Source organism: Leiobunum rupestre, chromosome 1, assembly GCF_980474605.1.
Source record: "Leiobunum rupestre chromosome 1, qqLeiRupe1.1.hap1, whole genome shotgun sequence".
Lineage (NCBI taxonomy): Eukaryota > Metazoa > Arthropoda > Arachnida > Opiliones > Sclerosomatidae > Leiobunum > Leiobunum rupestre.
Window position 1 is genome coordinate 93,641,017 of NC_143384.1, and position 72,089 is coordinate 93,713,105.

The following is a 72,089-nucleotide window of genomic DNA, read 5'->3' on the forward strand; positions in this document are numbered from 1 at the left end:
ACAAATGTCCGATCCCTCGGTTTTAATAACGCTGGTGGAATATCCCGCTTCGACGACTTGTTCCATTTTCGGAAAGCGATCACTTATTGGTCATTTTCCCCAACCTTTTATTTTTCTAAATTACTCATAATTTAACTTCATCCGCACAAACCGAGCGAGTTTATAAATATCAATAAAGCTACATTGGGCTGACTAAAATTCCGACGCAAAAAATTCCTTTTCTATTTAGAGGTTTTCCATTGGCTTAAATAAATATGTTAGTAGCCAATAGTGTGACTCCTAAAATTACTAGGATGAATAAAAAGGTTAAAATCTAACGTAGTCCACCATTTTACTGGTTCATGGTGAAACAAACCGTTAGTGAAGATTTTTGAATGGAATAAAGGTACAGTGGCATACTTATGAGTAATTATGTTACATATGCTAATAGGTTGAGAGACAATAAAGAATCCTTGGTTGGTTCTTGACGAGTTTAGTAAAAAAAAGAGAAGAGTGCAATTTATACTTCGAGTTAAATTTTTAAAGATGTATACGTTATAAAAGACATTTGGGAGGGCAAGCCCCAAAACTATAAGGGGTCACTAAAGTTGTAAGGGCCACAAAAGTCTTAGCCCACCTGTGAAAAAACCTTAGCGCCGCTACTGCGCGCAAATTGAAAATTTCTGCGCAAGTTGAAAACTGCGCTTACGGAAAAAGCGCAAATGAAAAACGCGCTAATGGAAAACTGCGGAAATTGGATACTGCGCAAATGAAAACTGCGCAAGTGGAAAACCGCGAAATTGCATTTGCGGAAATGGGAACTGCGCAATTGGCCCATTACCGGTTTTAATATCGCTGGTGGAAAATCCCACTTAGACGACTTTAATTAAAGCAAGTGTCGGCTCTAGGGGAAGTAGTTCTTTTTTCAACAGATGTCGCTAGCGTCGAAATCAAAACAAGATGCTGAAGCTACATTTTGACCCAAAAGGCGGGACATAAAAGTATGCTTCGCGTTGATTGGTTCGTTTGTAAATTCATCAATAACTTCAATTATAGTAATTGTTTACAATATATTTTATATGGGATACATAATTTAGGTTAAAGTTCACTAAGTAGAGTAAAAGTGGTCTAAATATAATACTCTAAATCAAAATATCGGCTGCTATATCGTACGTTTTACAAGGCTTAGATATTAAGTGTTGTTTGACATGGAGGCGTGGGACTGGGATGACACCTATTTACCTAAGCTACTAATATATTTAAAAAAGATGTAAGTTTATTTGTTCAGTCAAGAACCGCGTTATTTAAAACATATGCTTCAATATTCTATAGACTTTTTATTTATCTTTTATGCCAAAATTCCTCAATACAAATTTACTTCATAATTTAATTTTACATGATAATTAAAATTGATCATCTTTGAAATATCACTAATGTTTCAACTACCACTGATTCTGTAAGGGTGGATTAACGCTTCGTTTTGATGTCAACATTGGTAAATTTGTTTACTTTTGCATCGTTTTTCTTTTTAATTTAAGGCTGAAGAAACCGATTTAAAACTTGGCGAAGGCTTAGTATTCTTTGCCGTTTTTTGGTTATTATTTACCAATTTTTTATCGAAATTACATGCTACCAAGGTTATTTAATCCATGATGCTACAGACTTATTTTTCGTTTCAGATTTGCTAATTAAATAATAACTATATAGAGTGGATGCATTCTATGATGATGGAAATCATATTCCTAGATGCATCTGTCTCACTTTCTAAGCTGTTAATATCTATAATAGATCGCAAAGACGTTTCAGCGGTTATATCGGCTGCCATTTTCCCGTGTTTCGATAAATTTCCACCAGGTACCGATCTCGGTCTTACTCCCGTGATAGGGGGCCAAAATTGTCATCCCGCCTAGTCTTCCCCTCTCTCTCTCTCTCTCTCTGGTAAGTCAAATGCGCGCACAGTGGGCTCTATGGCTCTATGATAACTTCCTCCATGGATTAAACATGCTTCCTCTAATCTAATTCTGAAACTACTCATTATTTAACTTCATCCGCGCACAAACCGAGCGAGTTTATAAATTTCAATAAAGCTACATTGGGCAGACTAAAATTCCGACACAATAAATTCCTTCTCAATTTAGAGGTTTTTCATTGGCTTAAATACATATGTAAGTATCCAATAGTGTAACTTCCGAAATTACTAGGATGAAAAAAAAGTTAAAATCTAACGTAGTCCTTCTTTTTACTGGTTCGTGGTAAAACAAACCATTAGTGAAGATTTCTGAATGAAATTAAAGTACAATGGCATACTTATGAGTAATTTTGTTACATATGCTCAAAGGTTATTAAGCCGGGCGGCGCTCTCGGCTGGTACTTTTACTGCCGATGCGGCCATCAAGCACAGGGCCGTGCAGAGGTATCCTGAGGCCCGGGGCAAACTTACTCGCGGGCCCCTTCGATTTGCACCCCCCCCCCCTTGAGCCCTAAAAACTTCTCCTAAGTTATCTTGATTTGCACCCCCCCCCCTTGAGCTTCTTCGATGGGCCCTAAAGCTACGGGCCCCCCTCGTAGGCCCTTTTCACCCGGGCCCCGGGGATTTTGCCCCCCTGCCCCCCCCCCCTCTGCACGGCCCTGATCTAGCAGATATTGGTTGGTGACCGTAGGAATGTTTGAGGAGGCAAAGCAGTTGAAAGTTGAAACCAGGCGATCGGTGGGGGGCGGACGCAGTCCCCTGGCGATAATAATAAAAAAAAATTGTATATTTTTGCATTTGGAAATTTTATAGATGGCTTTAAATTGATAATAAACAGAAAAGTAGAAGATATTTTAGTAAGTTTCTGGTTTATTTTGATACAAAATCAATATTTCTTAAGAACATTAACCATCGTAGTTTAAGCTGGTGGTTGGTTTCATATGTAACATAATCACTCATAAGTATGTCAAAAGAGCTTTTTCTTAACTGAAACCTTGTTCACGGGATATGAAGAAAAACGCGTCTCATCTTTATAGTTTTTCTAAAACAGTAGTTTATATTACATTTAAACTATTTTTTAACTTGTTTTATTTCATTTCAATTTAACATACTATTCTTTATCAATTAAAATTTAATTTGAGTAAAAGAAATTAAAGTACCAAAATTAAACGCCCAGATTAAAAAATTGCCTTTTTTATTTTCTGGGAATATACTTGAACAAAAGTAGCATAAGACCCAAAAGTGTGTCAGAACGGTATAGTAGTTAAAGAGAATATAACCTCAGGTATTTGGTGTGGAACACCAACGCTTGCAGCTTTGGCCGCTCTTGCCTTTGGCATTAGAAATGTTTGGCGCCACTGTGCAGGGAAATTTGAAATATTGAAGGGGTCTTCCATAAAGATGGCTTTGCAGGTTAAAGGGAATATAACCTGCAAAGCCATCTTTATGGAAGACCCCTTCAATATTTCAAATTTCCCTGCACAGTGGCGCCAAACATTTCTAATGCCAAAGGCAAGAGCGGCCAAAGCTGCAAGCGTTGGTGTTCCACACCAAATACCTGAGGTTATATTCCCTTTAATGAGAGTTTGTTGCAAAATAAAAAATTGAAACGAAGCGGGGGTCGGAAAATACGTCATCAAAATCGAGTTACTCCAGCGCCGCCGAGTGAGGCGTTTTAGAACGTATGTCTACGGGCGAGTAAATCGAAGAGAGAAAATCGCGCCAGACTAAAGATTAATTATAAAGTTGCTAATACTATTCCAACTAGTAGGTTATGTAGTCTATAGTGCGACTAGGTCTCACTAGAAATGTTAATAAGCGCGAATGTACAGCTGACACACTTTTGGGTCTTATGCTACTTTTGCTTGAAGGGATTACACTTCTTTGACTTTCTTTAACATATTTTTAAAGACTTTAAACATGAAGTAAAACTAACATCTCCCGGTAGATGAAACTCTTAAACACCATCACATAATGTTTTACGAATCTTTATTTAATAAAAAGAACTCGTTTCTGATAAGCAAACTGTAACTCAAAGTAGCTATATTGTAAGATCACTAATGTTCGACTAATAAATGTTTTAACTCACTCACGTTCGTTCCCGTTTTTTTTTGATAGACACAAATCGGTGTCGACCCAAGGCCTTAGACACCAGCACACAATAACTGATTAATCAGGGTGAGATATGTGTAACGGCCACGCCAACGTGGGGACGCCCGTGGCGGAAGCATTCCGACCACCCGTTGGGGGATTGGTAGTCGTCCTCACAAGGCCATCCACAAACTCTGCCTCCCAGACGCTTGGGATAGAGTGTTGTCGTCTGAAACCCTGCGACGTCACCATTGTAATTTGACTATTGATAAAAAACGGTAACTGTCATGGCGGCCACTATTAACACTACAGCTGTAACGTTACAAGTTTTCGAAATCGTATCAGACGACAACACTCTATTACAGGAATACGTGACTACTCCCGGCTCTTCGTTCCCGTTTGCTTACAAGTTTAGATGCTTTATCTGTGCCTAGTCGATTATTATTAGCCAATGGACGCTTCAATAAAAGATACTCGGTTTATACTCCCCTCTCCAATTCATCTGGGAAGAAGCTATTTCCGGTCGGTCGGTTAAACGGTTAGAATGGCTAGCCAAAAAGTCATTTTTAAGCCACTTAGAGACGCGTTTTTGCCCTCATGAGAATTTTGCGTCAGATAAGAAACGCGTCGGCTCACGTGTATAAGGAACATACTAATGTTAATTTTCGATAATTTATTTTAAGGTAAAATATATAATGTTACTAAAACTAAGTATAAGAAGGCAATATTATTATTATTATCATCCTCTTATGGTATAAATAATTAAAATTATATGTATTATTTTTATAATACCGGGCAATTTTAAAGCTTCTCATGGAGGCAGAGTTAATTCATTTCGTATAAAATTATTTTTTGGAAAAAGATGAAAACTCATTCCTTTAGAACTAAACATATTACATTTGCAGTACGGTATGCAACAAGTGTTTCCTTTTAACCAGGTAACTTTTTTGGCATGTTAAGGCTTAGCATAAACCGATGTTACGTTCGAGAAAGTTTCCAGCTTTCTAATATTTCAACAAGCACTATATAAATAGTAACTTATGAGTCCTGGCTGTCGGAAATATTTCTTCTTGGCAATTTCTGGGAAGATGTTTTATTTAAGCGCCTATAATCAACTATAGAACAGCTGTATCGCTTTAAAATATGTGGCTGTAGATTTATTTTCGGTTTTTCATAATACAAAGGTCTCGCTAGAAATGAAGTTTTACTTTCGATAATGTACAAATATTTTGATCAAGAAGATGTTTTTGTTATAGTTTCGTAGTGCTTTGGTCAGAAAATGTGCAAATAATTTGGAATAATTTTGAGTAAATCGTAGCAAAGTTAAAAAAAAACAGAGGATTAAAAACCACTTGGTTTCAACCATGCTATAAACCTTGGTTACTAGCCAACCCTGTTGTGCATGCCTTGAGGTTAATATAGCGCCGGTTAGGCTCCCCGGTGCCCTATTTCTCTCATTGCGACAAGACAGTATTGAAACATGTCTCTTTATGAGGATCGCGATGCTAGATCGTACATTTGTCAAAGGCACTAGCAGAGGAAAGGCTACCAACGAACTTTAATGGGTTACTATTGTGACAGGGGAGATCACACGAGAAGTGGCTGCAAAAAGGAAGGAGAGCCATTACCAATCCGAATGAAAACCAAAGCTGAGCCGTTCTATGATGGGTACTGGAGCAGTGCTTAAGACTAGGTCACTATTGACAGGAAAGCGCCAAAAAAAGGCTAGCTGGAATTTTGTAAACTATACACCGCCGTCTTAACCAGTTATTAGAATTCTGGTAAATAAGTATGGTGTTTTTAAAGCAGAGAAATTCGTCTTTCTGAGTCCTACGTTACCCCAAAAATCTTTTTCGTTGAAAATTATTTCGGCGAATTGACGTCCCTAAACTATACACTGTCCTGCCAATGAAGTGGATAAAGATTTCACTGGCATTGTGAGTGGCGCTGAGGATGAAAGTGGACTTCATTTTCCTAGGCTTAACCATGGACGTAATATTACGTCCATTACGTCCATGGCTTAACGAAGGTTCTGCCTTTGGAAGTTGTGCTCGGCCTGTCTACTGAGTCTGTGGGCTTGTCGATGATAACACATCTTGGAAACATGGAAGGGAAATAAGGATAATTGGCGACAGTGGCGGCGATCCCGTGGGGGCTCTGGGAGTCTGGGGCTCGAGCCCCCACAGGAAAAAAAGAAACAGGGGCAGAGACCCGATAGAAATACAATTGAGGATAAATTGCAATCAGGGAAAATTTTCTAATCTCACTGCTTTTATTTTAGTTATTTTGATATTGCAGATGTAAGTAACATTAAGATGAAATAACTAAATAAGCATAAAATTGATAAAATATCGCTGCGTCGTGTAACCGGTTTTACCATCTTTAGGCACTCATTTAGACGATGATTCTTTTAGAGTAGCTGTTGGGCTTCGTTTGGGAACCCAAATCTGTGTCCCACATACGTGCAATTGCGGCGGTCATGTTAATTCATTTGGCACTCACGGTCTGAGTTGTAAGCGTAGTGCGGGTCGTTTGTCATGGTGCCGTGAACGACATTTTGAAACGTGCACTGGTTTCCGCCAGCATTCCATCGGTTTAAGAGCCTCAAGGTCTCTCACGCGATGATGGTAAACGAACCGACGGGATGACATTAGTCCCATGGTCGGGTGGCAAACCGCTTTTGTGGGACTTCACTCGCACTGATCCGTTAGCGCCGTCTTACTTGGCCACTTCTTCCACAGCCGCTCTCTGGGCCGCTACCCAGGCTGAAACGAAGAATGCCAAATATTCAGGCCTCGAAAACTGGTTTAAATTCAAAGCAGTGGCGATGCCTTGGCTTTGGTCCACGTCATAGGTCGGAAAATTCGTGACGCCACTTCTGAGCGTCCAACGTACCGCAATAGCCGTACAACGCGGTAATGCGGTTTCCATTCTAAGCACTTTTCCTCCGGGAGCTTCGTTAGAAGACTGTGTACACCATTTGTAATAATTTTGTAATTTTCTAACTTACCAATTTAATTGATAGTTTATTTGTTAAACTTTTGAGATGTTTGAATAAAGCTAAGCTAGAAGCCTAAAATACCTTCGAAAGCTTAATAATGTAGCCAAGAATACAGAGATTTTTCTAAATACATTGACTTAAATTTGGTTATCATAGAATTCATTGACGGATGAAATATTAGAAAGAACACTTTTTAAAAAATATATAGTAATAGAGATTTAGAACTGTACTTTTTCTTGCCTACATAATTTTTTGAATTAAAAATTACCTAGGCATTGTTTATGTATATGAATTTTTGTATAAAATATAATGGCCCGGGCTCCCATAGGAATTTTTTCCGATCGCCGCCAGAATTCCGGCCGCCGTTGATTCGCGAACCGACAATCATTGGCCTTTTTTCTTTGGTGGCTCCAAAACTGCTCTCAACTCCTGCTTGGGTCAATTAAATTTTTCGCTTGATGTCATCAAAGATAATTTAAACTCGTACCCTAGATTCGAATACTGAGAGCTTTCACATTGACGGTTTTGTTACGAAGCGTTTACCCTTTTCCGGCACGTGACCTCAGAAAAATCGGGCTCCACCGGTTGTGAAAAAAATTCGCTCCATGGTTTGCGCCTTACCACAACCCCGGCCAACTTCGATCACGCGCTATATAGCGCGGCAGTGCGTGATCGAAGTTGGCCGTGGTTGCGGTAAGGCGCAAACCATGGAGCGAATTTTTTTCTGAGTTCCGGCGGGAAGTGGGTAAATGCTATCGGCAACGCACGAGAGAGTGATTTCGAATCTAGGGTACGAGTTTAAATTATCTTTGATGTCATCATTAGTACGAACTGTCTTTCCAAACGGCAAATATTATATTTGAAAGAGCAGTGTTTTGGGGGAAATTTTGTGACTAAAATTTGAAAGAACGCAATTTCAAAGTTTTATAATCTTACTCTAACAAAAGTCGATGCATGTCCCATTAAAGGGAATATAACCTCTGGTATTTCTGTCGCCCTCCGAGGGTTCCAATGTCGTCCGCTGCCTCCCATGGCTTTTCACACCGGCGGCGCTGATAATCGCTGATTGTGAAGGGAATAAAGGAAATTGATGGGGTCTTCCATAAAGAACGCGTTGGAGGTTCTATTCCCTTTAAGCTTTTCTCAGGGAAAGACATGGATTGCAACTTATGAGCAGTTTCGGAGCAGCAAAATTTTATTTTAGTGCTGCCATTGGGTGGTTGAACCATTTAGCCTCAAAGCTCTAGGGTTTAAATTTTCTTTTAGTAGTTCATCACAAAATTTTATCAATCTTCACTTGCCGTACGCTGTATTATCACATGTAACATAATAACTCATAAGTGTGCCTCTGTATAACATTTCCATGGAAAATATATCAATGAGATCTGGTTTAACACTGAAAATGCAATAACTTGACCCAAAAAGAAAATGCATATATTCCCTGCGCTTTTGAAAAGGTTATCGAAATAGACCACATAGAAGGCTAGGATAGGATGGACGATCACGGACTGTAAATTTTAGAGGACCGGTATTCCCGAGGTATTTTACGCCCCGTTCACCGATCAGGTTAACGGAAGTCGCTCAAGGTCATTAACTAAAGCGCTTGCCTTTCGGTCGGCCAGATTTCCAGATAACATGCGTGGGGGGGGGGGGGACTAGCTCTATGCCTGGTACAAATGACCTTGACGGACTCTCTCTCTATTTCGAAGTGATTGATGCACGCGGAAACCAAAATTCTACAGGGGAAGGCAACGCTTTACTCGTCCTCTAAAATTTACAGTCCGTGGGACGATGCACCTTTTTTTCTGGTTTGTTCTTTCGTGTTTAAATTTAAAACGTATATAGGTAGATGGCGCGGCGGTAGAGTTTCCATCGATTGCCAAAAAATCATACAAGCTGCTAGCCTTGTTCAGCACTTCTTTAGTTCTTGAAGCTCTCACCAGGCGTCACTGCTTCTACTATTGATGTGCAATAACTGGTGGCTTTACAAAGGATCCTATATGTTAGAAGGATGGGGCCTGTGTTTTCAAAATGTCGGCAGCGCCGTCGATATTAAGAGAGCCTCTAAACACGGGACGTCTTGTTTCTATTCCTTCAAGGACAAATTTTGGCGGCGCTTCCTCCATGTTTTGTCCTTGACTGTTAGCTCTGATCAAATCTCCACCTCCACCGACTTCGGTCAGGTAGGGGCTGGAAACTGAGTTTCGGCTCAGGCTAACGGAGAGGGTCCAGAGGATTGGGTAGCCTGCTGTGGGGCGGCGTATCTCCGTATGAGGCGCAGTGGTCCTTTTTCCCGGCCTTTTGGAATCAAACCGGGATTCTTGGTGCCAGCTGCCGGGTTATGTGGACCACTGTGTGCCAGTCGTTCCCCTTTAGGAGCTCTGTCTGAAGGGTATTACTCTCTAACTACGTAGGTAGGGTGTCGGCTGGAGTTCCTATTGCATTCACTCTCTATCTCACAGCTGTGCGCGAAGTGGAAGCTGGTCACCCCATTGCTGCGTATTTTGTCGTCGGTGAGACCATCAGTAGTAAGGTACTACTACCCATGCTGAATTTGTCACCTGTCCGAGCTTGTGGACGCTGGCGTAAAGCAGCAACTTTTACTTCGCGTTGAACATTCATTTCAAAAACGATTACATTCAGGGGCGTCGGAACCGGGGGCAGAGGTGGCTCGAGCCCCATCGGTCATGAAACATGTTTTTTTATATGGTTTGCCAGACCCAAGGTTTAAAATTCCTGGCACCCTCTGCCCCGCCCCAAAACGTTAGGACGCCACGGATTCAAAAAATAAATAATAAATATATCATCCTTCTACGAAATCGCGAAGAAGTAATATTTCAAAGAGCCAGGACCTGCAAGACACTGTTTATGTAGTGCTTGTAAAAATAATGGAAATTTTTCACCTTTACGGCAGCAACAAGCGTTCCCTATTAACCAGGTAGCTTTTTTGATATAAATAAAGGCTTTGGAAAAAACACGACATTCTGTTTACAGGTGAAAAGTTTCCATTATTTCAACAAGCATTATATAAACAAAATCGGGCGGGTCCTGGCTCTCGGAAATATTACTTCTTGGTGATTTCCTCGGAAGATGATTTACGTAAGCGCCTATTGACACACTTTTGTTAATTATGTCACTTATATTATATTTTGATCTTTTATGAAAATTTTTAAGCATCTTGTACAGTTTCAGGAACAATGTTCGCGTTTACGTAACTTTCATAAGCTTCTAAAACTGTATATTTAATTGAGTTTAAATTTAACACAACGGCGCGGCGTAGCAGGCGGGTTGCACTTTTTGTATGCGCTTTTGCTATTAGAGTGTTGCGACAAACGCATACAGCCCCGGGCGACAAACGCACTAGCATCACCACTGATTCAACAAGAACCAAAAGTAAATTAACCGATGTTATCAGACTGCTATACTCCCCATGTTGGAGGCGTTTTCCTTATAAAGTTACATTTTGATCTCGTATTTGCAATTTCGCGCTCCTAGGCCGAAAAAAAACCGTTTTTTTATGAAACTATTTTTATTCATAGAAATATCTATACCCATAATTTCCAAGTGCAATTTATCGCGTCAAAAGACGGGGAGGGAAAGTGGCTTTTATTTGACTCGATTTTCTCATCATTTTCATAATGAAAACGCCCTCCTATTCTGAGAGCTATATCGATAACTTTGGTTCATTTACTTCTGACAAGAACTGTAAAAATATCGTTACCTCATCAAACTGGGGACATGCCCTAACATTTCAAAATGCAATAGATTGACAAGTTCTAAAATGTAGCTAAATATCGTGTGACTAAACTTGGAAACTATTTCCAATTTTGATTTTATAATCATACAGCTACTTAAAAATACTAAGTATAACAACGATATTCAATCTGAAATCAGATGGCGCCACGATCTCAGAAGCCGCAAAATTATTCATACGAAAACAATACTCCAATCAACGGGGTCCGCGGAAATTTATGGACGATTCGAAATTTTGCTAAAAACAAAGAAAATTATCAAAACAATTTTAAAAATAAATTGTTAAAATTCAAATTTCAAACCAAATTGTGTTTTCATAAAATTAAAGTGAATAAATGTTTTTGTTAGTGTTGTTAGTCTGTATTTTATTACGTATTTTCAGTACGATGAAAATATGATTCGATCTTGGAAACGGTAACGTAGATTGTTTACGCTAACTGCGATTCGTAATTCCGTGATTTTCTTTTCCATACAACAGCTTAGAATTTGGCTCAATTATTTGCCCATTCTCCCCCCGTTTTTGTTCGCCTTTTCGAGCGACCGATGACCTCATATTTGACCCTCACTCAGAGAAACCCGAAAATAAATATAAAAAACTTCTAGTCTAGCCGCTGAACCATTTCGGCAAAACTTTTATCAATCGAGATCAGGGGAATTCTATGAGGGGGGAATGAACAGGCAGCACTGTGGAGCTTTAGCTTCTGCCAAATAGCCAATGGGCGATCTCCGTTCTCTTCTTTACCATATATGGAGCGACGACACGCCTACTCTCCCATAAACGGCTTCGGTCGGTCTATTATGGCCAAATAGGGGTGGAAGGGTTTTGGAACTAACTTGTCAAAACAAAAATACGACGATATTTAACAATTATTTTCACTATTCGAGCTATCCATAAGCGTTAAACCGCACATTTCACTAAAAATTAAAATTAAACGTGTAAATGGAACGTCAATTTAGGCCTATAATCTTGGTAGACGCTAAGTGCATACTGGCCTACCCTACCTATTCGGAAATAATTGGATCCCAAGTTCGCGGATCTCGAATTTACGAACCGTCCATTTCGAATGATCTTGTGATCCGTACTACGGTGGTTATTGGGAACTTAAATTTTGTCTACTCCAATTAATACAGGTAATATGTAGTTTTTGACTTTAAGGAAACTTCGGACTTAATAGATTAAATCGCGACTAATAAGGCTATTTGATTTATATCTTCCGAATCGGTGTACTTTTTTGGGGATGGACAAACGCCGGTTGACGAACTCTTGTTTTTTTGGAAAACAGCCACTTCGCCGGTAAATTAGGCCTAACGTTTAGCGAAGAAAAGAGGGGTGGATTTCCGGTCCTCGGTCTAATTTTAAACAAAGTTGTTTTTATAATAAACTTTTTTAAAAGAATATAATTTTTCAACGTTCAGTACATTTTTTTAAATTTTAATTTTCAAACTAAATCGGTTGTTCGTTTTTAGACGAAGATAATGATTTTAATGTAGCGGTGCTATGGGCGTAGGTTCGCTTTTCCGTGACTTTTAAGATTTTTTTAGCTAGACTATCGACATATTTTCCATTTTGAAAAACTTCTTTCGCAGTTTTTAGTTTTGAAACATCGAACCTTGAAATTTTGGAGGAACCACTAGACGTTTTGAAGGGAAACGTGTCGGGCTTCCAATTTAGCGCTAGCGCTATTAAAAGTACTTTTATTTAATCTCGAATTTCGACCACAAATAAACCTCACTAATTGAGAATTATTTAATTACAAAAGTATAAGCTTAGGAAAGTTTAGACGAAACTTTTCAAGGAATTATTATTTTCTGTAATGCACTTCGAATTAAATTACAATAGACGAATTCTTTTGACTTGCACCCGAGTGGTTTACTGCCAATCTCGAGGGACAGTTTGGCTGGGAATTAATTCAAAACGCTTTAAGTGGTGTAGCTCCGGAGTGCTTAACCTGTTAAGTGTTTAAAATTTAGAAAATATGAAGTCTTTTTCTTCAGTAAAAATTTCCGATTTAGGATGATATTAAAACCCATTGTTGTATCAGTGTTTCTGATCAGTGCAAAATCTTTATCGGCAGGAAATCCATCCCTTGAATTAGACGGAACCAAAGTCGAGAAAAGGCTCTAGATAAAAAGGATATAGTATTGAGTCACCAGGATATTTCCTGCGCTTGGGCACGGTGTCGGAAGGAGGGGCCCAATTTTTGTAAGTCCTGTTGCACCAGTGCCGTAGATAAGGGGTAGTGGGTCCGTTCCCCCTTTTGGGCGTTGCTTTGACTCTACTAAATTTACATCCCCCTCCCAGAAATTTGATGGCTACGCTACTGAGCTGTACTTGAATTTACCCTAACATAGGCCAAGTAAAAAATCCATAAGTAGGACAATTCCTAGTGTTTTAATGTTAATCATGAGTATTCTCATGACGTCAACCTCGCTATAATGAAAGGCTTGAGTCATCCCACCTTCTTCCCCGCTTTAGAACAACGACCGCCATCTTGTCTAATTTACTCGTTAATTACACCTAATTTCTTTGCGAAAATTTTTTGTCCTTGGATATATTTAGAGTTTTAGACACTAGGGCTCTGTGCTGATCTAAACCTGGATTGCCCAATAACTCTGAAAATAATTTCGGTAATAATGTTTGATAGTTGTCATACTTATTGATATTACGTCCCTTATGGTCGTACATATCTCTTAAAAATTAGAACTCCAATTTTATTGAAAAAAGTCAGAGTTTTTAATGTTACCTAGCCCAAGCTCTTAAACAACAAGGAACAAAATAACTTTGAGATTGCAAGTTACTTAACACTAAAGCCCGTATGCGAAAATCACCATGTCAATTTACATAGGAAAATCGACCGTTTTCGGTCCAATTTTAGTAAGCGTTACGTGTTATTTCTGAGAAACGGGACTGCCAATCTAAATTGAAGAAATTACAAGAATGACTGTTACATTGCCCCGAAAACAATTGATTTTTTTTCTACGGAAATTAACATGGTTTTGAAAGTTACACAAATTTATAATTTTAGTAGAAACAAATACTGACCTTTTGAAAGAACGAGTTTAATTTGATTTAAATTATTTTATTTTTATTCTATTGATTTTATACAATTGTGTTTTTTTAACGGCAATTCATTGAAACGAAATAATAATTTAAATTAATCCTAAATTAAATGTAATTACTTCTTAAAATTTATATTAGTGCTACAAATCTTATTTTTATATTTAAAAAAATATTAGTTGAGTTAAATCAATATATATTTTTAATAATAATCGTAATTATTAGGTCAAGCTGAATTTTAAATATAATTAATTTAATTAATATATTTGTAATCAAATCATTCGTATACTTCACAAGTTTCAAAAAAATATTAAGGTAACTGAGCACGTGTGACTTCCCCCACTTACAGACAGGCCCTCGAGAGCGGGCCCGGGCCCTGGCAAAACAATACTTTCGGGCCCCAAAGAGCTACCTTATTTTTCAAATTAACAATGTTTCGCGGAAGAAGTATAGTAGAAGGGCTCAAACGCGGTCCCCCAAAGCTTGTACGGGCCCCGGTAATCTGTACCGGCTTCCCCCCTCTCTTGTCAGGCCTGCTTACAGAAACAAAAACTCACCTGATATTTAGACTCGTACGTTCTCAGTAAGCGAAAATACGTTCTTGGTATTAATGTTCACGCTACTTATATCGTACTTAAATATTGAAGCAACTGTCGGCTCTATCATTGCCACCTGTATTATGAAAAGGCCAGGAATCTCCGATTCTTCGAAAAAAATCGACTTTAGTGGAGAGCGTGGTGCCATCTATTAATGGCAAAGGAAGTGGAAATTAAAAATAGCCAAATGATAACGTCGTCAGAGAGCCATTGTAGAGTATTATATTGAGACCATTTATACTCTATTTAGTGGACTTTAAACTAAATTATATATCCCGTATTAAAATATTGTATGAAATTATTGTAATTTATGTTATTGACTAATTTACAAACGAGCCAATCAACGCGAGGGGTACCCATTAGTACCGCCTTTTGGGTCGAAATGTAGCTTAACTATCTTGTTTTGATCTCAACGCTAGCGACATCTGTTGATAAAAAGAGCTACTGGACGTCGAGCCTACACTCGCTTCAAGATTAGTCAGAAATGTGAAATATGCCTGAAGTTGGGAAATCAATTCGATTTTTGCGCGTTGATGTCATCCTACGAGTTTAAACAGTAAATCTCTTTAACAACCTTCTTATCGATTTTGATTGAGCAACTACCCGTTAACGAGATTTTTATTCTAAGAAAGTACAAGGCAATAAACTAACTACCACTTACGCATTTAACGAGATTGTAAATTCTTGGCGTCGGATATTTAAATTTAGGTAGTGATTTCACAGCTATTTCCAGTTCTACTTAATTTTTATCCCACTAACTTTATCATAAGTCCATAAATACGATTCGTGTGTCAGTTATTCGAAAACATTACAATACACTATGTGATGAGTTGACGTCACACCCAACAATATAAGCAATTAAAGATAGATTTATTTAAGATAGATAGAGAACTGTCACACTTTGTCTGAAACGTAAATTATAATTATGATTTTATTACTCTCAGTGTTACACTTTAAAGGCCTAACGAAAGCACCCACCGTTACACCCTTAAAATTCATATTTTCGAGAAGTGGCTTAGATAAAAAAAAACACTCGTGGCGTATCAGCTTTTAACAGTGATAAGATTACGGTCTTTACCTTATTTGGAGTACCCGCTATTAGGCCTTTGCGCTATTTCGGCCCCCTTTTTTTAGAAAGAAAATCGATCTTGAACCGAAATGAAGTGAACCTGATACGGCGTATTTTTTAGTCAATGACCAAATTCGCACGCGCAAAACGCAAAAGGATCCACTCAAGCGAGCATCTCAATTTTGTTTTCGTTCTCTAAAAATGGCGCTTATTTCCATCCCTTTTCCTTATAAGGGAAAAGAGGCGGGGCCGAGTCTTAAGTAGCGGGAAATCGCGCGCGCTCCAAATGAAATCGGGCGCGCGGGGGCGGAAAAAAAGCTCTAATATCGCTGCCAGTCCATTTCCTTTTTATGTCGAAATTGAAATTAGGGCGAATAGAAGGAAATTTTAAACGCTCTATCTACGATAAGCGTTTACGTCAGTGGTTATTTTTCCAACGTTCCCTCCGCGCGAGACCGCGAACGAAGTAGGAAAACCACCGTTTCGATTCCTCTCCCCGCGTTTAAGTTAGTTTTTGGCGCGTGAATTTTCAAGGGCAAATTGCCCGGTGTCTTCGCTCTTTTGAAATTATTATTTTTTTTGGCAGCGCTATTTCGCTTTTTTAGGGCGTCGCGAGACTGCACCCCGCCGCGAGGCTTCGTTGATAAGTTGTCCTTATTAGCATATTTTTTGCGTCGAATTTTTACTCCAGCAAGGATATTTCCGTTTAAGATCAAAAAAATCTGACGGGGGGGGGGGGAGTGGGGGTTGGAATTGTTGAGTTGTGAGGAAATTGTATCGCGGGTTTTACGGTCGGCTACGTCATCGCTCATTTGGTACAAAACCAATGGACTGAATTGAGCTGGCATTCAGTCACTTCTTGGTGTTCCTCTAGTCGTGTTTTGTACGTTTCTCCGTTGCTGGACAACTGGGTACGGCCGTTTTAGGAATTATTCCCGTTATTTTATTTTATTGGTATTAGTTTAGAACCTTTACCGTTCTTCAGTATAGTAATATTATCATGATATCTCGGTCTGTGGTTGAAGACTGATTACTTTAGTCTGTATTATAATAATTTTGCCTGTATTTACGGGTTAAAAATATTTTAACTCTAGTTTTCACCATCTGAAATTGCTAAGGCTTAACCCTTTTTCGCGTCAACTTTAGTGAAAACTCAGGACTCGTACGGAACCTGGACATCCTGGATAAGTCGGGGATTTTGTAATTGGGGGAGAAAGTCAGGGATTTAAATAATATCAAAAAAAAATTAGGGATTTAAATAATATCGAAAAAAGTCAGGGATTTAAATAATATCCAAAATAGTCGGGTTTTATTAGTGAACAAACTCTACATCGCAGGAAAAATTTAGGATCTTCTCTTGGGCGCTCATGTCTGGCACCTTTTCCCGAAAGAGGAGAGAAACGCGCTCAGTATGTTGTTATAAAATATAATTGTATTTTTCTATTTAAAAAAATTGTTTCACTTTGTACCTTAACGTATGAAATCATGAAAATTACCCGGAATATTATCAAGAAGGTCAGGGATATTGCCAAAAAAAGTCAGGGATTTGTAAATTTCGTACGAACCCTGACACTAGTCTTACAATCTGATATTGATGAACGTTAGCCAGTGGTTACGGTGTGGTTTTAAATTATCTCGCGTTCATTGAAATTTTCTTAAATTTTAACCAAGGAGAAACTAAAAGTACGGTGTATCTTTATTTTGAATAGAAATAATTCAACATGTGTGACGACGAAGTTGCCGCTCTCGTTGTGGACAATGGTTCCGGTATGTGCAAAGCCGGTTTCGCCGGAGATGACGCTCCCAGAGCTGTATTTCCATCCATCGTTGGACGACCCAGACATCAGGTACGTTAACGTAATGATCCTTTTCAGTTTACATAGAGCCACGTAGTGGAAAATGCGAGAAGCTCATAAGCTGCTGGATTTTCGTCTGCTAAGCAGACGATTTTTCAATAAAGCGTCTGCTTAGCAGACGAAAATCCAGCAGTTTATGAGCTTCTTGCATTTGCCCCTATGTGGCTCTATGTAAACTGAAAAGGCTAAATTAGCCTTTTGTTTAAGAAAAGTATTAACAACGGTAAAGGAACCGTCGAGATGGTGAGCTTAAATACTTTCGAAAGTCCATGTTAGGCCTAATAAAAAATTTTGCGTCAACGTTTGCCGTTGCTAGTTTTCTACTAAGCTCAAACGAAGCTACATAAGATTTTATGCAGGATAGGGACTCGAGCTCTCCCCGTGCGACAATTGTGGTATCTTCAACGTAATGTTTCAATTGAGGGTGTGAAAGGGATGTGTACAACATCCCGGTTGTCTCACCGGGGTCAGGTTTCCCTAAAGATAACCCTTGACTACTAGCTAGACAAAACCAGTTTTGGAAACGATAGGTGTCTTGGATAAATCTTTGTCTGTGGCTTCTTTTAATTGTCGTAATCAAATTCCAATCTATAGGGCGTCATGGTTGGGATGGGCCAAAAAGACTCTTACGTCGGAGATGAAGCCCAAAGCAAAAGGGGTATCCTCACCTTGAAATACCCGATCGAACACGGCATCGTCACGAACTGGGATGACATGGAGAAGATCTGGCATCACACTTTCTACAACGAATTGAGAGTAGCTCCCGAAGAACACCCCGTCCTCTTGACCGAGGCACCCTTGAACCCCAAGGCCAACAGGGAGAAGATGACGCAGATCATGTTCGAAACATTCAACACCCCAGCCATGTACGTTGCCATCCAAGCTGTCCTATCCTTGTACGCTTCTGGTCGTACCACCGGTATCGTCCTGGACTCCGGTGACGGCGTGTCGCACACCGTTCCAATCTACGAAGGATACGCCCTCCCTCACGCAATCCTGCGTTTGGATCTTGCTGGACGAGACTTGACTGATTATCTCATGAAGATCCTTACCGAACGTGGATACTCTTTCACCACAACCGGTAAGTACTTGCATTGTTTAAGGATCAACTGGTTTATCGATATCGTGGTATTTATCGAATTTATCCCGGTCACCGGTAATTGGCTTCGCGAGTTGAAAGTTGACTTGGGTATTAGCTTAGCTGAAAATAACTGTTTATTAGGACGCGAAAATGGTTTTCGTGATTGGTAATCTGTAGATATTAACCGTATCAACTCGCGTCTGGATTACCGGTTGTTACGATTAATTAGTAGAAACGATCCCATTTTTAATAAACAATTTTTTTATAAAGATTTATTGGTAAAAACTAAGAAATCTAACAATTTGCGTCCTAAATTACTGGTTTATATGATTAATTGGTAAATTAACCGATGGGCCGGTTTCTTAATCGATATGTAAAACATGTTTTTGACAACCTGGTGGGATTTAAAAAATTCTAGCAGTTAAGATGCAGAACGTGTGCTGCCACGCCAGGTTTTATCGGTAAAAAATAGGTATCCATACTATCGGTTATTTGATCCAACACTATTTAAACACTTAAAGGAAAACAGGCAGAAGAAATACTAGGCCTTTAAAGGGAGTATAACCTTTTCAAGAATTTGGGGCAATACAAAACTCCCTCCCCTCATTTTTCTAACCACGTGGTATACGTAGTGTGAAATACAGTGGTTTTTGGGGAATTATCCCACAAAAAGTATCCCCGGTTTGGTAGTGCTTTAATTTCTCATATCTACTAAAACGCTCTTCGTGAATCTAAAACCTCGTACATCATTATTAAGAAATTATTTGAATAAATATCGAAACTGTAATGAATATAATTATGTTATATGTTGATTAAGGGTGCAGTTAAAAAATAAACACTAAATATGAAACAAAGGTTTCAAGTGAGAAAACCTCTTCAGGGCGGGCACACTTTCTCTTATAGAAGAATTGGGGATTTCTACCATCGTTCTAGACTAGCGCCATGAGCGAGAAAAGAGAGAAGCTATGGCGCACCCTACCAAACAAGGAGGGTTCTACTCCCTTTAAGTTTGCTTCCCGCTGCGCAAATATCCTGGTGGTAGGCCAACGTGTTCTGCGGTTGGCCCACCACCAGGATATTTGCGCGACGGGAAGAAAACTTAAAGGAAAACAGGTAGAAGAAATCCTAGGCCGTTATGCTGATCTAATAGAATCTGTTATTATAATCTCAGCTGAGCGGGAAATCGTAAGAGACATCAAAGAGAAGCTCTGCTACGTAGCCTTGGACTTTGAACAGGAAATGGCCACAGCGGCGTCATCCTCGTCGTTGGAGAAATCATACGAGTTACCCGACGGACAAGTCATCACCATCGGAAACGAAAGGTTCCGTTGTCCCGAAGCTCTGTTCCAGCCATCTTTCTTGGGTATGGAGTCGTGCGGCATCCACGAAACCACTTACAACTCAATCATGAAATGCGACGTCGATATTCGTAAGGACTTGTACGCTAACACCGTCCTCTCCGGAGGAACCACCATGTACCCCGGAATCGCCGATAGGATGCAAAAGGAAATCACGGCTTTAGCTCCGAGCACCATGAAAATTAAGATCATCGCGCCACCCGAGAGGAAATACTCCGTCTGGATCGGAGGATCAATCCTAGCATCGTTGTCCACTTTCCAACAGATGTGGATTTCCAAGCAAGAGTACGACGAATCCGGACCTAGTATCGTCCATCGCAAATGCTTCTAAACATTCTTTTTTTTTATTTACTTTACTTTTTAAACAAAAAAGAAAGTTACAAGTTCCTTAGGGTCAACTCTATTTGTTAATTTTTTTAAAGTAATACCAAAATACAAATTTATTTTTTTGGCTTTCTCGTCGTCTGCCCACCGCTGTTTTCTTTGAAATAAAATGAAGAAATAAATTAATTTTTTTTCAATGAAAAAAATATTCTTAGCGTTATTCCTCAGGACACTTCGTATAAAACTTTTTAAGGCGTATTTTCTAACACAAACAAATATAAAATTCCAAAGACTTCTTATTTCATTAGAATTTAAAGGTGGGAGCTGTGTAACAGTGTGAAATGAATTCACTGTTTTTTCTTCAGTCATTCCACATAATGCAAACAAAATTCTGGAATGTCATTTAAACACTGCCGCAGTTGTATTACAAAATTTAAGCTGTATTACAAAACTAAAACAAATGGAACGAAACTTAATTCATTTATTCCAAAGTGAATTTCTTTATCAAGGCTTTGTGTATAAATGTAACTGAAGTTCATTAAAATATAAATTTTTCTTTCCAAAAAAATTTGGATAGATGATGTTGTCATTCAATGATAGTTAGTTATAATGGTCAAATGCAAGAGGGGGGGAATGGCCAATCGGAAAACGTTACCTGCCAGGGTTGCAACACGTTAGGGGATTTATAAATGGCCCGGTAAGGTCATGGTTTAATCTTGACACTTTTAAGGTAATTTTACTCTATATCTTTAATATAACCTGGAATTTCTAAAATTAATCTAAAAATCAGGGAATAGGCCTTTCTTTAAAGTAACATTGGCCTTATTGTTTCGATATTGCTGCTGCGTCACGGGTGACGTATCGATGACGTTTTACTAAGAAAAACCCTGGACCTAAGAGTAAATTCGACGAGGCACCCTGTTTTTAAGCATAAACGCAACTGAACTTCTACGTATTTCGTGACGAATGAGCTACATAAAAACAAGTTCAGCAAGCGTAGCTTATTTTATTGACAGGCCTAATTAATTTCGTTTCCAAATAGGAAACCTATACAGATAAAAAACAAAATATTTTGCACATGTAAAATCGGGGAAAATTTTTAAAAGTCCGGGAATTTGAATCTGAAAAAACTGGCAATCCTAACAGTCATTCTCCCAAAGTATAAATAAATACTTTCTTATACACAAATTTCAGTTTAAAATTTTAAAAACTTTCTCTAACGACAACCCAAGGCTGACTATCGAATAGAAAAATTCTATTAAAATATTAAAGGTATACAAAATTATGGTGGATCAACGAATTTCACATCTGTCACCAGTTGTAACCATAGAAATCTCATAGGTAACTAGAATGCTGCCGTGTAACTGGCAAATGGGCCAAACGCCGTGGCAGACGATAGCCAGATCTCAGCCAATCAGAGCTCAAAGAGTGGTTCTGCCAAGAATTTAATGTCACCAGAGAGAATGACGTCACCTATCTCCCGCTATAGTAGCGGATCCAAGGAGGATTATTATCCTCCTTGGCGGAACCACTCTACGGCCTCTCATTGGCTGAAGGTTCAAGGCGAACTGGCGTCAAGCTCGGCCGTAGGCGGCAGCATTCTAGTTACCTAGGAGATTTCTATGGTTGTAACAGAAGCTTGAAGTGATTGGCACTAGTTGCGCAAAACAATAAATCGTATTTCGTGTAAGCAGATGATTATTTTTTAATTATTCCACGTAAATAGCCTCCAATGCTTTTCTCATTTTGAACATGTTAAACGCCATCGGAGTAAGCGGTAAATATTGGAATCCTTTGTTATGGGAAGAGATAAATTTTACAAGATATATTCCTTTTAAAGAAAACATAGAAAAGGAGTGATAACTATAGCTTCCAGTTGACGTTAAAACAATCTCGACATTTGAAATCTATCAAAAGTGACATAATAACGAAAAGTGTGTCAATGTAATCGCTTTGGAAATGAATGTTACACTCGAAGTTGCGTGGGGAGGAGGGAATGAAGTTGAAAAGTAGAAACAGTGATGCCTGATGAGCGCTTCAAGAACTAAGGAAGCTCTGGAGTATATTAGCAAAAGTAAATAGGGGGAGAAAGTATATCACTGCCTTCAGATTTTACCTTCGACCATGCTTGACACCCTTTTTAAAGAGCTAGTGATTACGTGATATTTCTAACCAATAAGGATAGCACATTACGCGCGAAGTAGTGCATTTGTGGTATTCCGCTCCGCGCTCAAGATGAAAATTTTGAATTTTATTCCCTGGCAACCATGTCACCGCCTCGCGATTTCAAATAGTCTCTCGGTCAAATTATTGCTGACCATTATTTCCTTCGATAACGGTTGATTTTAATTAATAATTAATATATCAATTGTAAAATAAACAAAAAAAGCTCGTAGCTATAGGTATTAATTCAGTTAAACTTGCAAATTGTTAGGCCTTAACATCGTAGATTTACCAATTAGTCCCGATCTCTGCTCTTAGATGGCGCCACGCTCTCCACGATTTAAGTGAGCGTTATTCTAGTTACGGTTTATTTCTTTTCAAAAGTCGTGTTATTATTTTTAAAATGTCGCATTTTAGTTTCTATCATATATCTACTTTATTTAGGAACTAAATTAACCAAATTATCGAAAGCAAAAGTTTAATATTCACGTATTTTATAGAGAACTATTTTTCATCGTGGTGGAGTACAACCGATACTTTTGTGTCCCTGTAGAGAGGCGAGGGGGAAGTCATTTCCGAAGACCAAAAATTTTACCGTTCAAATAAGACGTCGTGCGGCTGGACCCAAGTGCCAGTCTTTCTCCCACTATTTACTTTTGATATTAGCGAGCTTTTTTGCCACTCGACTGAAACGCTACTGCCATCTATCTACGTTTTAATTCCTAAATTGAAAGAACAAACCCTTCGGGTGTATACATGATTCTCAATATCAAAAATGTATTGAAGTTACTAAGAATATTGGCCTACAGGATTCTGATTCCCATCCTCACAGCCTTTGTAGCTTAAATTCGTCTGCTTTCCCATTCTAGTTTGCTATATGGTATGACCTTGAATGCGCCCTAAATGCAGACGAACTTTCTCCACAAAAGCTGTGAGGATGGTACCAGGGGTTAATGCTATGCTGAAATATTCTTAGTAAATTCAATACATTCTGGCCAATATCCATAGAAATCGGATAACAAACTAGAACGCTTAATCGAATGGCTGACAAGGTACCGATTAGATTAATCTTTGCTAAAACGACAGTAACGCCATCTGCGCTGCCTAAAGAGCGGTTAAAAGTTTTCCCCCACCCCATTGAAATTAATGTAAAGTTGGCGATAATTAAACGTTAATTAACCTACCAAATGATATAAGAAATATTCCACTGACAATTTTTCCCGTTTATATGAACTTAAATGTAATATAAAATCGTCTTGAAAAATCGTTTATCGCTTTAAAGCATTCAAAAATAATATTTTTCCCGCACCATGTAGATAACCGAGCGTCTGCTCGACTAGGTAAAGTTTGTGAAGTCAACGCACGTATTAGAAAGAAAAATGAGATTTTAGAAAGTAGGTTGTAATTCGGAACGATATTAATACTTTTCACGAATTTTGTCGTCGGTGAATTATAAATATGACTTGAAATAAGTTTCAAGGTTTATTTAAAAGCTAGTTTCATAACTTTTCATCCATTGGTTCGTTCAGAATGTATCTTTAAAGTAGACGAAAATTTTAAGGCGCGGAATCTTGCCCAGTCTTAAGCCTCGGTTTAATCTACTGCGTATTTTGAAACGGAAAAACCCGATTACTATCGTTAAATCTTGGTTAGGCCACGGCCAACTTTGATTTCTCGCGCATCTCTCGCGCTACAGCGGCCATCTCATTCGTTGACGTTCCTGTGTTAACCTATGAGCAAAAGATGTGTATGACGTCAGCGCCCCTAGCGGATTATTATTTTTAGTATAGTTTTTACATTGGGGACAATATAACCACCGAGCGTGGCGCTGAACTCCTACACATTATAGTACAGTTTATAGGGGGAAAATCCTTGCTCGCGGAATTTCGACGAATGTGTTGGCCGTAGTAGCGCGAACAGCGCGTGATCAAAGTTGGCCGTGGTTAGGCCTAAATGATGGCGAACGCTCCTTCTAAATTAATATGAAACAAATAACGAAATACGTTCTAAGCTTATTTAACGCCAAAAATTCCACGTATTTCGTTATTTGTTTCGTATTAAAAATATCATATTATTAATCCAAGATTTAACAATAGTAATCGGGTTTTTTCGTTTCAAAATACGCGCGTTGACAACGCAAACTTATTATATTATTAATGTTAATAATTTTAATATTATTTTTGAATGTTATAAAGCAATAAACGGTTTTTCAAGACGATTTTATATTACATTTAAGTTCATATAAACGGGAAAATTTGTATGTTGAATATTTCTTATATCATTTGGTAGGTTGATTCGCTCGCGTTCTACATGTCGAACAGTCTCATCGGTGTCGTGTTTTCTTTTCAAAGCATTGATACTGGTCTTTTGGATTTATTCCTTACGGCAGTCAATATGAACTTAAATTGAAGTGACCCATTATTCCGACTTTCCCTTCATTTTGTCTCACACATCCTTCACAATAGCTTCATTTTCAAGCGATTTATTGCAAAAATAACAAGAGTTAGCTGGGTGGTAAATTTTAAACGCGATTACATGAAGAGCAGCGGATGCGTTTTAAGTCAACGAAGGCGCAAAGTTGTAAGACGCGTTTCAGATACAACCACGATTACGACACAACGATTGCTCGTATGTAAAATGTTCATAGAACATTTTTTGTAGGAAATAGCCGGACCCTAATGTTCATACTTGGGTTTATAGTCGTACATACAATACTAACGTAGATATTCGCGATAAACTATTACTGTGCACCGGTTTTCCCCATAACCATTGCTCGTAAAACAACTATTTCTAACAGTAACCTGTGAAAAGATATGTTTTTGTTTGAGTAATTACTCCTTAAATATTTAATTACGGAATTTTGAACCATTCTTCATTTTTTATTTACAAAACTATCTTTCTATGATTTGAAAGAAACGCATTTTCTAGTGCGTTCTTAGCGATTGGAAATTATGGTAAAAAGAAAACTATTTCTAACACTAACCTGTGAAAAGATATGGTTTCTTTTGAGTATGTACTCAGTGGTGCCGCCAGCAATAGGCCCGAGTAGGCACGTGTCTACGTGGAAAACTAGAGGGGGCCCCAAATTTATTAAAAAAGGGGGCCCTATTTTTTCATATTGGTAAATTTTCCGTAGCCGAATTAATAGAGAAATTGCTGAAAATTTTCAAACTTGTGACTATCAACTAATGCACATATTTTATGGGTTTATATTTACTCCGTTTAAAAAGGATAATACCCATTGTATAATACCAGGGGGTAAGCGCGTAAGCATAAACACAACGGGTGCGCTAGAGGAAACAAGAAATCGCACAGGTGGCCGGGAGTAGTGGCTCACTCCTGTAATCCCAGGCGTCCGGGAGGCAGAGTTTGTGGATGGCCGTGTGAGGACGACCACCAATCCCCTAACGGGTGGTCGGAATACTTCCGCCAAGGGTGTCCCCACCCCTGTCCCCACGTATCGGCCCTCAAGGGGTCGGAGTGTGCAATAACTGGTGGCTGTACCGGGGAGTCGGGGTCCGGCTCTTGTAACCCGTAAGGGCGGTGGCGCACTGGGAGATGTTAGCTCCGTCCAAAGGGTCCTATCTCCGACCTCCGCCTTCGGTCAGGTGTGGGCTGGATACTGGGCTTCGGCCCAGGCTAATGGAGAGGGGCCGGGCAAACTGGCCGCCTCGGCGGATTGAGTAGCCTGCTGTGGGGCTGCGGGCCTCCGTATGAGGGCACGGCGGACCCATCTCCCGGCCTTTTGGGCTCCCACTGGGATCTCCGGTGCCAGCTGTGCCGGGTTATGCGGGCTGCTGTGTGCCCGCCGTTCCCCTTTAGGAGCTCTCTCCAAAGGGCTTGGCTCCCTGCCTTTGTAGGTGGGGTGTCGGCCGGAGTTGCTAGAGCATCCGTTCTCTATCCCACTGCTGTGTGCGAAGTGGCGGGCTGGTCGTCCCATTGTTGCACCTTCTGCTGGGTTGCGCGGCTTGCGTCGAGGGTGCGACCATCAGTAGTGGGGTTCTGCTACCCATGCTGGTTTTTGTCACCTGTCCGGGCTTGTGGACGCTGGCGTAGGGCATTCTGATGATAGGCCTCCGGTGGTGTGGTTCTTTTCTTACCGGTACACCGGGCTATAAATTCTGACAACATGTCCCCACGTATCCCCCCGTTGGCGTGGCCGTTACACATATCTCGCCCTGATTAATCAGTTATTGTGTGTGTGCTGGTGTCTAAGGCCTCGGGTCGACACCGATGTGTGTGTATCTCATAAAAAAAAAATCGCACAGGTGCGACAGAGAGAAAAATAAACAAACAACAAGCTATCTTGTGACTAGATTTAAGGCTTGTATATAGTTCTCTTCGCTATATTTTGACGACTATTTTGAAATGACCGTCAGTGGCAGAGATGTAGACATTTAGTGTAGTATTTCAATTAAAAAAAGGGTGACTCACTTTCTCGTTTTTGTTAACAGTCTGTTTTTAGGTTTGTAGAGTCTATTTCAAAAATCCCTTACCATTTTCATATATCTCCATTTTCCAGTCGGTTTTCGTACGATAAAGCAGCAATTTAGAACTCGCGATCATAGTTGAATTATATACAGGGTGTCTCAATTTGCTCGATCAGGCCATTGTTCTCAAAATGTATTTATGCTAGGGTTCTGAAATTTTCAGGGTTAATTTGTTAGGTATGGAAGGCTTTGGTTACTAAATTTCAGAAAATTCGAACGATTTTGTGCCGTTTTGGAAAATTTATTTTTTCACCGGTAGGTGTCACGCAAAATGTTTCAATAGAAAAGTTGTAGGGCATAGTCGAAAGTGTAAAAATAATATTGGTTCGGTTGAAAAAGACCTATTTTACACTGAGTTTGGAGGTCGGGGGAAAAAACAAGTTATACTAGCAGGCAATAGCCTTTAACGTAAACAATCGTACATAACCACAACACACATGTATATTTATTTTAGGGATATTATGCTTTCAGCTATGTAGTTAATAATCAGATCTGCAAAAAGTTATTGTTAAAGAAAATTATTACTTTCAACACCTAATTAGACAAAGTAGACAAAGACCGCGTCTTCCATTTCGACGTGGTAATTACGAGTAAGATCATCAAACAAAGATTTGTAGACCAAAAATTACGTTTATTTTTCTTTTGTTGTTTTTTAACGTGAAATATCAATTGTCCGAGTAGTATTTAAAGCGTTTACATTTCAAAGTTAAAACATTATCTCAGCTTGGCCGATTGTTGTCCAGTATGCCTCTTTACACTCGAAATCAGCGCGCTCATATGCTAGAATTAATTTACGGAGAAGGTCGTCGTAATGCTACTCTAGTAAGTCAGTTATTTAGACGAAGATTTCCCAATTGCAGACCAAGTCATACGACGGTTCTTAGAGTGGTCCGCGACTTCGACAACTGGGGTTATATCAATCCGAGGTTTCGTGGTCGTGGTCTCCAGGACATCGACATGGAAAACACCATACTTGCCTACTTCGTCGCCTATCCTCGAGCGAGCGTCAGGACTGCCAGCTTTGACTTAGGGTTGGATCGAAACTACGTTTGGAGAACACTCAAAAGACACCATTTTCATCCTTATCGAGCGACACTTCACCAAGGACTGCATGACGGTGATAGACAGCGCCGACTCGACTTCTGCAATTGGTTTTGCCTCATGGCTGACGCACACCAGGATTTTCACGATAAACTACTGATGTCCGACGAATGTTCATTCGGAAGAGATGGGCCTTTCAACCGTCAAAACCAATATATGTGGGACTACGAGAATCCACACTGGGGATTTCCTCACCGCCACCAAGTGCAGTTTCGCTTAAATGTGTGGGCTGGTCTGTTAGGTGACAGAATTATTGACCCGTTCTTCTTGCCAAATCGTCTGAACGGTCAAAACTACTTGGAGTTCCTTCAAAATGAAATATCCAACGTGTTGGACGACATTCCTCTGGCCGAGTACAGACGCATCTTGTTCCAGCAAGATGGGGCGCCACCTCACCAATATCGTGACGTGGTTGCATATCTAAAAGACGAGTTTCCTGGAAGATGGATCGGAAGAACTGGTCCTGTTCGTTGGCCTGCAAGATCCCCTGATCTAACACCACTCGACTTTTTTCTTTGGGGATTCGTTAATGACTACGTATAACAAACACCTGTGACGAGCGTTGAAGATTTACGACAAAGAATCATCGAAGCATGTCGCCGGGTGACTCCAGAAATGGTTTGGGGAGCATTTCGCAATATGCAACATCGTGCATATTTGTGCATTGCATCAGAAGATGGCATTTTTGAAAACATTTTGTAGAAGTCATTTAAAAACATTTGTCACTTGGGCTAATTATTATTTGTTTATTTTTCGAAATCTTATAACTGAAATGCATGTTACCTACAATTCGTTAAAGGCTATTGCCTGCTAGTATAACTTGTTTTTTCCCCCGACCTCCAAACTCAGGGAAAAATAGGTCTTTTTCAACCGAACCAAAATTATTTTTACACTTTCGACTATGCCCTACAACTTTTCTATTGAAACATTTTGCGTGACACCTACCGGTGAAAAAATAAATTTTCCAAAACGGCACAAAATCGTTCGATTTTTCTGAAATTTAGTAACCAAAGCCTTCCATACCTAACAAATAAACCCTGAAAATTTCAGAACCCTAGCATAAATACATTTTGAGAAAAATGGCCTGATCGAGCAAATTGAGACACCCTGTAAAGTTTCCTGTTATTAGTTGTTGTTTTGTTGACACCCCGAGAGATAATGGTACCTGAAAGAAATAAGCGCATCCTCGCAAACACGGCAAAGGTTGCTGGGCTCACAGTCGAAAATTTCATATGAATAGCAAATAGTTTGGTAAATTTCGTTAAAATTTTACAAAATCAATTAGTCAAAATTTATAAATAGAATACTCGAATTTTTCAATTTCATTATTTGGTATTCTAAAATATTAAAAAAAAATTGATTCGTCGGTGCGAATAGTAAACCTTTAATTTGGTCAAATCAAATAGTGACAAATACCTTGCACACACCTAATTCAAGCGAATAACATTACCAAGATAGTTAGTTATGTTGCTTTTGATAATGGTAATATATTATATACTTCTAATATCCTGGAGTGACATCTAAAACTAGCATAAGGCAGTGGCGAATTCATATGGGGGCACGCCCCCCCCTTGACGCTTAAGCATTTGAAATAAGTAGGGGTGTGCAAATACCTTTTTTTGGGGACCAATTCAAATATCAAATTTTTTTTTAAGATCATCAAATACCAAATCAAATATTTGAAAAGTCAAATAATTTGGTCAAATAGTATTTGGTTAAAAATATTTGATCAAATACCAAATAGTATTCAAATATCAAATACTAGATCAAATATCAAATAATTTGGTATTCAAATAGTGTCAAATAGTTGTCTACAACCAGTTTCAATTTAAATAAGTAAAATAACTTAACCTCCATTTCATTTATATTTAACAATAAGTCAATTACTCAATGAAACTATCTTAATTATCATTAATCAATTAATCATCAAACTATTCAGTTTAACTATTTATAATTATAGATATTAAAATTACGATCCATGGTTTTAAAATTTAAGTAATAGAAATTAAAAAGACAGATACTTTATTACCAAGTCATAAAAAAGGTAGCTTTCGGCTCAAATGTTAACAATACTAGCACTTACAATATTTACAATTACATCGCTGACAATGAAAAATAATATCATCCCTTTTTTATATAGTTTTTTTATACAACCTATTTATAGTTTGTTAATTATAAATTGATTCCATTGTAATATCCAATAACTACTTTTATAGGTTTAATTTCCTCCAACCAAATATGTGAACCGTGCCTTTATCTAGATTTATAAGTATTAAGTGACAATTAAGTCTAATAGAAATGGAATTTTAAATTGTTTCTTACCATTAGTGTAAGTTGTTCAAGTCCTAATCTTGAACTTTTCTAATTAACTTAAGTCTCAAACTATTTAAATAAAAGCATTTATTAATGCCGGTTTAACATAAATAAATTTAAATAATAATAAATCCAACTAAAACAATAGACTAACTAGTAGTAAAGAACGAAGTTTCTTTTACACTGGTCCAGCTTATAATGCTTCTTGCTTTGTGTTTTAGTTTCGCTTTCATATTTCCATTGTTCAGCCAATGGCCAAAGCGCACGAGCTTTAAAATTTTTGGCGGGAAAACCCAGACAACTTCTAGCGGTTAATTGATTATTTGACTAATTTATCTAATATTTGAAATCAAGAAATTCTATTTGAAGACACCAAATTATTTGATTTTGGAACTATTTGACCAAATACCAAACTATTTTATATTACCAAATACTTTTTATAGCTTTTTTCAAATATCAAATTATTTGGTCAAGAAATAAAATATTTGACAAATAGTTTTAAACACTATTTGATTTGGCAAACCGGTTATTTGATTTGGTATTTGCATAGAAATCTCATAGGTAACTAGAATGCTGCCGCCTACGGCCGAGCTTGACGCCAGTTCGCCTTGAACCTTCAGCCAATGAGAGGCCGTAGAGTGGTTCCGCCAAGGAGGATAATAATCCTCCTTGGATCCGCTACTATAGCGGGAGATAGGTGACGTCATTCTCTCTGGTGACATTAAATTCTTGGCAGAACCACTCTTTGAGCTCTGATTGGCTGAGATCTGGCTATCGTCTGCCACGGCGTTTGGCCCATTGCCAGTTACACGGCAGCATTCTAGTTACCTATGATATTTCTATGGGTATTTGGTCCAAATAATTTGGTTGTACCAAATATTTTGCACACCCCTAGAAATAATGAATTTTTTTAAACTGGAACTGTGGCCAGTAGAGCCTAGGTAGTTTAATTAAAAAACTGGCCACTAGCCACTTACCATTTTTTACCTTCAAAATCCGGCTTTAATAATTTATGGTCAAATTATCTACTCTTGACAATATGTGCTAGGGCATAGGCTTAGTAGGTTAGTTATTATGGGTATTTCAAAATTTTGGATTGTTCAATAAAGAACTATAAATCTTGAAGGGAAAAAACTTTGAATTAATTAAGTGGTCACCAGGGCCACTAACACCCCAAGCATTTAATTTTTAAACTGGCCCAGATAAATTTTAAACTGACGATTGGCCTGTGAGAGTGCCTTATTTCTCACACTGCTCACTGGAGCCCTTGGGGCGTTATATACTCGGCATTCTATAACCTTATGGGGAGGGTAGTTTGCAGTGGAAGAATAAGTCACTCTAGTCCTCAGCTATGCGAGGGTGGGTTGGGGGCTGCCCATGGTGTCGCCTTTTGTTGGGCCGTGATGAGGGCGTTTGTTTGCTATATGTGAGGCAGTCACGATGGTTGTCTCGCAAAGCTCACTTTGGTCCCGTCCTGGTTAGTCTCGTAGGCCGCTGTAATGCTTAGGTGGAAGTTCGCGGAACAGCAGGGTAGAATGGATTCATGCCTTGGTCTTACTTATGGTACGGGGGTATTTAAATATATACAAAGGTGGGGTGGCGGAGTGGTTAGCACTTTCGCAAGAGGAGCCGGGTTCGATCCCAGCTTGTGGCACTGGGTGAAAACTCGGAACAACTCCTTCTGCGTTGAGTTTGCAAGTTCTCTCCTCATTGGTTTAAGGGGTTTTCTCCTGAGCTCTTCGGTTTCCACTTACATAAAAACTTGTTGAGGTTAACGGTAATAGTTAGTGTAGGGAGCTGTTGGCTCGATCGTGTGGCATGCAGGGCTTGCCACCACCCTCTTACGCATTGTCACCAGGCCACCTAAATTAAAGGCTTCAAAAGTCGCTTGATGACTTAGGCCTAAGGTGGTGCCTTGGGTATTACCCTAGCCACGGCCAACTTTGATCTCTCGCGCTACAGCGGCCATCTCATTCGTTGACGTTTCTGTGCTAACCTATGAGCAAAAGATGTGTATGACATGAGTGCCGCTAGCGGATTATTATTTTTTGAATAGTTTTTACATTGAAGCCAATATAAAAACCGAGCGTGGTGCTGAACTCCTACACGTTATAGTACAGTTTATAGGGGGAAAATCCTTGCTCGCGGAATTTCGACGAATGTGTTGGCCGCTGTAGCGCGAACAGCGCGTGATCAAAGTTGGCCGTGCCCTAGCTGATTATTATTATTATCTTAACCCACGGACTGTAAATTTTAGAGGACCGGTATTCCCGAGGTATTTTACGCCCCGTTCACCGATCAGGCTGACGGAAGTCGCTCAAGGTCATTAACTAAAGCGCTTGTCTTTCGGTCGGCCAGATTTCCAGATAACATGCGTGGGGGGGGGGACTAGCTCTATGCCTGGTACAAATGACCTTGACGAACTCTCTCTCTCTATTTCGAAGTGATTGATGCACGGGGAAACCAAAATTCTACATAGGAAGGCAACACTTTACTCGTCCTCTAAAATTTACAGTCCCTGCTTAACCTGACATTTTAATAATTTTCAAATTCCTTTCAGGTAATAGGTCTTTGTAAGCCAGAAAATACCAGTTGTCCCCTAGTTTATTTCCCTCCCACATAACGGAATAAGGCATCTACCATATTTAACACGTGTATGGACTTGACCAAAAGTGGATATCCACTTTTGACTTGACGTGGTGATTAAATAAAAATTCTAATAACAAAATTTTAATTTAGGAAAGAAATTTTTTTTATTTCATAAAAAGTCATTCACTCACACAAAAACAACTCACAATTGTCAGAAGAGAATACATCCTCACAATTTTATATACACAAATCACAAGAAATATAATGTTAATTTTATAACAATTGCGTTATGAATTTGGTAGATGGCCACTTCTTTGTAACCTCTGGAGATGGGCTTGGAAGAGAAGGTTATTTATGTGATAATAAAAAGGATTTTCACTCGCACTCAATTCCGGTGAATATGGAATATTAAGGTTTTCTGTTAACGCTATCTCCGAATGTTTTTGATCATCTGACATGTTTTGTGTGCTTTTTGTTTCAGCAACTGGTGGTTGGAAATTGAAATCTAGAGCACTTGATACATTTGGCTGCGTCGAACAATGACCCTGAGAAATATTTTTAAAGATATTTACTTAAAATCACTAAATCAATGAACAAAATTGATTAGTATGACCAGGACTAGTTTACCAAAATCTAGCTAACTGACTGACAATTAGAAAAATAATTAAATTTATTTATAACCTGATTAAGATCATTTACTAGATTTTGAACACCCTGGGGTTGGTTTGGATTTGATCTAATGTGTAAGTTATTGATCCTTTTAGATATTGGGATGAACTCGCATCCATCATCACTGTCATCACATTCTCTTGGTCGTTTGCGGCTAAAATAAACCATAAGCATATTATTTTTAAGAAATCATTAAGTAGAAAAACTTTAAAATATTCAATTAACTTACCTGTCCAAAGTTAAAGTCATGGCAATAGATGTATATTAATAATTATGGCAATTACAATTTAACAGAGTCTTGAACATGGAATTTCTTGTTATAGACTAAGCCTACTTATGGATTATTTTAATTCTAAAAGTTAAACTTAACTCTTTTCCCCTATATATAAGAATTTAAATGTTATTTTAAAGTAGCTATTATAATAAATTGAAATTTAAAAGATTATGACAAATTAACTACAAACTAGAATATTTGTTTCGTAAACATGCATGTCACGTTTATGAGCTAGCTCAAAGAAAATGAAGAAAGGGAAAGAAAACTTCATAGCTGAAAAAAAAAAGGTTTTTGTAACTTCCGGTTGGGTTAATACAGTTTATTTCTGGTCATGGCCAGGTAGCGCTTAATATGATCTAGCGTCTGCTACAGACAAATAAAAAAAGTCACAGAACGTTTTTTATTAAATAATCTTATCAAAATATAAGCAAACGACAACAAAACTATATTAAAATGCAGGTATCATTATTTATAAAGTCAAATTTACGAATATCGATGAAGAAAAACTATTAGCGGTAGTAACAATAAAAATAACATTTTATTGTTTCTATTAAATAAAATTAAAATAAAATAAAATAGAAACGTGTTATTGGTATGATTGCGGCAATACAAACTTTGATTGGCATACATTATCGCTTCCAAAAATACGCGATTATGTAGTCTCAGAACACTGGCTTAGCTGTAAAAATGTAGCCCCAATACAAAATGTCTCCCTCGTGTGGGCCCCAATGCACCGCATCAGGTGCATTGACCTAATTACGCCTTACCTCACATTTGAAATTCAGAAGATTCTGTGTTCACTAAGCCTCATAAGGGCTTTCAAAAAATAATGTGAAAATGCAAAACCAGAAGTTAACCAAAACAAAAATTGATTGCTATTCTTTTAAATTTTCGCGTAGTTTAAAATTTACGATATAATGAAAGTTTTGGCACGGCCAACTTTGATCACGCGCTTTTCGCGCTACTACGGCCAACACATTCGTCGAAATTCCGCGAGCAAGGATTTTCCCCCTATAAGCTGTACTATAATGTGTAGGAGTTCAGCGCCACGCTCGGTGGTTATATTGTCCCCAATGTAAAAACTATACTAAAAATAATAATCCGCTAGGGGCGCTGACGTCATACACATCTTTTGCTCATAGGTTAACACAGGAACGTCCACTTATGAGATGGCCGCTGTAGCGCGAGAGATGCGCGAGAAATCAAAGTTGGCCGTGGTTTTGGTGCCGCCGCATCATATAGGCTCATTTCTGTAAAATCGGACTATCGAAGTAGCCATACAGCATCACGCGACTTACGTCTGGCGCTAGAAATCTGTAGTCCATTGGCTAGTTTGTGGATATAGTTTTTGGTCTCAATAGTCTGCTTGAAGGTTATAGGGTCAATTAATTTTCTTGCGGTAAGGAAATATATTTTATTTTAAGTTTTTAATTGTTATTATATTAAGAAGGTATCATTTTATTTATAGATAAAAATGGGATTCGGTGATTACCCTGCAGAATATAACCCCAAGGTTCATGGACCATATGATCCAGCTAGATATTATGGGAAACGTAGGTTAAAAAAAATATTTTACATATATTTAAATATTGAATAATTTTTACTTCTTAGCTGACACTCCACTCAGTGAAGTGAAAGTCGGGGAGCTTTCTGCATGGATTGCACGACGGGATAAGAAACCAAGTGCTGCAATAGGAGCAATAAGCCGGGGTGAGATAATTTTGGAACTAATACTAACAAATTTGTTGTAATGATTTATAATAAAAAGTTCTGCTACTTCATGGAAGTAGCAGTACTTTTTATTATAAATCATTACAACAAATTGAAATAGAACTATGGAACAAAAATTTTAAAATTCAAGAATACTAACAAATGCGCACCATAATAGGCAAATAATATAGTAGGTGAACTGATAAAAAAATTTATTCAAAACTGTGAATAACAACGGTATTGAACATGTAGATTTCGCGTCTGTTTACGGTTTACATGGCTAGAGGTTAATGGGTAATTCAACTTCAGGATTTCAATCACCAAAGAAGGGGAAGTGTTGGAATAATTTTAAATGAAGAAAACTTACAGCCTTATTAGGAACAAACTATTTCAAAATTTATATGGTATTTGGGCGTAACTTGTAAGTCCATGAGAGTTATTTCATAGATTTAATTCTAATTCAGTTTACAGTGTGAAAGAAATCACTCGGAGAACAATTTGTAAAATGAATGATTTTTTAGGCTGATGATTGTTGTGAGAATTTGGAAAGTAATTTGGGTAAAAGGACCATAGAATATCAAATTTTAAGGCTGAGGCTACAGAATCATTCATGTGTTTTGAGGAGAGATAAAATATGCCTTAGTCACGTGATGAAAGAGGCCAAGCTACATGAAATTTGCCCCAAATTTTTCCAACCATTCTGAGGACCTTTAAGTGGATGAAACACAGTTTTTTGACCAAAACCATTTAAAACAGGGTTGCCACACACCAGAGAAAAGTCAGGGAATTTAAAAATGGGCCTATAAAGTCAGGGAATTTTAAGAATTTGTTAAAGGATAGGGAAATGTCAAGGAATTAGATTTTCTTTTGACACTTTTTGAAGGTAATTTTACTCTAGATCAATGACCAATTCTTTAATTATCATTTATTTAATTGAAAGTTTTGCTAATTTTTTCAACATTGCAATAACCTTTTTACTGAAATATAAGTCCATTTAAATTTGTTAACTTCTGATAAAAGTAAAATATAAATAAAAAAATTTTGCCTTACAAAGTCTGTGAAAATCTCTTAAAATGGTCAGGGAATTTGAATCTGAACATTTTGTGGCAATCCTGTAAAAAAAAATGAACTTAGTTACTAAAAATATAAGATTTATATCATTACTGGCATTCCTGGTTTGTACGTAAAATTTAAATATTAGCTGCAATGTTTAGTTTAGTTCATTATTCCGCTTTCCATTAGTTGCCAGGTTTTTACCCCACACAAATTTATTTTCCATTTTCTAGATAATAGGAAACCTTGGAACTTTTTAAAGTTTTTATCTTTGACTGTACCATAAACCTATAATAAGGTTCCCTTAAATAAAGATCTCGCATAGATCCCTGTGTTAACAGCATTGTCCTTGCGAGAAGAAAATTAACGTACGAGGATAGGGCAGTAGGGCCATCTTCGTTTTCCAAATTTCAACATATTATCTTACTTGGTAGAGCAGCCACACTCGGGCTGAAAAATTCTACACAAAACACGTCTAAATCTCAAATTTGAAAAACAAATACCTTCTGCCCATTCATCATGCAAAGCGCGAATTTCATTTGGGAAAATGCCTTGTTGAGAACATAACAACTAGGAGGTGCAGATTTTGAATACCTACCTCTTAATAACGAGTATGTGTATAAGCTGACTTATTGGCCTTGCATATCTCTGTGGTATAGAAAAATAAGAAAGATACATATAATAATGAACTTCTGTAGAACAAATATCTAGTTTTCATCTTTTACCCATAGTACCGATGTAAGTGGGTGGGGTTTTTTTTCTGGGTTACTCAGTGTTTTGACTGAGTATCCACCTAGTTAAATAAGCAATTAATGGAAAATTTTAACAATTTTGATAATCTGTGTATTTTCAAGCTTGGTGGAGATGGAACCACAAATACATGCTTGTTAAGAAAGGTGGAGTTGCACCGTACATTCAACTAACTGTGGCAATGAGCGCCTTCTTTTACTATCTTAACTACACTAGAATTCGTAAGTTGATTTAAGAGTAAAGTGTGTCAGTTGGTTGATATTATTAATTATAGCAAGAATGAATTCTGGTACCAAGAATATGCAATGGCAAAGATTCTAACCCCATCCTCGTAAATGCTATATCGAAAGTTCATTGCTTTAGATTTTTCATGGCACTCCTTCGCACAGACGATCATCATCTATGTCCATGTTTATGTTGTAAGGAGCTAAATTGTACCATTAATTTATTTACACAATAACGAGGCATAACGTCGATATTATAACAAAAATACCCTTTATTAATACTCTTATATACTCACAATCAATGTAATTCGTTGTGGCTGGGGGGTGCCCAACAAAACACCAACCGGCCTTGTTGCTTGACCTCCTAGAATTCCCCTTAAAAATAAAAACTCCCAAGGCGATAGGTGGAGCAACTCTTTATTTGAAATCTTCCTAAGAACTTTTCGGCATCTTTGGGCCTTGCAATGTTTTGCGATTAAAAAGCAGATGAACTAAACCTACTAAGTATGCGAGGATGAAACCAAGGCTAATGCTATACGCCCATATTCTTAGACACCTGAATGCATTTTTGCTGATAGCTGTGTGGCAAGACATCTTTTTGGGTATGCCGTCAATTCAAAATGCTTCGAGTGTGAAAAATGAAACATAGTAACAGCTCATGGAAATCTCTCATGACTAAGAGGCAAATGGCAAATATAAAGTCAGGTTTCCAAAAGCTCCTCAAATAAGAAAAATGGGCGTTTTTAATCACGCATGATGTTAATGCAATATAGAAACTGCCCAAACTACGACTTTTGTGGTGCCCTTGGAAAACTAGCTTTGGGCCTAATAATTAGTTTGAAGTTGACCAAAAAGGTCTTTTTCAGTAAAACTTTACCACGCTCAAGATAGTAAACTGACATACTTATGTTAATTCTTTGAATTTGCTAAATAGAAACTTAACCCTGTGTTCTTATTTACAGAGAAACATCGCAACGTTAAATATCACTGGTAAAAGGCAATGGGTATAATTAAAATCAATTGTATACTTGTACCAGATGTTTCAGAATGATAGTTTAAATTAAATAAAAACCGAATATTGGAAAAGATAAGATCATATGATTTATTTTGTTAACAAATACAACTTTGAAAAATCACCTTTTTAGTTTTATAATGAGCACTAGAACTCCCAAAAACATTTTTACTGGTGGCCACAATTTTCATTAATATTGGGAAACTCATCAAGCAAGAGTTGAATGATCGATAAGTGTTGAAAACCATTATCCCGATATTAAGGCTCAAAACACGCAGTGCTTATTCTTAATCCTAAATTTTATGTTAAAGAAATTTTTCTTTTTATGTTAATAGGTAAAGTCACACCCAAATATCTACAATATTTCAAATACTAAGCGTGGCATAGCGTGTTTGGGTCTTAAAACGGGTTTTGATAGAACAGGAAATTGTAAAGGGGTTTAAGGGGATTAACATGATATGCTATAGTTATTTACACAAGAATATTTGTTACCCAAAGAAGCTTGCAAAAACGTTCTTTACGAAACAAAACGGACATTTTTCTCCTTGTTATAACAGCAAACACCAACGGGATGAAGAAAAATGGCTAACAAATCACATTAAAATAATCGGGAGCTAAGAGTGATAAAAAACAATAGGGCCAAGTTATTGCCAGTAAAAGAGGAATTTAACATTGTTTTTGGCAATTACATTAATCAATCTATATTGTACAAAGCTTACATTTCATTTATTTTTTAGTTTACACTTTTTTTAAAAAAATGTTATGTACTTTTTTTGTTAGCAATATTTTTTTTTAGTCCCACGCTTCTGGCTACAAAAATTATTGCGCCTACACTCAAGCTCCAAATGATGGCAACGGCGCAAAAGACTAGCCGTATATTTGTCTCTTATCTAAGATTTATAAATACAAAGCAAATAGTCATCAATACCCGAAAACATTTAATTTTATTGAAAAAAATGAAAGCAATAGTTAATTTATAAGTAATTTTTTACAATATAAAATCTAATGGTCAACACGAAAAGTTACAACTAGTGGGAAATAGTTAAAACTTTCTTTTTACGAAATAGCGATGACCATTTGCTTTTCTTAAAATCTAGTTTCCTTCCCTCACAATAATTTTAACAAAAGGTAGTTAATTTGTTACTAACATCTTTGTTAGCGGATTAACTGAAAAAAAGCTGTTTTGTGTCAATTTTTAGTGTACAACAGTTAGGAGCTTGGTCGGCATTAAATCAAAGTGCATTTTTTTGGCTTGGGTTTTATTTGCGGACATAAAACGGCGCGAATAGCTTCATCAAAAACGTTCTTGAGTCCCTTTTGCGTTAGGGCTGAACATTCAAGATACTTTACGGCACCAATCTCCTTAGCCATGGCCAATCCTTGTGGGTACGTAATTGGCGTCAATTTTCGTTCTTTCAGCTTTTCAATAGTTTCTTTATCTTCCCTTAAATCCAATTTGGTTCCAACCAAAATGATGGGTGTACTGGGGCAGTGATGACTGACTTCTGGATACCACTGAAAAATTGTTAATTTTCAGATTTATTTATTGAGGTGTTTGGGTTAAACAGAAAAGGATTATTGGAAACATGGTGGTGCAAAAAGTGGTCTGTAGATTAAAATGTCTATAGCTTCACTCCTTTTGTGAGCAACGTTTCCATGAACTAGTATAATCATGATCATTCTTGTATAATAACTAAAAAATACCTAACCTGAAACTAATAGCCTACTTGTGTACCTGCTGTGCATTGGGGCAGATGTTAGTTATAGAGGCTCATGCCTTCAGGTGTCTGCCACCTTGGGTTAATTTTCAGTAGCGTGGCGCCACATAAGTGTAGATGAGACCCCATTTTCCCCAAATTTTTTCTTGCTACGCCACAGTCTACTCTATCATTTTATACGGTAGTCATTCTGCCATTTTATTTTTTTAGCTATTATTAAGAAAAAACAGGCCATTATGAGGAACCTTGATTTTGAAGCCCTAAATTAACTTTATTTGAGTTACCTGCTTCATAACTAAGGTAGCAATATGACCTTAGGTTAAATTACATAATTATACCACTAACTAAAAGCAGTGCAAAAAACTAGGCCTGGCAATTGTTTAGCAGGCGCCATACATCATGGAAAAGAGAAGAGATTATGAATCCTGCAGCTAAAGAAATTACAAACCATTGCTATTTACAAGTTTCATTTATGTTTAGTCACTTAATTTTAGGGTTTCTTTGAAATAATTTAGTCTAAATCATCTAATTATAATCGATCTTGGTCTCAAAGGAACAATCACATCCTGCTATGTAATATCTCATTTTATACGTACTTTGGCTCTGACATTTTCAAATGAAGCTGGATTCACTAATGAAAAACAAATGAGGAAGACATCCTGTAATAAAAATATGCAAAATAAATACCAATCCCTAACTTTAATACAATGTAACGCTTAATACTAACAGTTTGTGGGTAAGAAAGTGGACGTAATCTGTCATAATCTTCTTGACCAGCGGTATCCCATAAGCCCAAGTTTATTGGTTTCCCATCAACCATAACATTGGCTGAATAGTTGTCGAATCTAAACAAAGGTTTAATTGAATGAAAAAAAGCATCAGACTCTTTAAATTTGAAAAACTTTATGAACTGGTCTATTATACACGAAGAAATTTTAAATAAAATTATTATAGTAAGTTACGCATACTATACATTTCCCTATAGATACACCAGTTCCCCATTTTTGACTGTATTAAATTCTTTAAGAAGATAACTGAAGTGCCCATTTTTTGGGTAAAAGCATAAAAGGCAGGTATTTAACTTTAGGCGCAAGCAAATGTGGGGAATAATGAGCCACTGACTTTCGCTTATCAGTTCCACATTCTGTGGATCTTATGGAGCATTTTCGCTGTTTGCTCCACTGTTCATATGGGTTTACCTGATAAATGTTTTAAGGGAAAGCACTGGGTAGTCCAAGGGGTAACACAGCACCTCGTATTGGGCCCAAAGTTATTTGTAACTCTGCCATTGGTTAACTTATAATAATCCAAAACAAAAAGGTATTGAAAGATTTTATCACGGTGATCAAGTAGTGTATTTCCATTTCCTCAAACAAAAAAATTCAATTTTAATAACCAATGATCTATTCTGTGACGTTTCGCTAGTTTCTAATTCAAAATATACTCATAAAGGGAGTACAAACTAAATAAAAAAGTAATCTGCTAACACACAGACTTATTTTAACATAACTAGCACAAATCTTCAATAGCTTGTGTTGGCAGAAATGTGAAGTTCATGAATCTACCATAAACACTGAATTTGATATTCCATTAAGAATTTAAGACTACCTACACCAGTTATTTTCAATTGTGCCAGAGTTGAATTTAAAAAAATAACATTGATAGTGACCCAAACTCTCGTTGAAATTCAGATCACATTTGAGAAAATTAATATGCAGAAATTTTTTACTTTAAACCAGAATGTACTTAGGTTACGGATAATGTACCCTCCACACCTGCTAGAATACCTAACACTCTACATAATTCCCAACTGTATTGAACCATTAACAAAATGTTCATAATTATTAACAGAAAAAGTTAAATTATGGTGTTACTTTTTTCAATTTGAATTGTGTTTTTCAGTCTAAACAGGTGAATTCCTACATTCTCACTTACATAAATACATTCAAATGTTTCACCGTAGGGGAGAGAACAGTGGTTCTCAAATGGGGTTCCATTTAAAATTCTAGGGGCTCCCCAACATTTTGAGCTGTGCTATGGTAGAATTGGTTTTGGCAGAAAAAACTTATTGTCTAGTTTGGTGGCCTGTATGATAATAATAATAATAATAATCAGCTAGGCTAATACCCAAGGCACCACCTTAGGCCTAAGTCATCATGCGACTTTTAAAGCCCTTAATTCAGGTGGCCGGGTTACAATGCTTTGGTTAGTGAATTCACCCTGGTGCGATTTATGACACCCCTTTTTAAATAAAATAAAAACGATATTGGTACCAAAACGACTCAATCTGGTGTTTATAAATCACAGGCTAAAATGATTACAGTGATTGCTCTGTAATTACTATAGCTATTTTATAATCAATCCATAACCACTGTAGTTGATCGAGATTACATAATAACGAAAAACGTATAGTGATTACTTAATAATAAAAATGTGAAGTGGTTAGCCACAAGTGTCATTTAGGCTAGTGGCTAATAAAGACAAATTAGGAACAACAGAATTTAGTGTAATAAAACACTGAAGTACACTTAAATTTTCAGTAAAATCATTCCCTAATTATTTTCCATTACTCGCTACACTTTAAACACCTGTATTTTTCCACTTGCGAACACAGTTCACACATGTATAAAACAGAAAATTCCCATTAAGAAATATTCAAAAAGTCATTTTTCTCTCATAACAAAATAGTAATTACTCTTAACTTAAGATCATTAAATCTGAGATGAAATCCATTTGCCATTTCAATGAATACTTACACTGTTGGGATATATTCCCCGGGAAAAGCATTTGTAGTGTAGCTGATTAAGAGACATGTTTTACCCACAGCACTGTAATTAAAAAGGCATTCAACTTTAATTTAGAATCACATAAGTTTCTATTCTTGCTTATAACCCTCTAAATGATTAGGTACAAATAAATAAATTGCAGGAGACCAAAAAATTAATATACATATCTGAATAAACAAACTATGTTATGTAAAGGCCTACTCAAAATGCTTCCTACACTAAGTAGTTCAAGCTCTTTTAGTATTGCAGAGAAACTGAAGAGATTAAAAAAGGGGTGTGGGGGAACTACAACAACACCCACAAAGTCGAAGGCAGGCAAACAGCCAAAAAGAAATCTAGGTTTCTAGAAACAGAACCCAGAAAAGGCAAAGAGTAAAAAATTACGTGGGTGTTATGGCTAATGAATATAATACTTCAAATCTGGAAACTATTCCTTCAAACTGTTAGTTCTTAAACAAAAGGGATTGCGTACTTTTAATAGTCTTAACATTTCATGTTACGAAGCCTATAAGAATTCATAATAAGATGTTCTATTTGGAATTAATAATTAAACCATAGCCTCAAATTTTCTGAATGGTTAAATAACCCAAAAAATTAAAAAGCAAATTTCGCAACCCTATAAATCTACATCTCTTACAGATTTTTTTCAAACTGCTTTCATTATATGTATCAGACTACTCACTGATAGTCTTACTTTTACTTTAATTCATAATATATAGCGATATAATATTTAGTATGAATGAATAATCATTAATTTTGGTAACAAGATAGCATTGCAAGTATGAATTTATGAGTTATGTACATTAAATGGTCACTCCTTTTGGTTTTCCATATCCATATAGTGTACTTTAAACTCATTTAAAAGTTTAAAAAGGCAGAATTTTCACTGAAAATCATTGTAAACATTAATAGGCCAAGGTCTTAAAAGTTTAGAAATTACCCAATAACTCAATCTTACTTGGTGTGAAATTATACATGATCAACTACAATAATAGTTTCTATATCTACATATACATTCAAGAGTAATTTTGAGCCAGCAAATAATGACAAATAATGACGTAAATATGTAAAATTTTCGTCGAAATTTACGTTAGTCAAGTAGGAATTAAAGGACAGCTCTAGGTTTAGGCCTAATGAATAATAATTGTAAAGCAAAGGCTTAATTAAGTTAAAAAAAATTATCTTACCCGTCTCCAACTACAACGCATTTAATAGCTTGCATCTTTTCTCCAACAAAAAAATATAATTAACCAGTGAGTTTGAAATGTTAACGATAAAAACAAAAACTATTGCTTCTAATTTAAATAGAAAACTTATACAAAATAAGTTTTATTAACCTGCCCAAAAGTCACGGAAGTCGCATCGCTAAAGATGGGCGGGGACTTTACGAGTGACGAACTCGCGGGTATAGTGACTCCGCGAGGGTGGGAAAATTAAAGGGAAGGGAAACTAATGTGGCGACACCAAGGGGAGATTCAAATATATTATTTTCTAAATTTCAAATATTTTGGCGGCAGACTTGCTCATTGACCACCTATAGTCTATTTTTCGTGATGGTGAAATGGGGAATGGAGCTCAAGAAAATATATAAATTAGATTTATTATTTATTTATTATTAGATAATAATTGTCACGCGCAGTCGCATGAAATTTTTCTCGCGCTGTTTTTCAATTTCGTTTTTGAATTCTCTGTTATTAAGAATTAGGCTTGGCGAAATTTATATATATATTAGGGTTAGCGGAGTAGCCGTTGTATAGATTGGGGCGGCCTGCTAGAGTAACGAAATTAAGGGCCCGTTGCAAAAGTCTGCTTGGCTAGAACGTTACGTCATAATTCTAGCCAAAATAGGCGTGGTTAGCCGATTGGCGATTCTAGCTGAGAAACGCGTTGCAAAAGTATAATTTTCAACTCGCCTAGCAATAAATATTTCTAGCCGATTGGCGACTGGTCTAACAAGGAGACGACCCGAGGTGATAATCACTGATTTGGTTCAAAGTCGGGTATAATGTACACCTCCATATAACTTGAAAAACCTGCAAGGGAAAAGTTGCGACGGGCTTGCATTTTGTCATGGCAACCGAAAACATTTTTGACAACATGATTTGGAATAATTTCCATTGAAAATAACATGGGAATCTGAAGGATTTTAATTGACCAAATTGCATTTAAACTTGATTAAATTTAATTTGTAAAATCAATTTAAATGTATTTTTAACGGTTTTGAAATTTTCAAAAATTTTCATTTTTTAAAAGGTTTCACAGGGGGGACCGGGGCAGGAAATAAGAAATTAAAGTTATCGTACATTTGTCCAGTGACCCCCCTCATTTCAAAAATTTTATCGGACATTGTCCAATGACCCCCTCCCCCTTAAAAAAGAGTAAAAACACTTGAAAAACAAGTTCAATATTTATTTAAAATGAGATCTATGCAACGTTAGTTTTGATAAATATAGGAACTAATTTCTACAGACAAGTCTTCTTCCTTTTTCTGTCTACCACTGTGTAATAGATTTTTCTGACTGAAAATCTGTTATGGAAGGACCAAGCCAAATAATAGTCATACATTGACTTAAATGTTCATTAGTTATACTAGCGCGTTTATTGGTTTTTATATTATTCTTTCTTCTCCTGCACTTGAGGCTCCAACACAGCTTCCCCGGTCCCTGGGTCCCCGGGCCGCCACTGCCCGCTAGGGCCGCCAGGCGTCCATCCCTGTCTCTTTAGCACAGCCACAGAATAGACTATCAAGTATCAACTTCAATAACTCAGTACTTCCTCATATTTCTTGTAAAATAATTGTTAATATTTTTATTTTGTAGAAAAAAACATTCCCAGTTTATTGAAAAAGTTATCGGACGAATGTCCAATGACCCCCTAAGATTTTGAAAATTTATCGGACAATGTCCAGTGTCCTGTGCTTATTTCATGCCCTGGGGGGGGGGGACCTTAAAATCCTTCATATTCCCATGTTATTTTCAATGGAAAAATCCCAAATCCTGTTGTCAAAAACGTTTTCGGTTGCCATGGCAAAACGAAAGCCCGTCGCAACTTTTCCCTTTAAGGTACATGGAGGTGTACACTATACCCGAGTTTGAACAAAATCGGTGATTATCACCTCGGGTCGTCTCCTAAGTCTAACTCACTCGCCAATCGGCTAGAACGGGCAAAATGGTGGAATATTTGGCAATACTTGATTTAGCGCGTTTTTTAATCGCAAAACGAGGCTGGAGAAGCTGTATTAAGACGTACACTGTTAAAAAAAATTGTTCTAATTTGAACAAATTGCCGTTCAGAAGGTTGTCCCTGTAACAGAACGCCATTTTGTTCTAATATGAACAAAAAATATTCGTTCGATAAAGAACGATGGTTGATGGTTCAATATTGAACTTAGATGTTCTATATTGAACAAACCTCCTTTGTTCAAATTAGAACGTTTTGTCGTTCGCGGTGGAACGCTTTGTCGTTCGCCGTGGATCATTTTCTCGTTCGCCGTGGAATGCTTTGTCGTTCGCGGTAGAACTCTTTGCCGTTCACCGTGGATCAATTTCTCGTTCGACTTGGAATGCTTTATCGTTATCCAATACAAAGAGTACATGAAGTAATTGCTTTCAAAATCATAGCTCATGTCTCCGGCCTGCGATTCATCATGCTTAATTAATCAAAGTAACCTAACCTAACCCATTGCCCACCGAAAAGGAAAACCAGGCCTAAAACTAGTTTAATAGAATTTAGTTCCAACCTCAACTACAACTACCTTATTAAGCTTAAAATATCTACCACGAAAGTGATATGCGTAACATCAGGTAACATATATAGAACCTTTTCAAAGCGCAAAAGATATTACATTCTATTCTCAGCCGAGAGGCCGAGTACTGGAAACGAACGATTTTAGAATTTATTTCTATGCTAAAACGTCAAACCAAATTGCAGTATATTACGAAATATTTTCTGTAAATTTTAATTCTGGAACTTGGGCAATTACATTTCCGAACGAATTTCGTTTACCTTGCCAATTAAATAAAAATATACTTAAAAAAAACTGTACGTGTCTTATAAAATCGGGCCTTTCACCACCCTTTTTCGTTTTCCACTTCGTTAGGACACGGAGGTTATTTATATCGTTATTTGTGTGAAGTTTCTTTTCAATAGGTGGGGTAGTTTCTGAGAAACAGCGTTACAGACCTAACGCCATTTGAGTCGCTAATGAAATTGAATCTTCGGTAAATTTCCAAACACACTGTACATACAGCTACAAAAACAACTTCATTACAACCTGTTCTAAATCACCCTGTAAATAAACTACTACGAGTAATAGTTTAATAAACCAGTACACTAACTTAAAACAACATAATAATGTACGAAAAAACTACCTATAACAAAGTGCACTCTAAACCACTCATTTATTACTTTATGGATGTTATACTTGTTTGTTACTTTTGGCCATACGAAGTTTTCCGCAAAATAGTGTAACACTTATTTGTTACTTTTGGCCTTACGACGTTTTCCGCAAAATAGTGTCACTTATTTGTTACTTTTGGTCATACGTTGAAAGTGTCACGCTTACATGTTAGTACATGTACATGAAACCAATACAAAGAAATCCATATAGGATTGTGTGTAAAACCTGTTCTAAGGGGAACGAATCTATTCTATTGTGTAGTTTACAAGCCTTCCTCCAGAGGGCGAAAGAGCATTCGTTCTTATTTGAACCATAGACAGTATATATCCCTTAGGGATATATACTGTCTATGTTTGAACGAAAAAAATATCTTGAACACACCGTTCTCTGTTACATACCTTTAGAACGCTATCGTTCATTTTTGAACAGACTGTTCTAAGTTGAACGTCTTCTGAACGAATTTTTTTAATAGTGTATTGGAATTGGATGAAAAAGAGTTTTTGTAGTATTACCGACTACCAAAACACGTATTTATGAAGTCATGGAATGAACTACGACTCGATCTTGAGCCTGAAGGGTTGAGAGGTCGACCACCGTTGCGTTCTGAAAGCAAACTTCACAAAAGATAATTTTCACCGAGTTCACGAAAGCCGTTTCTCTGTCATCTACCTAAAAAACTCGCGATTTACCGCGAAAATAGGACTCTCCTATTGGTTAGAAAGTGGGCGGGGTGTAATTTCGGCTAGAATTATATTGGCTAGATCGCACTTCGGAGACTTTTGCAAGCGATTTTTTTCTAGCTCGCCAATCGACCTAACCGATTTTCGATTTCTAGCCGATGGGCTAGAAATTTGTCTAGGCCATTTGCAACAGGCCCTTAAAATGGCCAAAGACGGAAAGGACCCTAAACCAGGAAACAAAAGTTTTGTAACAAAAAACACCAGGAGGGATATTGTGAATTCCACTATTGATTGGATCGGATGCAAATTTTGTCATCGATGGGAACTCTTTGATAACACTCCTCTCTTTCGGAAAATAAATTTTGAAGACATCGACGACAATACCCCATTCTCTTGTAAATTATGTGACGTCTCTCAGTTACAAATCTCTCTTCAAACGGAACTAACATTTTTAAAAGAAGAAACTAAACAACTGCATCAAACTGACACCACTAATTCCTTACGAATCGCCGCCCTAGAGTACTGAATCTCGACTCGAAACTTGACAAACTCGAAACCACTCATAAAGACCAAATCAAAATTCTATCGCTCCATCTTAGCACTGCCACAGAAAAGTTAAAAGTGATCTAGATACATGCCACGAATACCTAACCATAAAACTCAGTTTGCAGATGAGGTCATTGATAAAATCGAACCGTTGCTCCAACAACGCGTTGATACCTGCAGACAAGTTGACCATAATTAGTCTTCTGATATTGTAAATGACGTTTTAGCCAAACTTGACCCGTTACTCCAAACGCGCGAGTCTGATAATATAGCAAAAATTGATTCCAAGGTTGACGCTGTTGAAGAAAAACGTCAAGAAGACCTTCAGAAACACAACGTGTTACTCCTCAACATTCCTGAAACTAATGCGACTGATGATACTTTGGGCCAGTGGCGTAGACAAGGGGGGGTTCCCGGGTTCAGCCCCCCCCCCCTGGGGCCTACCATTGACCGTACTAAATTTCCACCCTCTTAACATTCACGTACTTCGACCCCCCCCTTGACGAATTTCTGGCTACGCCACTGCTTTGGGCTACACTCAAGTCGCTGAATTGCTCACCAAGAGTGGTCTCTCTGCTCACACAAAATTCTTCAGGTTACCCCGCAATCAAGCTTCTCAAACCAATAATACCAGGCCTTTCAAAATATTATTTCGAAATGGTTCACAAAAGCCACAATTTCTTCAATATATCTCCTATTGTCGTCAAGATCCTAATTTCGCGATACACACCAGACCTGATAGAACTAGAAAACCACTATCTTTCTTTCTGCTAAAAAATTCCATGGCCATCCCTAAGCTGTCTTACCTCCTCCGTAGCGCCCCGGTATGGCGATGTCAGACCGACCTCCTATCGTTTGATGACAAACTACGTTTGGCCCTTGAAAAGGTCACCAATACTTTGATGGAACTTTCTTCATGGGCAGCGCCGGCCCTAGGGCGGTGCGAACGGTGCGACCGCACCGGGCGCCATCATAGGTGGGGGCGCCGAAACGAGATCGGGACGACGGGACCAATAACTTTTGACCGCAAGACCGAAACGCTTGACCTCGCAATGAGATCTCGCACCATCAGAAAAACTTGCTGTGGCCGCTGCTGACCATGGGCACAGCCCTCGCTTCCGGTGGCTAAAGGGGGCCTTGGAATCCGCCATGCCACCAAGCTAGCTCTCCCCGCTTTTTTGTCTTCGTTCTCGAGCGTCTCTGATCTCCTTCGCGAAATTCTCCCAGATTCCTTCACCGATTCGGAAGACCAAGTATTTCTTGACACCGTCCGCCAGTGGGAACTCCTTAGCGTTGAAAGTATACCTACGCCAGATCTTTGGAAATACCAACGCGTTTGGGAAGGCCCTGTGATCGACAAAACTTTATCACTTTTAGCCGCTCGGGCTTCAACTGACCGGGATAAAGCCCGGCTCCTATCGGTGAATTCGAAGGAGTCCGGGGTGTGGTTGAACGCTCTTCCGTCACCGTCTCTCGGTACTCATTTAAATGATGATTCCTTCCGTATCGCCGTCGGTCTTCGGTTGGGGTCCCAAATCTGCGTGGCCCACACGTGCAACTGCGGTAATCAGGTTGATTCCTTTGGCTCGCGTGGATTGAGCTGCAAGAAAAGCTCCGGTCGGCTCTCTCGCCATAGCGCGGTTAATGATATCCTGAGACGCGCTCTCGTTTCCGCTGGCGTGCCTTCCGTCCTGGAACCACCTGGTCTATCGCGTGATGATGGAAAACGCCCGGACGGCATGTCGTTAGTCCCTTGGTCCGGCGGTAAGTCGCTTGTATGGGACTTTACGTGCACGGATCCTTTAGCTCCATCGTATTTGGCTAACTCTTCAATGGCCCCACTCTGGGTAGCTACCCAGGCCGAATCGAAGAAAAAAGCCAAATACTCGGGGTTAGAGAATCGTTTCCTTTTCCAGGCTGTTGCCGTCGAGACCCTGGGATCTTTCGATCATGACGGCCTGGAATTAATGCACGCGATTGGCCGCAAAATTCGGGAGGCGTCTGGTGACCCGCGTTCCACCGATTACCTAGTACAGAGAATCGCAATCGCCGTACAACGAGGCCTCGGTTCTGAACACTTTTCCGCCGGGCTCCTGACTCGACGAATGTTTGTTTTCTCTACCATAATTGGTTACATGTTGTTTCAAATAATATTTATTCTTGTACATTATCTTAATAAACAAGTTTTAATTTCTTTGTATTATGACGCAGTTAATGAGCTAAAGCGACGCCTCAACAATGGCGAAAGTAACCTTTACGTTCGGAACTACAACGTGGTCTCTAATGACCCGTACTTTAGACCTCCAATCGCTACCCAGCAGACCACTGCCCCACAGGCAATTTCAAGCGGTACGATGGGACACACTCCACCTTCTTCCGACACCTATAGCACGAGAGCTATTCCAAAGACATTTTCGTCTCACCGAATCACAATTCCGAAGTGCCCTATCAACCAACATGTCTACGATAGTTCCTCTTCAACGACTCTCCACGACCGAAACCAACCTTTAGTAACACACTCAGCTAACCAGCAAAATCCACAGTGGTCCTCCCACCCAATGTCTCAACTCTATGTAAGACACAACTATCCACCACAAAACTACCTTTAAAATCCTCCTCCACACTATAATCCGTCCTGGAATACATTGTCTCCCAACTTTATACCTTTGGGTCAGAATCCCTCACAATATTGACCTTCGACTGGTCTTCCTTCATTATTCGAAACTATCTACTTTCCTCAATCACAATTTCCTCCTCAACGAACTATCTCAACAAAATTTCCAAATGATTCCTTTTCAACAACCTACACCAAAAACTCTTCATAGCAATTCCTCTCCTGTCACTCCATATAACCTACATATTAACCCTCAACAGCCTAAACCAAATTACTCATTCCGAAGTTTCAAAACAATTGCACAACCAACATTTCGAATAACTATCAACCAGCACCAAACTAACTTAAACGAAACCAATTTTCTTATATATATCTTATCGTAAAAAACCTAAAAAGTTATCAATCATTAAAAAATGTATTTTTATTTTTAACAATTGATAACTTGGTAGGTTTTTTACGAAACGATATATATAAGAAAATTGGTTTCTTTCCGGTTAGTTTAACAAAGACCTGCGGGTCGAAAGCTCTAGAGAGTAATTATCTTGAGGAATAGTAATCCATGTGTGGCCTCCGTTGAAATTTTATTCCTGTAATTTCTCCATGGGTCCTTTAAATGATTGATATCTGACAGGGACATTAATTTGGTCTTATATAGGCACACGAAAATTTTCAGGTCTAAAATATACCTACCTAGGTGCATGGCAAATCACGCGATTAAAATTCAACCCAAGGCGGGGTAGATTTCAACCCAAGGCGGGGTAGATTTCAACCCAAGGCGGGGTCCATTTCAACCCAAGGCGGGGTAGATTTCCACCCAAGGCGGGGTCCATTTCAACCCAAGGCGGGGTCCATTTCAACCCAAGGCGGGGTAGATTTCAGCCCAAGGCGGGGTAGATTTCCACCCAAGGCGGGGTCCATTTCAACCCAAGTCGGGGTCCATTTCAACCCAAGTCGGGGTCCATTTCAACCCAAGTCGGGGTAGATTTACACCCCAGGCGGGGTCCATTTCAACCCAAGGTGGGGTCCATTTCAACCCAAGGTGGGGTCCATTTCAACCCAAGGCGGGGTCCATTTCAACCCAAGGCGGGGTCCATTTCAACCCAAGGCGGGGTAGATTTCAGCCCAAGGCGGGGTAGATTTCAGCCCAAGGCGGGGTAGATTTCAGCCCAAGGCGGGGTAGATTTCAGCCCAAGGCGGGGTAGATTTCAGCCCAAGGCGGGGTAGATTTCAACCCAAGGCGGGGTCCATTTCAACCCTAGTCGGGGTCCATTTCAACCCAAGTCGGGGTAGATTTCAACCCAAGGCGGGGTAGATTTCAACCCAAGTCGGGGTAAATTTCAACCCAAGGCGGGGTAGATTTCAACCCAAGGCGGGGTCCATTTCAACCCAAGGCGGGGTCCATTTCAACCCAAGGCGGGGTAGATTTCAGCCCAAGGCGGGGTAGATTTCAACCCAAGGCGGGGTCCATTTCAACCCAAGGCGGGGTAGATTTCAACCCAAGGCGGGGTCCATTTCAACCCAAGGCGGGGTCCATTTCAACCCAAGGCGGGGTAGATTTCCACCCAAGGCGGGGTCCATTTCAACCCAAGGCGGGGTCCATTTCAACCCAAGGCGGGGTAAATTTCAACCCAAGGTGGGGTAGATTTCAACCCAAGGCGGGGTAGATTTCAACCCAAGGCGGGGTAGATTTCAACCCAAGGCGGGGTAGATTTCAGCTCAAGGCGGGGTAGATTTCAGCCCAAGGCGGGGTAGATTTCAACCCAAGGCGGGGTCCATTTCAACCCTAGTCGGGGTCCATTTCAACCCAAGTCGGGGTAGATTTCAACCCAAGGCGGGGTAGATTTCAACCCAAGGCGGGGTCCATTTCAACCCAAGTCGGGGTAGATTTCAACCCCAGGCGGGGTAGATTTCAACCCAAGGCGGGGTCCATTTCAACCCAAGGCGGGGTAAATTTCAACCCAAGGTGGGGTAGATTTCAACCCAAGGCGGGGTCCATTTCAACCCAAGGCGGGGTCCATTTCAACCCAAGGCGGGGTAGATTTCCACCCAAGGCGGGGTCCATTTCAACCCAAGGCGGGGTCCATTTCAACCCAAGGCGGGGTAAATTTCAACCCAAGGTGGGGTAGATTTCAACCCAAGGCGGGGTAGATTTCAACCCAAGGCGGGGTCCATTTCAACCCAAGGTGGGTAGATTTCAACCCAAGTCGGGGTCCATTTCAACCCAAGTCGGGGTAGATTTCAACCCAAGGCGGGTAGATTTCAACCCAAGGCGGGGTCCATTTCAACCCAAGGCGGGGTCCATTTCAACCCAAGGCGGGGTAGATTTCCACCCAAGGCGGGGTCCATTTCAACCCAAGGCGGGGTCCATTTCAACCCAAGGCGGGGTCCATTTCAACCCAAGTCGGGGTCCATTTCAACCCAAGTCGGGGTAGATTTCAACCCAAGGCGGGGTAGATTTCAACCCAAGGCGGGGTAGATTTCAACCCAAGGCGGGGTAGATTTCAGCCCAAGGCGGGGTAGATTTCAACCCAAGGCGGGGTAGATTTCAACCCAAGGCGGGGTAGATTTCAACCCAAGTCGGGGTAGATTTCAACCCAAGGCGGGGTAGATTTCAACCCAAGGCGGGGTCCATTTCAACCCAAGGCGGGGTCCATTTCAACCCAAGGCGGGGTCCATTTCAACCATAGTCGGGGTCCATTTCAACCCAAGTCGGGGTAGATTTCAACCCAAGGCGGGGTCCATTTCAACCCAAGGTGGGGTCCATTTCAACCCAAGGCGGGGTCCATTTCAACCCAAGGCGGGGTCCATTTCAACCCAAGGTTGGGTCCATTTCAACCCAAGGCGGGGTCCATTTCAACCCAAGGCGGGGTCCATTTCAACCCAAGGCGGGGTCCATTTCAACCCAAGGCGGGGTCCATTTCAACCATAGTCGGGGTCCATTTCAACCCAAGTCGGGGTAGATTTCAACCCAAGGCGGGGTCCATTTCAACCCAAGGTGGGGTCCATTTCAACCCAAGGCGGGGTCCATTTCAACCCAAGGCGGGGTCCATTTCAACCCAAGGTTGGGTCCATTTCAACCCAAGGCGGGGTCCATTTCAACCCAAGGCGGGGTCCATTTCAACCCAAGGCGGGGTAGATTTCAGCCCAAGGCGGGGTAGATTTCAGCCCAAGGCGGGGTAGATTTCAACCCAAGGCGGGGTCCATTTCAACCCAAGGCGGGGTAGATTTCAACCCAAGGCGGGGTAGATTTCAACCCAAGGCGGGGTAGATTTCCACCCAAGACGGGGTAGATTTCAACCCAAGGCGGGGTAGATTTCAACCCAAGGCGGGGTCCATTTCAACCCAAGGCGGGGTCCATTTCAACCCAAGGCGGGGTCCATTTCAACCCAAGGCGGGGTAGATTTCCACCCAAGGCGGGGTCCATTTCAACCCAAGGCGGGGTCCATTTCAACCCAAGGCGGGGTCCATTTCAACCCAAGGCGGGGTAGATTTCAACCCAAGGCGGGGTAGATTTCAACCCAAGGCGGGGTAGATTTCCACCCAAGACGGGGTAGATTTCAACCCAAGGCGGGGTAGATTTCAACCCAAGGCGGGGTAGATTTCAACCCAAGGCGGGGTAGATTTCAACCCAAGGCGGGGTCCATTTCAACCCAAGGCGGGGTCCATTTCAACCCAAGGCGGGGTCCATTTTAACCCAAGGCGGGGTAGATTTCAACCCAAAGCGGGGTCCATTTCAACCCAAAGCGGGGTAGATTTCCACCCAAGGAGGGGTAGATTTCAACCCAAGGTTGGGTAGATTTCAACCCAAAATTAAGTTGAATTTTTAACCTTTAATGGGTTGAGTCTAAACAACCCAAATTTTGGGCTGGGTAAATACGAACCCAGGTTTGGGCTGAATTTTAACCCATTTTGGGTTTAAAACAACCAAACCTTTTTAAGAGTGTACTCAATTACTCATCTGTAACAATTTTAAAGTTTTGGGTTGCCTGTGTACTCCTCATAATAATTATGTTATCAACATAATCATTCTGTACTCATCGAAATCATTCTGTACTCATCGTAATCATTCTGTACTCATCGTAATCATTCTGTACTCATAGTAATCATTCTGTACTCATCGTAATCATTCGGTTTTCATCGTAATCATTCTGTACTCATCGTATTCATTCTGTACTCATCGTAATCATTCTGTACTCATCGTAATCATTCTGTACTCATCGTACTCATTCTGTACTCATCGTAATCATTCTGTACTCATCGTAATCATTCTGTACTCATCGTAATCATTCTGTACTCATCGTAATCATTCTGTACTCATCGTAATCATTCTGTACTCATCGTAATCATTCTGTACTTATCGTAATCATGTGTATTCATCGTAATCATCTAAACTCATTAATGATTACGTAATCGGTGTACAGGCAAATTCTTACTGGCTAGCCCCTCGCTACTACCCATGCTGGATTTGTCACTTGTCCGGGCTTGGGAACGCTGGCGTAGGGCACTATGATGATAGGCCTCCGGTGGTATGGCCCCTGTTGCTAAAAATTCTGATACACTTCTATTCTTGTGGTATCGCCCAACCACTTTTTACCTCTCCGAGGAGACAAAGTCCCCTAGGAGGGGTTATACAATCACCGTGTCTGTCTGTCTGTGGGTCTGTCTGTCAGGCCTGCGAGCGCGTTCGCATTTTCGGGGCAAAGGGTAATCACTGCGTACGCAGTTTCTTGGCTCACTGCGTTCGCAGTTTCTCGAAGGGTTGGCAAAACCACCGTGTGACGGTGAGCGTTAACGGATTGATTTGCGGTTTGGTTTGGTTGGTCTTTTTTCGTCAACGCTCACCGTCGCGACAGTTTTAATTCAGTTTGATTGGATATTTCGTTATTGTTATGTTTATGTGTAGGTTGTGAATGTTGAGTTCGTGTTATGACGGTTGTGGGTGTTGAGTCTGTTGTGTTTGTATGGGCGTTTTCTCTCCAACTTCTTCTGAATGACTTTGGGACGGACCGAGTGCTGAGTGTTATGCAACCTCTCAATGTCCAATGGCAGGGACTATGTTTTCATGGAGGTAGGAAATACGGAAATTCACGAATAAATACTTTTAGCCTTAATTTAAATAGTAATATTTCAAGATGAAATAGCTGAATAAAAGAAAGTGGATACACCTAAAACTTAATAAAAACAATTATTTATTTGAATAAGTAGAATCGAAATCGTTGGTTACATAACAAGTTTATTTCTTCAATACGATGAGGAAAAAAAATATCGCAATTTATGATAATGAATAAATAACCACGTCAAAAATTCAGTTTCATATTCGTAAATTTGACTAAACGTGATAGTGTATTTTCTACATTATTGTTTGTTGGATTAATTGTGTGCTACTTATCGAATTTACTGAGATGTAAAAAGTATTTTTGACCGACGAATGTGTAAAACCAACTTAAATATGGCAATAAAATTACGTATAAGGTTCACGTACTCCAGACTGTTATTCATGTTGATTTGACAGACTTTATTACTGTGTTATTTACAGCTATTTCATCATGTGAAATTAACATAAAAATACTTGTAATATTATAATACGGAATAAGCTGTTATATTTACAGAAACGTCTTGGCATCCCCTGCTTCCAACACTTTCATGTCATTTGAACAGGGATTTTTTCTCTCAGTGTATGACCAAGACATCCCTGCGCAAATGTCATTTTCCCCAACGAACAGTCGATCTATGGAATTCCCTACCAGTGGATGTTCTCTCTTGTACCACTCGCCATACTCTCCGTCGCTCTGTGCGACCTAAACTTGACCAGCTTGCCTAACTTTTTATCTTTACCCCCCCCTTTTTTAATTATTACCCAAACACAAGCCTTGATTATAATTATGACTGTACGAACTTTCTTTAACTCGCGATACCGCAATTATCTTTCTTTTATTTACTTCAATTTTTGTAACCCGTAACTACATTCATTACACTAAACTGTATGGCCACACATAATCTTATTCTAGTTTAATGATTTCTTGATTAATAAATAAAATAGTAAGCATGAACTGCAGTTATATGGACGTTTTACCATTGCTATAGTATTGTCCAATCACCGTTCTCTTTTTCGTGTATCCTGGTATAGCCACAAAATACCAAGGCAATGCTATATCCGTCGAAACACATTTGATTGGCTGGTTCAATATTTCTTCAATTAAAAACCATCGCATATTTAGTATTTTGGATGGATTGTTGATCTTCGGTGCGTTACGTAACTATAAACAGGGTGGAAGCCTCAGCCGTGGTCCAGAATCGGTACTTCTCCTAGTACACCAGAGTGCTGCGGGTCGAACACTTCTACAGGTGCTGGTATTCCAAAAATAGACCAATGGGATAACTAGAAGCGCATCTTTAACCAATCACCCAAAAAAGCATTTGGAAGATGCGCTTCTAATTCTCCCATTGGTCTATTTTTAGACTAGGAAAAGTACCGAGGCAGGACCAAACACTGCCTTAGCGTGTTTCAAGGCTAGCTGCGTTCTACTTATGTTTGTTGCTCCTAGCTGGCAGGTAAGCTAAGATAAAAATTATCTTAGGATATGTTAACTATAAATAAATATAAAGGGTAGGTAAGCTTAAAAAATGGCTGCCAACCACAGGACACGTAACCTGTTCTTCTTTTGTCTTACCCAATTATAAAATCTAGTGAATTATCAGAATTTAAAAAAAAAGTTAAAATAGTACTCGTTATTTTGCATTCCACAAGTTATTTTTAAAGGGCAACGCAAATGGCCATGTAGGGGGCGCTTGGTTTGGAACTATGTTTTCTTCTACAAGTCGTAAGTTGGCTTTCTAGGGAGGATTTTATACAGCGCGAAAACCTCATTCTCCTTGGTGTAGCCACGTGGCGCAATTTCGCTCACATTCGCGAATTTTTCCATTTTCTTAGCTCACGACCAACGAACCCAGGATTTTAGGCTTAGCTTAATTTATTTATTATGGGGAAAAGAACTGAGTTAGTTTCCAAGAGTTTGACGTTAATATTTTCGAATTAATAGGATTTTGGAATAAAATTATTTGCCAATTGATTATTTATAATAATGGAGGTTGAAACATTGGGCCTTGGACGCGGTAAATCTTTTCCGCTAGCCTCACCTTGGATTAAGAAAATTCTTAATCCTAGGCCTCACACACTTGGTCCTATATTCCGCCTCCCTTAACTATTTCCCTATCAATATACTCCGACAGAATATTTATCTTTGTTTTATTACATTTCTTTCGTATAAAGGATCCGATTTGTCGGTAAGCTCGGAAACTTCACTTTCCTCGGCCATTTTCGTTAAAGAATGAGTGGATTTTGCAAAAAAAAACTGCGAGAGGCGCATTTATACAAAATAAATTCGGCAAATATGGTATTGCTTTTTTACAGAGGAAAAGGCTATGGCAGATAGCGCATGCGCAGTCGTTCTTTTTTATCTATAAGATAATTTACCCCCCTGCATGGTCACTCGCGTTGCCCTTTAAGCAATCGAATGCGTCTCCCCAGTGCCCCCGCCAGCAGTAGGCACAAGTAGGCACGTGCTTATGTTAAAAAATTTTAGGCCTATTTTAGGGGCCTCTAAAAGTTTAAAAAAATTGCCTCTGTGGCCTCCAAATGTGATTTTTAAATTTTATTTATTTTTAAAAATTGGTCATCTAGCCCGCTAAAAAAAGAACTCCCATTCAAATCCAATTTCCAAGAGTCCTAAATGGCCCTAACAAAACGTTCCCTTTTGAACCACCTATACTCGAAATAAATATTACTTGAGTACACAAACAAAGGCAGCGAACTCTGCGGTTTCTGCTTTTGGTAGTATACTCTGTTAACATTGATAAAGAGTATATGACAAAAGACTGGCCCTGGATGGGGAAGTCCGTCGTGCAAGGAAAGCAGCAAAAAAAAACCACCTGTTCGCCTCAGTGATAACTTAGCTCCAACCAACACAATAAACATAAGCTTAGTTTCTAGGAATTCTACAAAAGGGGGCATAAAGTGAGAAACTGGATTTCTTTAATACGACTTAAACCGTTGCAACGCTTAAACGAAGGGAAATCTAAGCGGAGCTGAAGTCGAAGCGTAAAGCATCGTACCAGTCACTACTTTGAATAGAGAGCGTCCTGGGGATTAGGGTTTTTTCTTTTTTACTCCTTGTCCCTTTTGCGAAATCACGTGATATCAGTGACCACTGATCGTAGAAAAAGGACCTAGACCTTCGGTGGTCGGACTTGTCCCAGATAACGCGCGTTTCTTCATTTCGTTTTCTGCTCCTGAACAAACAGGTAGTTCTCAATTTCGATTCTCTCCCAGTCAAATTTTTTCTAAGTCTCTTCCGAGACTTACTTTGCAAAATACAGCCTTTTTAAAGGCTATTTAGCTGTTTTAAGCTAATTTTTAAACAGCCTTTTTCAAGGCTAATTAGCTATTCTAGCTAAATTATTCAAAAAGCCTTTTCCAAGGCTAATTAGCTATTCTAGAAAAAATATTCAACCCGCTTTTTTCAGGGCTTTGATATAGCTGGTATTATTAAAAAGTCTGTTTGAAGACTACATAGCTTTAACTAAGCTTTATTTTCTTAAACCTTTTTAAGGTTATTTCGCTATTAGTATACATATAATAGTAGCATTTTCAAATATGAGTACCAGAAAATTTTTATCTGGGTCCCAAAAATGAGAAAAATGGAAAAGGGAAGATAGTTTCGTTAGTAATCAGAAAGGTGCAATGTCACGTTTTTTGAAATCGTCGGCGCGAAGCCATAACTATAGTTCTGAGAAAAACCTAGTCAAAGAATTGGGAAAGGGTTTAGAATCCTTGGAGACTGATAACAGTCACTGTTTTAGTAATACTGCTGAAGTTCTTCCAAACGTCAGTACTGATATGGAAATGGAACTGACTCATGAAGGATAAATTGCAGAAGTAATTGCAAACCCCAACTCTAACCATGCACAAAATACATCAAACAACGTGTCCAATTCAAAATAAATGGGCTTACACGCGTTGAATAACTTGGATATTAGTCTAGATAAAGATTGCCTTCCAGTTCAGTCTAAACTAAATCCTTTTCCTAAAAGATTAATTGGCGGTAAAAATCGAGGTTTCAATTCTTCTTGGTATGACAAATATCAAATGATTGAATATTCAGTTGCAAAGGATGCAGTGTATTGTTTTTGTTGCCGTCATTTTTTAGGCAGTAGAAACACTGCATTTCTAAAGGGATTTTCGGATTGGAAAAACATGGGGACACAATTCGAAGAACACTTCACTTCCAACAAATCTTCTCACCAACTAGCCTACAAAATGTACTTAGACTACATGGAATCCAAATCCCGTGGATCAATAGTTTGCCAGGTTAATGACCACCATAGACTAGACGTTATTAGAAACAGAGAGGTCCTATCTACACACGTGGAATTGATTATTTTATGTACCCAACACGATTTAGCACTTTAGGGGAACACTTGCACATATAACACATCCGCCGACAATATTGGGAATAGGGGAAACTTTATTGCAATATTAGATATTTAAAAAAAAATGTCATGATTTAAAAGCAAGTTTAGTGAGAAAAATTATTGTTCAAGAGGTCAACTACTATAGGGTAGTTTGGGCGCTTGCCCAACGTGTTTAGCTCCGGGGGTCCGAATTAAAACGTAATAATTAGATTACTTTGAAATTTAAAATTGTCAAAATTATTTTAAGCACTAAACAAGAGGCTGTTTTACACATCAATATTAATTTAATAAGTTAAAACACAACAATAAAACAGTTCAGCTTGAAATAGCGCGAAACTAGACAATGGCCACTGTAGTCTTCCCCCTTAACAATGGGGGAGAAAAGCCTAAATAAGTAGTTGATGAATTTGGGTAAAGGGGTAATCGTAGGGTGGAATTCTTCGATTAAAAGTAAAGTTGGTAATATTTATTTGTAAATAATATACTTAATAATAAAAAAATTATTAATTTAATAATAATAAAACTTTTATTAATTTAATAATAATAACATTTTTATTAATTTAATAATGATAAAATTTTTATTTATTTAATAATAATAAAATTTTTATTAATTTAATAATAATAAAATTTTTATTAATTTAATAATAAAAATTTTATTGATTTAACAATAATCAAATTTTTAAATAATTATATACAATTTGGCTAGTTAAAGAACAACAAAAATTACAAAGGAGTTTTTTATGGGGGCCTCTTAATCACGCAGTGCCTACTCGCGAAAAAATCCTGGCGGGCTACGGCGTCTCCCCGTGTTATAGTGTTGAAGATAAAAAGCGTTATCGGCTTTTCTCGTTTAGTTTTTTTAATAGGTTAAAAAATGTTTATTGTAAATAAGATATATTTTTAATCACTAATCTTATCTTACTATTTTTTAACCTTATGTGTATATATATTCGCTTACAGCGTTTATTATTATCGTCACTCCTAATATGTCGTTCATCTTGTAAAGTATTCATTCTTAATAAACGTTTGTCTTTTTAAATCACTACGTTATGATTTCTTACTAGTTTCATTAGTTAGTTAGTTAGTGTAGGGTAGCTCTGCTGATTAACATTGGATTTAAAACTCCAATATATAGGCCTTTATTGAAAGGTGGGTAAAAATGTCGACCCTCGCAGAAATATTTGAATATATATGAAAACGAATTTCCGGTCTTGCGTAGTTTCGTGTTTTCGGTTTAAAATCGTCTGCGTTTCAGATGTCGTGTAACGAAATAGCAGTTTCTTATTGGTCTTTCACATAAATTAAAATTTTGCTGGGAGGATCGTCATTTTTACCCGCCTTTTAATAAAGGCCTATTGTTAGAAAAAAGAGGGCAGAAGATTGTATTCTAGAGAAGTAGAAAAGTTGCTATTGTCGGAAAAAAGACGGGAGTCCTCGAGCGCGGCTCTATAAATCAGCAGGTTGAATGAAAACATTTTTGAAGGTATCTATAAAATGCGGGTTCCATCAAAGAGTATAAAAACTACGTAACCTAGAGATATAATGACGGTCGAAAGCAGTAAAGGAAGTTGTAGCAACCGGGGGGGAAGGCACTCAGTGAATTTGCATTTCAAATTTCGGTACCGCAGCGCCACTACGGCAGTATTTAGTACAATAAATAATAAAACCGGAGAAAAATGGCAGTTACGGTGTTGCTAAATTTGGCATTTTGGATATTTAATTGTCTAATATCTGTCAATTCAAAAAAGTGACAGTAATTGGTTACTGTTTCGTGATTTTTTTAGTTAGAATTTGTGGATTCGTTGTTTCGGTGTTTATTTTCAAAAAGTGAAGAATAAGGCGTTTGTTCTCTAACGTTGCCAAGTCCTAAAGGTAACCAATTCCTTAAGGAATTTTCAAGAATGTTGAACTAAATCAAAATGATTGCCACTTAAAACTGCCGTAGTGGCGCTGCGGTACCGAAATTTGAAGTGCAAATTCACTGAGTGCCTTCCCCCCCGGTTGCTACAACTTCCTTTACTGCTTTCGACCGTCATTATATCTCTAGGTTACGTAGTTTTTATACTCTTTGGGTTCCATATAATAGTTCAGTGGCGAGCTGGTTCCGTAAAGATTTTAAAATGATGGTTCCATAAAATGGATTCATAGAATTGGAAGGATATGTTCTGTAAAATGGATAATCGGTAAATACAGTTCTGTAAAATAGGTCCCGGTTCTCAGGGGCGTAGGAAGGTCTTTATTTCAGGGGGGGGGGGGGGGCAAACCGATAAAACTCCAAGTCTTCCCCCAGTGTTGAAAAAAAAGGCTATTTTTTTTCAAAGACAAGAACCCTCCAGATATAATTTTTTTTGTTATTGTTTCTCTTTTTGGGTGAGAATTTCCACGGGGGATCAAAGTTTTGTGTGTTTTAGGTAATTAAAAGAAATAAAATTTTACTTAACTATTCTCAGTTTCTCACTGAAAAAAAAAGAATCCATTGAATCCAAATACATAATAATTAAATAAAACGTTTTTATTCAAAATCTGAACATAAATGCTAGAACGAATCGCAATATTTGGATTCTAGATAAAACAAATTTGTTTTATTCAGGACTAGAAAAAAGCGGTACGAACTTAACTCAAATCAGATGTGGATAATTATGGTCAAATGCGTTAAAACCGTGAAAAATTCGATAAGATTTTCGCTAAATTAAAATTTCCCGGTTGTAGAGTTCAATTTTTCTGACACTTGGTAAGTAATTTTTTCTTCCGGCCGATTACCCCTCATTTATATTCGATCCCTCTCCCGATAGCCCAAACCTCTTTCCATCCTGTAAAGCAAAATCAAATCCCTTACAGACTCGCTTACAGACACTAACTAATGATGAATTTTCCCGTACTCTAGTCTCTAACCTATTAACACTTAACAGTACCTAAGATTTTAACTTTAAATTTACAAAATCTTTCACTTGTTGTTTAAATATTTAAAGGAAAAGTCCAGGTTGGGTAAAACTTGCGTCTATTTGAAAGATCATGTTTAAATATACTCAAAAATATCAGTCGTAAAATTGTATCTTTTTTTAATGACGAGAAATTAATTTTTAAACGAACGAAATTTACCGCCAAGCGAGCTGCCATTTTCTTTCGCCTTCCCTCCGCAGACCGCACGCGGAGCAAGCGCGCGCAGGGAACAGAGTGCTGTTATAGCGCGAACAGCGCGTGACTAAAGTCCTAAAACGTCACCGCGAAACAAAAAATGGCAGCTCGCTTGGCGGTAAATTTCGCTCGTTTAAAAATTAATTTCTCGTCATTAAAAAAAGATACAATTTTACGACTGATATTGTTGAGTTTATTTAAACATGATCTTTCAAATAGAACCAAGTTTTACCCAACCTGGACTTTTCCTTTAAGTTCACTTTTGTGTAAAATATATTTTATTAAGTTTCGTATAACAAAACATGTAAGTCGTAGAAAGCTAGAAACCTCAGTCATAACTGTTTTATGTTTAATAAATTTTAAACATTGATCTGAAGATAATCAGATATATTTTTTATTAAGCCTAGTGTAACAAAAATAACGTGTATTCATAAAAAATTAGAAGGCTCAGTAGTGATAACTTTGTAAGATATAAATTTTCAACATCAGACCTAATTGAGTGATCATTTAGATATCAACATTTTAAAAATTAAGTCTATTAAATAAAGGAATCATAGAAAGTTAGAAGCCTCAGTGATAAATTTTTAAACGATCTTCGATTATTCTTTAGCATCTTACCTGATTGCGTAAACTCTTATTCCAAATGAAATTAATAGGCCTACAAACACTGTCAAATAATTCAAAACATATTTACTATTTAACTACCTGGGCAAAGCCGTGGCGCGAAACCAAGGGCGAAACCAACTGAAGAAATCGTAGGTAGCAAGATAAAGGTCGTGCAAAACACGCAATTTTGGTGTAAAATTTCTCTTGGATATTCTATAAGTTTGGTAGAAACTATGGTGGTAAGATTTTTGGTTACCCCCTTTTCTTTGCTTAAAGCAATGCCTTTGGAACATGTATCTTTATGATATTTTCCAGCAGTTTATGAGCTTCTTGCATTTGCCACTACGTGGCTCTATGTAAACTGAAAAGGATAATTGCTAGGCTGCTAGGAGTAGGCAATAAGAAGGGGAGTTCTTTAGTTCTTTAGTTCTTTATTAGCTCAACAAAAGGTCAGAGTAGTCCGTGAGCCAGACGCCGAAAATTAACTTTTTGGTACCAACTCGAGGGACCAGAAAACTTTATAATTTCTAGTTAGGGGGTCACGTGTGCATGCCGAAAACACTTGATAGACATCTGGATCGCCCAGCTATCCAAGATGGCGGCCAATCCAAGATGGCGGCGCGCGCCTTTCTATTAACGGCCATAACATTTGATCTACTCATCCGATTGCGACCAACTCAACGTTATAAAATAGGTATTTTATTGGAGTTTTAAATCCAATGTTAATCAGCAAAGCTACCCTACACTAACTAACTAATGAAACTAGTAAGAAAATCATAACGTAGTGATTTTAAAAAAACAAACGTTTATTAAGAAAGAGTACTTTACAAGATGAACGACATATTAGGAGTGACGGTAATAATAAACGCTGTAAGCGAATATATATACACAAGGTTAAAAAATAGTAAGATAAGATTAGTGATTAAAAATATATCTTATTTACAATAAACATTTTTTAACCTATTAAAAAAACTAAACGAGAAAAGCCGATAACGCTTTTTATCTTCAACACTCGCCCTCGTTGACGACTTTCTCGTACTGCCGTAAACTGAGATTCTGACGGTAGCGAGTGAAGACTTCTTTAGGTAGTGGCTTAGTGAAAATGTCGGCCAGCTGTTCTTCACTCGGGACATACATAACGTCGATGACACCCTCTTCGACCAGTTCACGAATGTAGTACTGGCGAATACTGATATGTTTCGTTCGGCGATGAAACTCAGGATTTCTGATGAGTTTAATGGCCCCTGCATTGTCGACTCGGAGTACGGGTACATCATCGTCTACGTTGAGACCCAGGAAAGACTTGATTCGTTCAATCCAGACGACATCTTTCGCCGCTTCAGTGGCAGCTACCAGTTCAGCCTCCGTGGTTGACAAAGCAACAGATTGTTGCTTTCTGCTCGCCCAAGTAACTGGAGTTGAGCCAATTAGGCATACGATCCCAGACGTTGAACGTCTTGTTTTCTCACAACCACCGTAATCAGCGTCGCTGTAGGGGATGGTTGTCATGGAATTCTCGGACTTGAATAGGAGACCAAGTGTAGAGGTCCCTCTAAGATATCGAAAGATCCTTTTCACCCAGTTCCAGTCGGCGACTGTGGGGTTGGCCATAGCTTGTGACGCTCGATTAACAGCGTACTCTATATTAGGTCGTGTTCCTGTCGCTGCGTATCTGAGACTTCCAATGGCCGAGGCATATATGGTCGTTGACTCGAAACTCTCCTGACTTTGGTTGGTCGTGTCTGGACTGCCGATAGGAGTGCTCACTGGTTTACAGTCTTGCATGTTGAACCTTTCAAGAACCTTCTCGATGTAGGCGCTTTGGTGTAAGAATATGGAGCCGTCGCTTAACTGATCGATTTTAAGTCCAAGATACGTTGACGCTTTTCCGGTTATGATTTCGAATTCATCGCTGAAGTCGTGAAGAAAGTCATCAACTGCTTTGGTGGTACTGCCGGCAACCAATCCATCATCGACGTAGAGGATCAAGACCAAGAAAACGTCATTGGTTGAGTAAATATATAGACAGTGATCTCCATCAGCACTCTTGAAGCCATGGTTCTGAAGCGATTTGTCAATTCGTTCATTCCAACATCGTGGAGACTGTTTAAGACTTCCAGACTTGTCCACTACTATTGTCGAAACCTTCAGGTTGACGCAGATAAATTTCTTCGGATAGCTTCCCATGAAGGAATGCGGTCTTTACGTCGAATTGTCTGAGGTTGAGATTTTTCTGGGCAACTAGGTTTAGAAAGATTCGTATTGTCTCGAATCGGGCAACTGGAGCGAAAGTCTCATTGAAGTCGATACCCTCTCGTTGCGTAAAACCTTTTGCGACAAGCCGGGCTTTGTGCTTGACGATCGTCCCATCTTCATCATTCTTTGTACGAAAGACCCAACGATTTCCGATTATCTTGCGACCAGGTGGAGGATCAACCATTTCGTAGACGTCGTGTCTTTTCATTGCCGAAAGTTCATCTACCATCGCTTTCTCCCACTCGGCCGATTCGTTGCTTGAACGTGCTTCTCGTGCCGTTTGTGGTAACATGTCGCAGATGAGGAATGCTTTATTTGCTAGCTGGCAGCTCTGACATGGTTGGACTTTCCTTAGTGTTGAACGATCTCTAAGGACTGGACCGCTCTTCTCAGGTTGATTGTCCCGGACATTGTCAGAAAAAGACACTGTTGCCTCATTATGTAAAATCCAAGATGGCCACCAAAACAACCCCCCACCCCCCCCCAAAATATTTTCAAAAACAAAAATTTTTGTCCTTGGAAAAAATCGAAAATATTTTTGTTTTCAATTTCACCTTGAAGATGATCTTTGACCTCGACGCCTGACACCTGTACACAACCACTAAGCCTCGGTCTATACTCCCAACAAGTTTGGTCACGATCGGACAAGGTCGAACCGAGATATCGGCGGGTGTCGTAGGAAACTAAATATGAACATGTAAAATCCAAGATGGCCGCCAAGATGGCCACCAAAACAACCCCCCACCCCCCCCCCAAATATTTTCAAAAACAAAAATTTTTGTCCTTGGAAAAAATCGAAAATATTTTTGTTTTCAATTTCACCTTGAAGATGATCTTTGACCTCGACGCTCGAGCACTGTCTACCCCCCCTAAGCCTCGGTCTATCACCCCAACAAGTTTGGTCACGATCGGACAAGGTCGAACCGAGATATCGGCGGTAATATGTGACCCCCCTGATTACGGCAACTTATTTACTTTTGGTGTCATTTTTTTCGTTTTTTCGTTTTTTTCGCCGTTTAAAATGCTAATTAGTTATTTGCGAGATGGGGAAACCTTCGCTTTATAGCCTTGGCAACGTTTGGCCACACCCAATCACGTAATATCCAACTTACCCCTGTAGAAAATTAAACTATTTACTTTTTGGAAATAAATAAATAAACAATCAATACATAGTTTGCATCCCTACGTCATCAATGACGCAGTTCCAAGTATAGATATAAGAACCAAGAATAAATATTTAATTTGAGCTAGAATGAACTATGCCGCCATTTTGCCGGTGTAGATTTCTTAGTAAAACGGGAGGGTTAACAGTTTCAATCGTTTGTTTGCGGATTTTAATTATTTTCAAATGATTAGGAAATTAGTTTCACGTTAAAAATGGTTATCTGCCTGGTTAAAAATTGTTCGAGTAGTTCAATTACCAAGGGAGAGCGAAAATTGTTTATTTGATAGCGAAGGTAATTGTAAAAAGGATGACCGCAAAGGCCTAACTTTGATAAGCTTTGTCAACTCCTTTTCGTAGATATTTCTGTCGTAATTTGATATTTTATTTAAATAACCCGGCCTTAGAATCTTATCTGACTTTGTTTAGGGCCCATTTAAAATTTGAAAGCATAAATCTAATTAGTTTTGTCGCTTTGACGAGATTACCAACAAAATGGCTACCTATTTAGTAGCTACGCGCGAAATGGTTTGAATTTTTGATCGCCCTCCCAGTTTCCTTGGAGACCATAGGCCCCTCCCTTCGGTGCAAACTATGTATACACATTTTAAAACAAATTACAATGGGGCTGGTCAATATCCGCCCGAGATATAGCCCCTTATGTATAACCCCGGTCGAAATAAAATACAATTTAGCTTACCCCTGTCGAAATAAAATACATATTTTAAAACACAACAAATTGCAATAGGCCTGATTGGTCAATATCCGCCCTGTTGAAATGAAACTTTATTTACTTTTGGAGATAAATAAATAATACAATAACGACATAATAAACAATCAATACATATTTTAAAAACACAGCAAATTACAATGAATAAAAGCGGTATTTATTTAAGTAATTGTTTGTTTTTATTTAAATAATAGGCTTATTCACTTTCAATTATTTAAACATTTTGCAATCTTTATTAAACTATTGGTTATTTAAATAAATATTGAAATATAGCCGAGCTTATTTTATTCATGGATTAATCTACTGCCGAGCACTAACTTTTGCAACTCGAAAGGCTATAATTTTACCCAAATGGATGGCTGGTTAATTTTTAATAGTAAAATAATATATTCTAAAGTTGGAAAATCATTTTTAAGTTACATAATCAATAAAAATTCCAAAACCATTTATTGAAAATAAATAAAAAATAATTAACTTTTTTAAATTAAAAAATAGCAACATTGTAGATAGAATTTTCTCTGACTATACACAGTGAACGAACGGGTGTTTAACGGTGGCTAAATTAAAACAACATTAAGTTTAATAATTTGAATTATTTTCAAAATTAAACATTACTTACTTTGATTTATAATTTTTTAACTTTCTGTTGAACAGCGTTACCAGAAACACGCTCTATGAAACTCTGCCGCATTGTGAACTATAAAAAATATCTATATATCTTTAAATTCATAAATTAAAAAATTACCTCTAGGATAGAACAGGTTCAATTGCATTATCCTTGTAAAACTGATTTGATACCCACCCTTAATTATCGTCACGTGTAAACGTTATCAACTACAGTTACAGCCTTGGAAAACTAGTTTGGATTTTTCAACAATTGACTAATTATATCAATTAAACGCAAAAATGTTTATTAACATCTGGTATTATTGATCCTACTCTATTTTTTCCCAACTTTCGCATCTCCGCGCCAGATTGAATTAATCAATAAAATTATAAACGCAGATCACTTTTTGCCAGGAGACATTCCACAGAGCCAGTGAGAAGAAAAAACTGGTTGCTCTAACAAACGTTGTATATATTTAATGTGAATTAAAAAACGTTTTTTTTCAAAAAATTCAATTTTATTTTGTATTGCTCTGTTGTTTATGTAACTTTTCTCTATATAATACAAGAAATATTTATAAAAAAAAGATTTATTTCATTTTATACACAGTGTTTTTTTTAGATCGAGGATAAATACATACCGAACTATATTCAGATTCTATACAATCTGTATCTCTCGAACGTCTTCTATTTCCTCTTACACCACATATTATACAAATTAAATGTTGAGGAAAGATTAATAATGCATCCGATGGAATTCTCATTGATAAACAATTGCCTTGTCTAAAAACAACAGGTTGGTAGTAAAATCGACATTGTTTATTCCAACAATAATACAGGAGTCCACCATAGGTTTCTAACGACTCAGTATATCCAAAACAATAAGGACAACAAATAAAACCATCTTTTTGTACTTTAACAGAACCTCTTTCTAAAAAATTTTTGCAAGAACTCTCGTCCACTGTATAAAATGAAGAAATAATTAAAAAATATAATTAAAGAATATTAAAATTACTAAATAACATACTTTTATCTCCAAAATTGAAGAAAAACTGTATTTCTTAATATTCAACTCTCTCGTTTACACGGCGAATATATTTCTAATGATTAAAGGTATAATTCAAGTTTTTATACAAATTATGTATGTGTAGATATTAGTATTATCATAAATTAAAAACCCCGAAGATTTCAGGTTATATAAAAATAAGTCAAGGTAAAATCTTTTTTCATAATATAGTATATTTAAAATCACCTTTAGAAATAATTAATCAAATAATTATGTTTCAAAAATAATTTATATTTTGTAATTATTTTCAACCTTATTAAACAATAATTATAATACAAATTTATCGTAAATACATGTACTTTTTATATATTAAAAAGGGTGTTTGTATCGTTGGAATGTGCTTTCCCCCATCAATACACAAACCTGCTAACCTTGAGGAATTTAATATTTTTCAAAATATAAGTTATTTGTTGAGTTGTATAATATCAATATAAAACCTAATTGCGAGTAAATTTTTTTTATTATATCACAGTTGAAATGGGAAAACGCAAGATGTCTCAAAAATCGCCCTCTTTAAAAGTTAAAAAAATGAAGTTATTTATGGGGAAACCAGAATTTAAATGGTTTCGATTTCCTCAGATTTGCAATTCAATCGGAAAATTTAGAACATCCAATTAACATTAAATTTATTAAAATTGATCAGTTAACTGTTTAGACGACATGTTCTACAACCTGTGTCATATAACCGTTTTATTTATGGATTTCAGTTTAAACACAAAGACAATTCAACTGTTAAGTACATAGAATTCAAAATAGAAATATTAATTGCAGAAGCATGTTCCTTAAAAAAAGAGGATATTTAAACCGATTATTTTTTAATTTTAAACCGTTATTAACGTTTCATTATTAATTCTGTTAAATTCACAATGCGCTTCGGATTTCATCTGTTAGTTATTAAAATTTAAATATTCGGTTTTTTATGTTTGCAGAGCGAATTTTACATTTTCAACTAATGTTAAATATGTTAGGAATTCTATTTATAAAAATATTTTAAAAATTAATTTAAATTTTATTTTTAATATTTGTTAAAAAAAATTCAAAACAACCATTTACTTTCATTGAAGATATTCAATAATAATTATAATTTATATTAACCAAAACGAACTTTGCAGATAAAAAAAAAGGATGTTTATATATGTTGGTAAACAAGACAGCACAAACAAATATACTAAATTAATATTGAGTTAATTAAAAAATAAAATAAAATTAAACCAAAAACAAAAATAAGAATAATAATTTAATAGAAAAAATAATCAAAAGATTCATTAAAAATAAGTTTGAGCTCTAATTAAAGAAAAATTAATTAGTTTATAACAATTTAAATAACAATGTTATAAATTCCTCTATCCGTAAATAATATTTGTATCTGTTGTCAAATAGTTGAGATTGAAATTTAAAAAAAAATAAGTTTGATATTTTGAAACAAATGTTAGGTTGATGTTCTAAAATAAAATAGCCTTTGTTGAATATTTCAATTTGAATTGATTATTATTTTGTTGTTTTTGATGGATAAAAATCATTGAACAATCGCTTATAAACCCAATATCATTTTTCTTTATATGTGCACGGTAACTTTCCACCAACTATTTTAATTTCTATTACAAACATTGAAGATTTAAACAACATTAGCAAATTGACGGTTCAAGGTTTTAACATATACTATATTACAACCATTTTCGTTCCGAATACAAGATCTTTACGACGTTCTAGTTCTATAATATAGAAAATCTACAATTAACGTGGAAATTGTAGATATCCTTTCCAGTACCAAGATCCACATTTGGAAAAATTATAATTTTATTTAAAAATCTATTTTTTTTGGACAAATATT

General features: G+C 38.0%; 4 protein-coding genes across 5 annotated transcripts; 2 read left to right on the forward strand and 2 right to left on the reverse strand.

The window, feature by feature from the left end:
- Window positions 1–11,774: 11,774 nt before the first annotated feature.
- On the forward strand, window positions 11,775–20,341 carry LOC149968975 (actin 403). 2 transcript variants are annotated; one of them, XM_090155052.1, is made up of 4 exons: window positions 11,775–11,924; window positions 17,226–17,363; window positions 17,967–18,453; window positions 19,625–20,341. In XM_090155052.1, exons 2-4 carry the CDS (start codon window positions 17,238–17,240, stop codon window positions 20,140–20,142), a joined length of 1,131 nt encoding a protein of 376 aa, XP_090011178.1. In that variant the 5' UTR covers window positions 11,775–11,924; window positions 17,226–17,237; the 3' UTR covers window positions 20,143–20,341. The 2 variants fall into 2 exon arrangements, with proteins under 2 accessions (XP_090011178.1, XP_090011179.1); XM_090155053.1 differs by lacking the exon at window positions 11,775–11,924 and adding an exon at window positions 16,280–16,427.
- A 12,575-nt stretch (window positions 20,342–32,916) lies between these two features.
- Window positions 32,917–33,972, reverse strand: LOC149968976 (uncharacterized). Its single transcript, XM_090155055.1, has 3 exons — window positions 33,690–33,972; window positions 33,473–33,614; window positions 32,917–33,336 (listed from the first exon to the last, which is right to left on the reverse strand). Exons 1-3 carry the CDS (start codon window positions 33,707–33,709, stop codon window positions 33,079–33,081), a joined length of 420 nt encoding a protein of 139 aa, XP_090011181.1. The 5' UTR covers window positions 33,710–33,972; the 3' UTR covers window positions 32,917–33,078.
- Window positions 33,973–34,862: 890 nt separating this feature from the next.
- Window positions 34,863–38,562, forward strand: ATPsynF (ATP synthase, subunit F). The gene is made up of 5 exons (XM_090155056.1): window positions 34,863–35,133; window positions 35,203–35,287; window positions 35,346–35,444; window positions 37,352–37,468; window positions 38,434–38,562. The coding sequence occupies exons 2-5, from the start codon at window positions 35,209–35,211 to the stop codon at window positions 38,463–38,465; spliced, it is 327 nt and encodes a 108-aa protein (XP_090011182.1). The 5' UTR covers window positions 34,863–35,133; window positions 35,203–35,208; the 3' UTR covers window positions 38,466–38,562.
- Window positions 38,550–44,396, reverse strand: LOC149968978 (ras-related C3 botulinum toxin substrate 1). Its single transcript, XM_090155054.1, has 5 exons — window positions 44,175–44,396; window positions 42,958–43,029; window positions 40,929–41,046; window positions 40,798–40,860; window positions 38,550–39,998 (listed from the first exon to the last, which is right to left on the reverse strand). Exons 1-5 carry the CDS (start codon window positions 44,207–44,209, stop codon window positions 39,711–39,713), a joined length of 576 nt encoding a protein of 191 aa, XP_090011180.1. The 5' UTR covers window positions 44,210–44,396; the 3' UTR covers window positions 38,550–39,710.
- Window positions 44,397–72,089: the final 27,693 nt, after the last annotated feature.

What these genes read in the sequence shown, in the direction of transcription:
- LOC149968975 (XM_090155052.1), top strand. Translation starts at nt 17,238, where the DNA reads ATGTGTGACGACGAAGTTGCCGCTCTCGTTGTGGACAATGGTTCCGGT. An exon ending in TTGGACGACCCAGACATCAG is followed by an intron (nt 17,364 to 17,966) that starts GTACGTTAACGT and finishes TCCAATCTATAG; the next exon opens with GGCGTCATGGTTGGGATGGG. An exon ending in ATACTCTTTCACCACAACCG is followed by an intron (nt 18,454 to 19,624) that starts GTAAGTACTTGC and finishes TTATAATCTCAG; the next exon opens with CTGAGCGGGAAATCGTAAGA.
- LOC149968976 (XM_090155055.1), bottom strand. Translation starts at nt 33,709, where the DNA reads ATGACTTTAACTTTGGACAG. An exon ending in ATGACTTTAACTTTGGACAG is followed by an intron (nt 33,615 to 33,689) that starts GTAAGTTAATTG and finishes GGTTTATTTTAG; the next exon opens with CCGCAAACGACCAAGAGAAT. An exon ending in TAGTAAATGATCTTAATCAG is followed by an intron (nt 33,337 to 33,472) that starts GTTATAAATAAA and finishes AATATTTCTCAG; the next exon opens with GGTCATTGTTCGACGCAGCC.
- ATPsynF (XM_090155056.1), top strand. Translation starts at nt 35,209, where the DNA reads ATGGGATTCGGTGATTACCCTGCAGAATATAACCCCAAGGTTCATGGA. An exon ending in AGCTAGATATTATGGGAAAC is followed by an intron (nt 35,288 to 35,345) that starts GTAGGTTAAAAA and finishes TTTACTTCTTAG; the next exon opens with CTGACACTCCACTCAGTGAA. An exon ending in TCTTAACTACACTAGAATTC is followed by an intron (nt 37,469 to 38,433) that starts GTAAGTTGATTT and finishes TCTTATTTACAG; the next exon opens with AGAAACATCGCAACGTTAAA.
- LOC149968978 (XM_090155054.1), bottom strand. Translation starts at nt 44,209, where the DNA reads ATGCAAGCTATTAAATGCGTTGTAGTTGGAGACGG. An exon ending in GGGGAATATATCCCAACAGT is followed by an intron (nt 41,047 to 42,957) that starts GTAAGTATTCAT and finishes ACCTTTGTTTAG; the next exon opens with ATTCGACAACTATTCAGCCA. An exon ending in CACTTTCTTACCCACAAACT is followed by an intron (nt 40,861 to 40,928) that starts GTTAGTATTAAG and finishes TTTTTATTACAG; the next exon opens with GATGTCTTCCTCATTTGTTT.